Source organism: Pelophylax lessonae (genome assembly GCF_965119305.1).
Source record: "Pelophylax lessonae genome assembly, chromosome: 2".
NCBI lineage: Eukaryota > Metazoa > Chordata > Amphibia > Anura > Ranidae > Pelophylax > Pelophylax lessonae.
In genome coordinates, this window is record NC_138769.1 from 750,563,660 (window position 1) to 750,635,467 (window position 71,808).

The following is a 71,808-nucleotide window of genomic DNA, read 5'->3' on the forward strand; positions in this document are numbered from 1 at the left end:
TAAGGCAGTCATGCGGGGTAAGTTGATTGATTTGGCCACCCAGGCCAAGCGTAAGAGGGTGGCGGATGTCCGCTCTTTGACCGCTGACTTACATAAGCTGTACCACTTACATGGCCAATCACATTCCCCTGATATTCTCCATCAGATTTCTCAAAAGAAAGTAGCCCTTGACTCTATTCTGTCAACAGCCACTGAAAAATCACTAAAATGGGCCAAGGCCAGGTTCCTCCTGCATAGTAACTCTGCCTCGGCCATGTTCACCAGGAAGCTTCACCAATCCCTCCAGCCAGGGCATGTGTACAATGTAAGAGACGAAGGGGACAGTTTGGTTTCACACCCCAAGGAGGTGTTAGATGTTTTTTCCCGTTTTTATCAGAAATTGCTTTCCCCACCGGAAACTAATACCTCTGACGTATCCTATTCCTGGTTGGATGGTCTGGGGATTCCTGTCTTGTCTGAGGAGCAGCTCAGTAGTCTGAACGCTCCATGCACGGATGAAGAAGTGGCGGCGGTGATTAAGTCCCTTAAGCCGTCAAAGGCCCCAGGCCCGGACGGCTTCACGTCCACTTATTATAAGAAATTTTCGAGCTTTTTATCCCCCAAATTGGCACGGGTTTTTAATTTTATTTTACAGGGTAATCCGCTTCCCTGTAATACATGCTTTATGCCAACATGACCCTAATCCCTAAACCCAATAAGGATCACTCCCTTCCCCAAAATTATCGGCCTATTTCTGTCCTTAATAACGACCATAAAATCTTTGGCCGCCTGTTGGCAGCCCTTTTAGCACCCATCATCTCCTCACTAGTGGCCCCGGAACAGACGGGTTTTATCCCTTCCAGACAAATCACAGATAACATTCGCCTGGCCTCTGATATTATTCAGGACGCCGATCATTTTCGCCGCAAGGTCTTGATATTAGGGCTCGACATTCATAAGGCGATCGATAGTGTGCTCTGGCCTTATCTGGATGTAATTTTAGCCAAATTTGGGTTCCAGGGGGCTTTTGTCCATGGCTTTAAGGCCCTCTATCGGGATCCCCAGACTAAAATAAAGCTACCGGGCTGCTCCTCTGACTTTTTTCCTCTGGGTAGGGGCACCAGACAGGGGTGCCCCCTTTCACCATTAATCTTTGCCTTGGCAATTGAGCCTCTGGCTAGGGCTATCTGCGGTAGCTCAGAGATCAGGGGATATCTGAAGGGTTCGGAGGAGTACAAGATCAGCCTCTATGCTAATGATGTGTTGGTGTTCCTCCCGGACCCTTTGGTGTCTCTTCCCAATCTGGTGCAGATCTTACGGGACTTTGAGAGGGTCTCGGGCTTAAGTGTTAACCTATCCAAATGCTCTGCCCTTTTTGTTAACATACCACAGGAGTCTATGAATCATATCACGACCTCCTTTGGCTTTAAAGTATCGTCACAATCCTTGCCGTATTTAGGGTTACGTCTTGCTCCATCTTTGTTAGCCATGTATAACGTTAACTACCCCAAAGCTTTTACTAGGGTAAGACAATGGTTATCCCTATGGCACTCCTTCTCGATCCCTTTTATGGGAAGGGTGGTAGCAGTTAAAATGTCTATATTACCTAAACTTTTGTTCTTCTTCCGGGCTCTGCCGGTTGCCCTCCCGAGGAGGGTTGTGGAGGACATTCAGAGGGAGGTGAACAGATTCATTTGGAGGAGTAAGCGGCCCAGGTGTGGGAAGCCCACTGTTTATAGGCCCCTTTCTCAGGGGGGTCTGGGTGTTCCTAACCTGTGGCATTATTACTTGGCTGCCAGACTGGCTCAGACGGCACAGTGGCATGCTGAAGCCCCGCTGCCACCTTGGCAGCGTTTTGAGAGTGAGTTTGTTCGCCCTTTCAACCTTCAGGGTCTGCTTTGGTCCTCCATGACATATCCTAGGGACGTCAAACAGCTTAATAGCATTGTGTGGCACGCCTTGAAGCTCTGGTCCACTTACCGGGAAAGGTTTCAATTGCGCTCCACTAGGCCTCCATTGTTGTCTTTTATGGGTAATAAGAGTTTTGAGCTGGCGTTCACGTCTCCTGACACCTACAGTTGGTGGGAACTACACTCCTTGACCACCCTCCACGCTTTGTTTCGAGGAACCTCCTTCTACTCATTTGAAGGTCTTAAGTCTCGCTATCGTATCCCAGACTCTGAATTTTACAAATACCTTCAGATCAGACATTTCTACGGCTACCTGGGTCCTCTGACGGGCTGTCTGGAAACCTCCCTTTTTGAGTCTATTTGCCGTAACTCTTCCAGGGACAGGGGGGTGATCTCAAGACTCTATAGTTACCTCAATGGCTTACACTTGCCAGACAAGCCTCGAGCCATGCTCGCGTGGGAGGCTGATCCCGGGGTGGAGTTGTCAGTTGAGACGTGGTTGTCTATGCTTCAGAATATGCACAAATGTTCTAAATCTATGTCAGTGAAGGATACAGTGGTGAAGCTCCACACCAGGTGGTACTTTACCCCAGACAGGGTCCATAGATTTTATCCGGGTGTCTCTTCGACCGCTGCTTTCGTGGCTGTGATGCGCCGGGTACTATACTTCATACCTTTTGGGAGTGTGGCCGATTGTCTGCAGTGTGGGACAGAGTTTCGGATGTGATTTCTCAAATGCTAGACTCAAGAGTCTCTGTTACCCCTCGAATGTGCTTATTGTTTGCTAAAATCCCAGGTGCTCCTGCACCCATGCAGAGATTGGCGCACACGCTCTGTTGCTTGGTGCTGTGGAGTATAGCCCTTAACTGGCGATCGGAGACGGTCCCTTGGACCCAGGTACTGTCGAGAATGGAGGCGATCAGAAGTATGGAAAGGGTTTATCATACTTTGTATGATACTATGCATGTGTTTCATAAAAAATGGGAGAATTGGCCTACGGGCTGATTGGGTCTTTGGTTGTCTTGCCCTATCTCAGCACTCGGTGGTTTATCTTGTTGTTTTAACCTTATGGTTATACCTCATACCTCAGGATTGTGTAGATTTTGCTGTTAGTGTTTGTCTGAAAATATGCCTTTATCCAATGTAGTTGTAATCTGCCCTGGATTCTTCTATACTATGACATAGTAGAAGCACTGCCACTTTACATGCCTTTTCTTTCTTTTTGCAGTTAAGATTTTGCACTGACTTACCTATGTTCTTTGTGATCCCTTGGTTGCATCTGCTTGTGATACTTTGTAACTGTACTTTTCTAATTTTTTATGTTTTGATTTTTGTTCTTGGTTTTACTCGTTCTTAAAACCCAATAAAAAAATGTTTGTATTAAGAAAATTCGCTATTGTCACACCGATCCTCCTCCTGGCCAATCAGGAAGCGCGTCGCCGCTGCTGCTCCAGATAAGTAAGGGGGCATGCACGCTGATCTCTGCATTGGGGGACATGTACGCTGGTCACTGCATTGAAAGGGGGCATGTATACTGGTCACTGCATTGAAAGGGGCATGTATGCTGGTCAGTGCATTGAAAGGGGGCATGTACACTGGTCACTGCATTGGAAGGGGGCATGTATGCTGGTCACTATATTGAAAGGGGGCATGTACGCTGGTCACTACATTGAAAGGGGGCATGTATGCTGGTCACTGCATTGAAAGGGGGCATGTACGCTGGTCACTTCATTGAAAGGGGGCATGTATACTGGTCACTGTTTTGAAGGGGGCATATACGCTGGTCACTGTTTTGAAGGGGGCATGTATGCTGGTCACTGCATTGAAAGGGGGCATGTATGCTGGTCACTGCATTGAAAGGGGGCATGAACGCTGGTCACTGCATTGAAAGGGGGCATGTACGCTGGTCACTGCATTGAAAGGGGCATGTACGCTGGTCACTGCATGGAAAGGGGGCATGTATGCTGGTCACTGCATGGAAAGGGGTATGTACGCTGGTCACTGCATTGAAAGGGGGCATGTACTCTGGTCACTGCATTGAAAGGGGCATGTACGCTGGTCACTGCATGGAAAGGGGTATGTACGCTGGTCACTGCATTGAAAGGGGGCATGTACTCTGGTCACTGCATTGAAAGGGGGCATGTATGCTGGTCACTGCATTGAAAGGGGGCATGTATGCTGGTCACTGCATTGAAAGGGGGCATGTATGCTGGTCACTGCATTGAAAGGGGGCATGTATACTGGTCACTGCATTGAAAGGGGGCATGTATGCTGGTCACTGCATTGAAAGGGGGCATGAACGCTGGTCACTGCATTGAAAGGGGGCATGTACGCTGGTCACTGCATTGAAAGGGGCATGTACGCTGGTCACTGCATGGAAAGGGGGCATGTACGCTGGTCACTGCATTGAAAGGGGGCATGTACTCTGGTCACTGCATTGAAAGGGGGCATGTACGCTGGTCACTGCATTGAAAGGGGACATGTACGCTGGTCACTACATTGAAAGGGGGCATGTACGCTGGTCACTGCATTGAAAGGGGGCATGTATGCTGGTCACTGCATTGAAAGGGGGCATGTATGCTGGTCACTGCATTCAAAGGGGGCATGTATGCTGGTCACTGCATTGAAAGGGGGCATGTATGCTGGTCACTGCATTGAAAGGGGGCATGTATGCTGGTCACTGCATTGAAAGGGGGCATGTATGCTGGTCACTGCATTGAAAGGGGGCATGTATACTGGTCACTGCATTGAAAGGGGGCATGTATGCTGGTCACTGCATTGAAAGGGGGCATGAACGCTGGTCACTGCATTGAAAGGGGGCATGTACGCTGGTCACTGCATTGAAAGGGGACATGTACGCTGGTCACTGCATTGAAAGGGGGCATGTACGTTGGTCACTGCATTGAAAGGGGGCATATATGCTGGTCACTGCATTGAAAGGGGGAATGTACTCTGGTCACTGCATTGAAAGGGGGCATGTATGCTGGTCACTGCATTGAAAGGGGGCATGTACGCTGGTCACTGCATTGAAAGGGGGCATGTACGTTGGTCACTGCATTGAAAGGGGGCATATATGCTGGTCACTGCATTGAAAGGGGGAATGTACTCTGGTCACTGCATTGAAAGGGGGCATGTATGCTGGTCACTGCATTGAAAGGGGGCATGTACGCTGGTCACTGCATTGAAAGGGGGCATGTACGTTGGTCACTGCATTGAAAGGGGGCATGTATGCTGGTCACTGCATTGAAAAGGGGAATGTACTCTGGTCACTGCATTGAAAGGGGGCATGTATGCTGGTCACTGCATTGAAAAGGGGAATGTACTCTGGTCACTGCATTGAAAGGGGGCATGTACGCTGGTCTCTGCATTGAAGGGGGCATGTACGCTGGTCTCTGCATTGAAGGGGGCATGTACGCTGGTCACTGCATTTAAAGGGGGAATGTACGCTGGTCACTGTTTTGAAGGGGGCACACTGGTCACTGTGCATTGAAAGGGGGCACGCTGGTCACTGTGCATTGAAAGGGGGGTCACTGTGCATTGAAAGGGGGCACGCTGGTCTCTCTGCATTGAAAGGGGGCACGCTGGTCTCTGTGCATTGAAAGGGGACACGCTGGTCTCTCTGCATTGAAAGGGGGCACACTATACCTTAATTACTGAAGGCCCCTTTCACACTTTTGCGACCTCAAAGTCACGCAATTTTTTACAGCGTTTTTTTGCCGCAAAGCAATGCCTATTACATTTTTCTGTTTGGGCCCCCCCAAACATTTTGAGCACCAGCCGCCACTGCCTCTGGGTTGTAGCTTCTGTGACTCTGGCCCTTATGTTGACTACCTGAGGCCACATTGCAGTCTGTACAGGGGAGGAGCAGCAACCCCCCTTCCTCCAGGTCCCCACTCTCCAGCTGAAGAGCCGTTCACAGGTGCTCTCTTGGTATATATATAGTCACCCAGCATGCCTTGAGGCACCTTCCTCTGCCAATGGCCAGGGCTGTATCTACACCCATGTTACCATTTGTCAGGTTTCCTTCCGCTGTCCAATATGCCCCTTCCTATTGGACCAGGGTGAAACAGGCAGACAACATGAGCAGCATCTGATCACACTAAGCAGACCCTATCATTGGATCACTGCTCCCTGTTAGGCAGAGAGTATCTAAATTTGCCTGACAGTCCCCCTGTTTTGGGGAAACCCAAAAACGATGCACTCTCTAGCACCTAGGAGGGTTCTACAAGAAGAATGGGAAGGTCTATAAGCCACCATGATCATCAAGGCCATGAATAGTGTTAGCATTGCAATGTGACAATCCACTATTATAGGGGCTTCCAAACTTTCTGAACAAAGAGCCAATTTATTGTCCTTCAGACTTTAGGGCACTGGCAGGCAGCACTGATTGGCAACATTGATGAGGAGACACTGGTAGGCACTGATTGGCAGCAGTAGTGGGCACTGATTGGCAGCAGTGGTGGGCACTGATTGGAAGCAGTAGTAGGCACTGATTGGCAGCAGTAGTGGGCACAGATTGGCAGCACTTTTGCAAAAGCCGATTATCGACTCTTCTCCTTTCCTCCACACACTGACAGCGTGAGAAGCAGCGGTGAAGAGTGCCAGTAACCGGCTTCTGTTGACATCCTGATCAGTCGTGATTGGACACAGCTCATCACGTGAACAAAGAGCCGCTGATTGGCTCTTTACCTCAATTCAGAGGACCCTGCGAACACAGAACGCGTAGCCCGTGCCCAGCAGCGGGAGTGCAGCGGGCGCAATCACGGGAGGCTGTCATATGATGGCCTCCCAGAACTGGACGACCGGACTGTAACCGTCATTCACGTATAGCGCGGTTGGAAAGTGGTAAATACATTACCGCTGTCTAAGCTTTCTTACTTTATTGTATAGGATTAGGGGAGAAATCTCCAGGGATTAGGAGAAGGAGGGTGAGGGAAATAAGGTGGGAGTGGGATGTATGAGTGTTCATACCTTACTGTCCTGGTGTTCAGGTCACCATGTCGGGTCAGCATTTACAGGAGGTGGTGACTGCAGTAAGAGGGGGAGGGTAGGAGTGAGGGTGATATTCATAAGCTGTGGGGTGGAGAAGAGGTCTAAAGTAATGAGAGTTGAGGGATAGAAGATACTAATATGAGAAGGGAAGGTAGATGGATTGAAACTGGTACCAGGCGAAAGAGCTGCCCCCTGATAGGCCATGGGGTCAATGGAACCTGGAAGTGACGGCGGCCATGCACTAGGGGGCTGACCTAACACTGGATCTCTGGTGGTGCCTGTGCTCATAAGCAGATATAAGCGTAGCACCCTCCTAGGTAGGTGCTAGATAGGACAGTATAGTTTTGGCTCTGAACAAAGGGGTAGACAAGCTCATACCAATTACCTATAAATATATAAGCACCACGTCCCCATCTGAATGTCAAAGAAGAAATGCTAATTGGGGCGTATATTGGGACTTTGTAAATAGGGGTGCTTGATGTGGATATAGTATAAGAAAGAAGAATGAATGTATAAAAGAATCAAAATTTTTATTAACAAAAATATATATAAAATTGTATACTGATATGAACAGGATACAAACAACAATATCGTGTAATATTGTAATTAAAAACATAAGCAGTACATAGATATTTGGACATATATAGTATAATTCACAAGTGATTTACAGTTCCTACATAGGGATAGTTGGTAAATACCAAAAAACTCATCCAAAAGGAGGTATCTATGCAGGATAGCCGTGAGACCCAGAATATCAACCCAACATGTTTCTCGGCCTTATAGCCGCTTCCTCAGGGGTACTTTTTCTATAGGGTATCACTTGGTAAATATGTCACACTAAGAATAAAGAAAAAAATGACAAAGAAGTAAATGTCTATATAAGAAACATATTGCATAACACATAACAGATCATATGCGGTTTTACACAGATCCATACAAAGTTGTACCGTGTATTACATTTTGATAGTATTGAGTCTAACTATATTAGAGTATCTATGTTATCGCACCTGTCTGGTAGACCACAAAGCAACAGTGGTAGAGGACCTGGACCACAAGGCGAGGGGAATTCCCCCGGGGGCGGGCACGGGAGCTCGAACCACAAAACCCAAAAGGCAATACTGCACTGAATACGTGTCACTATCTGAAAGTTTGAAAGACAAATAAACCATACGTAGGTCTAGGTTAGATATATTGCATGAGAAGGTATGGTCACCCTCTAGTGGTGATCCACCTACAATACATCTAGAAAGACTGGACCTATTTGTACATGTATAAAAAGGCTAAGCAAGATTGGGAGAAAAAGGACCCCTCAATGTTGCACCTAAAATAAATATAAAGTATACAAATATCTTCTTACCCAATGGGTTCCAGATAGGACAAATGGACAGGGAGCGGGTGTATTAGATGTAATCGATCTAGGATCGTATAGCCATTCAAAATCCGCAATAGGATCCTTTGCTAGGATCGTATACCCTTCAAAATCCACAATAGGATCCTTTGCACAAAACCTAGGAGGTATAGATAGCCAATTAAGGACAAGATCTCATTCCAAAGAGTAATTCCCTGGTTACCGATAGAGCAAAGTAAATGAAAGGTGTTACCTATGGTGGTGCAAAAAATGGCGTCCCGTCCCTGCAAACTGCATGGGAGGAACGCCAAGGAACGTTATTTGTAGTGGTTCATGAGCTCCACCCAGGATGACGTAGAGGAAACTACGTCCCCACGTACATCCGGGCTGACGCCGGGAATGCGCATCGCTACTGCGCACGCGCATCCGCCGGACATTCACCTGCCAGAGGACGATCACGTCATGCGTCGCATGGAAGCGACGTCATATGACGCGACCGGAAGTGACGGCGTGTATCCGGCGTATAGCCCTCCACTCCCGAAGGGGAAGTGGAAGGCGCACCCAGCGTCACGTGTCCGCCGTGGGGGAGGCACCCAAAGTGGTTCTCCTAAAGACAGGAAAGGGTCCGTACACTGCTGCATAGAAGGGACCCCAAGTGACATGGCGCGGGACATAGACCTAAAAAAAGGCCTTTAACAGGGCCAAGGATCTGGACAGAGAGGACATTTTGCAAAGGAGAAATAAAACTAATGTTAATCAAACTGTAAGGTTTATTACCCAGTACTCAGAGAATCATCTACAATTGAGAGCCCTTATCCAGAGACATTGGCACCTCCTAAGTGAGGAAGCCACATTGTCCAAATATGTAAAACAATTTCCGGAAGTGGTGTTCAAAAGAGCAACTTCCATTCGGGATTTGCTTACGAAGAGCCACTATACGCAGAACCCTCCCAAATCCAGTACTGTGCATGGTACATACCAATGTGGTAACTGTGCACGTTGTCCTTGGATTGAGGAGGGTCCTATCACTTATTTGCCAAACGGTAACAACCATAGACTTAGGAGTCATGCGGATTGCTCTACAACTGGAGTGATCTATTTAATGCAATGCCAATGTTCAGCATTTTACGTTTGCAAAACCTTTAGACAACTCGGACAGAGAATAGGTGAACATGTGTACTATTCTGGCGGTGGAAAAATTCTCACGCCGGTAACCCGTCATATTGGGTTACACCACAGATTTAATAACACATGTGTCTCCTTTAGGGTTCTGGAGATTATCCCCCCAGACCCTAGAGGCGGGAATTGGGACCAACGGATTTTGCAAAGGGAGGCCTTGTGGATAGAAAGGCTCAGTGCTACCATTCCCCCCGGACTAAATGAGGCCCATTCCTATAAATCTTTTTTATGATTCCATAGTGTTGGTTGAATTTTTTTTTTTTTTTTTGTGTTTTCGTCCCTTGTAGTCTTTTCTTTTCTCCTTCCACGTTCTCTGTTTTCAATTAGTGCTTTTTCCTCTACCCCTGTCCTTCATCTGTAAGACCCATGCTCTCTATATATACTTGGAATATGTTTATATTGCATTACACCCTGGTAATTGGATTCCTTGGTTACTACAAACCAAGTCAATATCCGGGTTCTTTTTCATGAGATTGCCCCTCATGTTTGATCCAATTGTTTATACACCTCTTGGGTCTACTTGATATAGTCTCTCTTATACATATCTCTATTGATTATAACCTGTTGATTCTTGTTTAGTAAAATGCAGGTGTTATATATATTGAGTTATGTTTATTTACTCATATTTTGTTCTCTTGTTCTCTTTTTAGGTCTATGTCCCGCGCCATGTCACTTGGGGTCCCTTCTATGCAGCAGTGTACGGACCCTTTCCTGTCTTTAGGAGAACCACTTTGGGTGCCTCCCCCACGGCGGACACGTGACGCTGGGTGCGCCTTCCACTTCCCCTTCGGGAGTGGAGGGCTATACGCCGGATACACGCCGTCACTTCCGGTCGCGTCATATGACGTCGCTTCCATGCGACGCATGACGTGATCGTCCTCTGGCAGGTGAATGTCCGGCGGATGCGCGTGCGCAGTAGCGATGCGCATTCCCGGCGTCAGCCCGGATGTACGTGGGGACGTAGTTTCCTCTACGTCATCCTGGGTGGAGCTCATGAACCACTACAAATAACGTTCCTTGGCGTTCCTCCCATGCAGTTTGCAGGGACGGGACGCCATTTTTTGCACCACCATAGGTAACACCTTTCATTTACTTTGCTCTATCGGTAACCAGGGAATTACTCTTTGGAATGAGATCTTGTCCTTAATTGGCTATCTATACCTCCTAGGTTTTGTGCAAAGGATCCTATTGTGGATTTTGAAGGGTATACGATTCTAGCAAAGGATCCTATTGCGGATTTTGAATGGCTATACGATCCTAGATCGATTACATCTAATACACCCGCTCCCTGTCCATTTGTCCTATCTGGAACCCATTGGGTAAGAAGATATTTGTATACTTTATATTTATTTTAGGTGCAACATTGAGGGGTCCTTTTTCTCCCAATCTTGCTTAGCCTTTTTATACATGTACAAATAGGTCCAGTCTTTCTAGATGTATTGTAGGTGGATCACCACTAGAGGGTGACCATACCTTCTCATGCAATATATCTAACCTAGACCTACGTATGGTTTATTTGTCTTTCAAACTTTCAGATAGTGACACGTATTCAGTGCAGTATTGCCTTTTGGGTTTTGTGGTTCGAGCTCCCGTGCCCGCCCCCGGGGGAATTCCCCTCGCCTTGTGGTCCAGGTCCTCTACCACTGTTGCTTTGTGGTCTACCAGACAGGTGCGATAACATAGATACTCTAATATAGTTAGACTCAATACTATCAAAATGTAATACATGGTACAACTTTGTATGGATCTGTGTAAAACCGCATATGATCTGTTATGTGTTATGCAATATGTTTCTTATATAGACATTTACTTCTTTGTCATTTTTTTCTTTATTCTTAGTGTGACATATTTACCAAGTGATACCCTATAGAAAAAGTACCCCTGAGGAAGCGGCTATAAGGCCGAGAAACATGTTGGGTTGATATTCTGGGTCTCACGGCTATCCTGCATAGATACCTCCTTTTGGATGAGTTTTTTGGTATTTACCAACTATCCCTATGTAGGAACTGTAAATCACTTGTGAATTATACTATATATGTCCAAATATCTATGTACTGCTTATGTTTTTAATTACAATATTACACGATATTGTTGTTTGTATCCTGTTCATATCAGTATACAATTTTATATATACTTTTGTTAATAAAAATTTTGATTCTTTTATACATTCATTCTTCTTTCTTATACTATATCCACATCAAGCACCCCTATTTACAAAGTCCCAATATACGCCCCAATTAGCATTTCTTCTTTGACATAGTTTTGGCTCTGTCTGCCTAGCAGAGGAGCAGCAGGTAAATTCCATATTGCTCTGTGCTTAACAGGGAGCGGGATCTGTGAGTTAGGTCTGCTTATGGTGCTCAGTGTGTGATTCATCTGGTCTGGGGAGGCACATTGGACAGTGGAGGAAACCTGGGCAATGGGTACACAGGCTTTGATACAGCCCCAGTGATGGGCACAGAATGGTTGTCTCGGTGCATTGTGGGGTGTGGTATAAAAGCCAGGAGAACATGTGCTGGGGGTCTTTGGCTGGTGAGCAGAGTCCCGGAAAGAGGGTGGCGGCTGCCTCCTCCTCTGTAGCAGTTGGTGTATGGTCACAGGCAGTCGGCCTGGTGAGCCAGAAGGAAGGAGCTGAACCCAGAGGTCCAGGAGAGCTGACTAGAGGGATCGAGACACTGAAGAACCTGGAAAAACAGTATAGTGAGTACAGGGGATCATGTCAAGGGGCCTGCCCAGGAAGGGGGCCACCCTGGAGTAGAGTAGTCAGAGGACGGGTGTCAGCTGGTGGAGTAAAAGGGGGTGCTAGGCGAGTACCCTGAAGATAGTGTGCAACCAAGTCTTTGTTCAGAGACTCAGGGGTTGGTTTACTAAAATTGGAGCATGCAAAATCTGGTGCAGTTCTGCATAGAAGCCAATCAGCTTTCAGGTTATTTTTGGAAAAGATTAATTGAAGAAGCTGAAGTTAGAAGCTGATTGGCTACCATGCACAGCTGAACCAGATTCTGAGTGCTCCAGTTTTGGTAAATAACCCCATCAGTATCTACAATTCATCTAGTGGCAAGGTGAAATCCGCAGTCTGGCTGCATCTTCAGATAGAAGTCCTCAGAATTGTGAATAGTTCAAGTTCCGGAGTTTCCCACTCTTCCCTTTTCCCATCCCTATTTATATTAAAACAACAAATACAACCAAAACCCCCTAGACTGTTCATTGACTGAGCCAGAAAAGTAAAGTGTTAATTTTGTGCATGCAGTTGCTAACGGTAACCCAGAGGGACCCATAAAGGTGAAGAATTCAGCAGTTCTCAAGTGGGCAGTGCTACATAAGGAACCCCAATCAGCCTGTGTTCAAAATATATTTGGTACAAAAAAAAATGTATTCAGATTTTATTTTTACTAATGTTTACCATTTTTAATAGACAATACAATAATCAAAGTACAGAGGTACAAATCCAGAGAACAAACATCTTCCATAGTGAGAAGTGGGATCACAGGGATCGTACATTGCCATAAACATCTATACAGTAAATGTCTTGGGGCAATGGTACACCAACACAACACCCACTTCCTGCCCACTCCCCTTCCCAATCTGCAGATCAAAACTCTATCTCCTTTATTTAAACAAATAAATCATGAAGGAGTGCGCCATTCCTGTCATCGCCATTTGTATCATCCAGCCTTCTAGCCAAAAACAATGAGAAAAGTGCGGCTCGAATGCTCTCCAAACCTGCATCAGTTAGGTCAGCATGTGAGTAGACTGGTGCAAGACAAACAGGATCGGCTTGTCAGGCTCTGGTAGACTCCAACAGAATGGCGACCGTTTACACAGACACTGACTCCCTGTTGCATGAATGTTCACAAAATGTTTAAAAGATGGCTTCAGTTCCAGTTCTCCACCAGTAGAGAACTTCTCAGATGCCTTTTGCCCTTTTCAGAGCTTAGTCGTAGAGGCCTCTAAGACCACTGAGCCCAGTGAAGGGTGAAGCATGTCTGAGGTAGGGATAGACCGATTATCGGCAAGGCCGATATATATCGGTGGGCAATATGCACTTTCCCCGAAACCCTGGAACTGGCCGATATTACCAATATTTTTGTGATGTCATTCTGCCTTCTTATGCCGCCTCCCTCGCATCGGACAGCCTCGCCTGGAGTCGGGACTAGTCTCGTGGGAGTGTATCATAGCCATACACCCACCCACAGCAGCCTGGTGCCAGCCAGCCAACCACATCCTTAGGCTCTGTACCAGCCAGCCACAGGCCCTGTACCAGCCAGCCAACCACAGGCACTGTACCAGCGAGCCAGCCAGCCACCCACAGGCCCTGTACCAGCCAGCCACAGGCACTGTACCAGCCAGCCACAGGCCCTGTACCAGCCAGCCACAGGCCCTGTACCAGCCAGCCAACCACAGGCACTGTACCAGCCAGCCACAGGCCCTGTACCAGCCAGCCACAGGCACTGTACCAGCCAGCCAGCCACAGGCCCTGTACCAGCCAGCCAGCCACAGGCCCTGTACCAGCCAGCAACAGGCCCTGTACCAGCCAGCCAGCCACATGCACTGTACCAGCCAGCAAGCTACCCACAGGCACTGTACCAGCCAGCCAGCCACAGGCCCTGTACCAGCCAGCCAGCCACAGGCACTGTACCAGCCAGCAAGCTACCCACAGGCACTGTACCAGCCAGCCAGCCACAGGCCCTGTACCAGCCAGCCAGCCAGCCAGCCACAGGCACTGTACCAGCCAACAAGCTACCCACAGGCCCTGTACCAGCCAGCCAGCCACAGGCACTGTACCAGCAAAACCAAGCCAGCCACAGGCACTGTACCAGCCAGCGAGCTACCCACAGGCACTGTACCAGCCAGCGAGCCACCCACAGGCACTGTACCAGTCAGCCAGCCACCCACAGGCCCTGTACCAGCCAGCCACCCACAGGCCCTGTACCAGCCAGCCAGTCACTTGCACTGTACCAGCGAGCCAGCCAGCCACCCACAGGCCCTGTACCAACCAGCCACAGACACTGTACCAGCCATTCAGCCACCCACAGGCCCTGTACCAGCCAGCCATCCACAGCCCCTGTGCCAGCCACCCACCCACCCACCACAGGGTGCCAGCCAGGCAGCCACCCAGCACAGGGTGACAGACAGCCAGCCACCCACCACAAGGTGCCAGACAGCCAGAAAGAGACAGGGTGCCAGACAGCCAGCCACAGGCACTGTACCAGCCAGCCACCCACAGCCCCTGTGCCAGCCACCCATCTACCACAGGGTGCCAGCAAGCCAACCATTAAGCATTAAACAAAAATTAACATGTTCAGTACCAGATTTGTGTAAAAAATTGTCTTTATTTTTCAAAACTTTAAATGTACAAAATATGGGCCGATACCGATACGTTGTGACCAAAATATCGGTATCGGTATCGGCCCTATCCCTAGTCTGAGGCATTCTCTACTGGTGGAGAACTGGAGCTGAAGCCATCTTTTACTCATTTTGTTCTCATTCTTGCAACAATGAGTCAGTGTCTGTGTGCAGACGGCCACCTTTTTGTTGAAATCCAACCTTCTAGTCCATATTGAGGAGCGATACTCCTAGTTACCCCTCACTGCTCGTATGTTTTTTTTTCTTGCAAAAAATAATTTTATCTAATCAGTGACCCTGTCACGCAACATGGAGAGAGTGTTCAATATCCCCTTCTATACAATCGTCCTGCAGGCTGCGAATAAAAATCTCCTTATGGCTAGAGCAGTATAGGAACCCCAACTGGAGGTTTCCAAAAATATTCTAAAACACAAGTAAGTGGAGAGTTACCTATGAGGGTTGTAAAGGTACTATTAATCTTAGAGACAACCTTATCCCAGTATCCCACCAGTTTGAGATACTGGTGAGATACTCAGGGATTGAGCCCCATTTAAGGTGTATCCTGAACCCATATAGTGACAATTTGAGACTCGTAGTCTGCTGACGTCACTACGCCCCGTGCGCTCCACAGGCGAGGCGTGCGTTCCACCGCAGCCTCGGACAGAGGAACTGTCCCTGGCTGGGCTCCTCCACTCCACCACCTCTCCTTTCTCCTGGACAGCATAGGAAGATGGAGCCACAGGGTCAGGAATGGACCCAGAGTGATGACATTACATGTCCATTTATTTGCCTATCTTGTAAGCTTTTTATTCTCCGTGTGCAAATAAAGGGTTTACAAGCTGCACTTAGAGGTTTTTTCTTCCTTTCTTGCCTTATCAGTTGGAGTCGCTTCTACCATTTCAGGAGCGCTGCCCCAGTTTCAGTGTAGTACCCCCCGCATGACCACGGAAACCCATTTATCCCCTTCCCACCCTTTCCTTCACCATTGAGGATTGATCTCCCCAACAGAAGCACCCTATGTTCCATGTACATATGAGGGTGTAAAGAGACTATTAATCTTAGAGACAACCTTATCCCAGTATCTCACCAGTTTGAGATACTGGTGAGATACTCAGGAGTAAATCAAACTGATGAGTATCTCCATAATGGGTGCAGGAGATTGCCAGGGATTGAGCCCCATTTACAGTATTTCAACAAGGTGTATCCTGAACCCATATTGTGACGATTTGAGGCTCGTAGTCTGCCCAGTGCCCACACGGTTTATGAAGAAACATAGCTTAGTTTATTGACATTTAGAGACATAAAACAGATTTCGTTGGTAATTCTCCAGAGTTGCAGCCACCATCCGTGTCTTTGCTTCTGGGAGTGTTGGATGTCTGCATCCTCTGCCGTGTGCTGTGGCCTCTTTCTCCTACCTTACATCAGTACAGGGCTAAAAGGTGACATAGGGTTGGAGGATGAAATCTCAATCCACTGGTGTAAGAAAGAGGCATCAGATACTCCCAGGAGTGTTTAATGCCAAATACAATGAAGGAAATTGCAATGCTGCAATGGAGGGGACATGGGAGACATGGACCTTCTATTGTAGGGAACTTCCTTCAAAGATAGACAGATGTCTCTTTAATAACATTAGTGATATTCAATAAAAATTCCCAGGAAACATCTTAATGGCCTTTTGTTGAATCTCCTTTGTCCTAACTCCATAGATGATGGGGTTCAGCATTGGGGGGACAATCACATAGAGATTGGCTACCAGGATATGGACATAGGATGGGATACTGTTGTGAGGGATCCTGTGTGCTACGAAGGAGAAGAAGGCCGGGACATACAGTAATGTAATGACACAAAGGTGGGACACACAGGTGCTTGAAGTCTTGCGCCGGGCCTTTGAAGTGGAAAGTCTCATGACGGCCTGAACAATGGAAACATAGGACAACCCAATAAGGAATAAATCTATTACAGAAGTCAGAATAATAATGACCATACCATAGATGACGTTGATCAGTATGCTTGCGGTTGCCAGTCTAGCCATGGCCATGTGTTCGCAGTAGGTGTGTTCTATGACATTACTGCCCTGGTATGGTAACCTCCAGAGGAGAAGGATTACTGGGATCATTATAACCACACTTCTGGTCACTGAAACAGAAACAACAGTCCTAACAAAGGACAGAGTGAGCTTTGTCACGTAGGACAGAGGGTAACAGATGGCGATGTAGCGATCGTACGCCATAGCAAGCAAAATGGCCGATTCCGTCATGCAGATAGAGTGAATGAAGAATATTTGCACCAAGCAACTATTATAAGAAATTTCGTAAGAACCAAACCAAAAAATACCAAGGGTCTTCGGGACTGTGGTGGAGCTTAGAACAAGGTCTCCCACCGCCAACATGACGAGGAAGAAGTACATGGGCTGGTGAAGACTTTCATGAACTGAAATTACCACTATCAAAATGGAGTTGGCTGCTACCCCTAAAATATACATGGGACAAAATACGATGGAGAGCAGATGGTGAGAATTCTCCAGACCAGGAATTCCCATTAAGAGGAAGAAGTTAGGGTGGAAACTGGTGGAATTGGACATGTCCTGGAGAACTTCCTCTGATGAAGACTGTGACAATGGATGGTCAATCAGTGGGTGCTGAGCCTTCATTACCGACAAACCTTCAACATTATGGAGGCCAACTGAGAAAGACAAAAGAACCACAAGGTGAATATAAAAATGGCAACAACATAGGTGTGCGCAGCCTATTGTATTATATATACATACACACTGCTCAACAAATTAAAGGAACATTTTAATCAGAGTATAGCATCAAGTTAAGTAAACTCCTAGGATATTGACCTGGTCAGTTAGGTAGAAGAGGGGGTTTGGCAATCAATTTCAGCTGAAAGTGTGGAACTCCGCGCTAAGGGATATATGTATTGGATAAGTGGATTGGCTGCAGCCTCCCAGAAATATAGTCAAGGACTATATGAAAGGTGAGGAATAAATATGGGAATGGCGCTGCCTACTGGAAGAGTATGTAGAAAATGACAGGAGAAGTGTGTACAATATGTAACAAAATAAATAAATATGCACCAGGAATATTAAATATCCTCAAGGATAAATATATATCACAATAAATAAATAAAATATAAAGTGACTGAAGGTGAAAAGTGCGAACTTTATCAAGGATGCATATGAATAAATGAATCAATAAATATAGTGATCAAGTGCATAGGAACATATAAATACAAATAAGTCCAATGAAAGTGCAATGTGTACGGTATATAGCAAAAAATTACTTGAGTAAAGTGATCAGTGCAAAATAAAAATTGATGAACAAGTGCCAAAATTAAAAACTAAAACTGTGCTAAATATATCTGGTGTATCAAATATATTTTAAATAATACACATAAAATTAAATATAAATAAGATATTAGTGATCCAATATGTGACAGTAGTGACGTATATAGTCCATAAAAGTGACAGATATCCTAGTTATAAAACTGGAAACAACCCCATGGTGGGTGGTAGGTGAGGTGCTTGGTGACCCCTAAAGTAGGTAGCCCACTCACCGGAAATACCCACCCCACACAGGGGTAAAGAGCGGGTATATGTATATTGGAAGTATTCCCTCTGATGGCTCCTGATCCTCTCCAGGGGGTCCTAGGATAGGGGTGTGCCAGGAGTGCCCAGTAGGGCTCCAGAATGGTTCCTATAGAATAGCCCAGATCTCCAGGGGGTCTGCACTCTTACAGGGTATGTACTCCAATATCAGCCAGATTAGTGGGACAGGGTGTGTGCAGATGGATCATATAAGGCAAGAAAAGAGGCCAATAGTGTGTGTAGCGGAGTAGCAGTATTATCCACAATATCTCCCCTGGTAGTCAGGCACAGCATACAATAATCCTGGTAGCGTATAATATTCCAACCCTCCAATAACCAGATGACACCTAGCTTGAAGGTCAACTAACTCTTTTATTCACAGGACTTGTATTTTAAAACAAGATACTTATACGGGGTCTCCACAGAGGGGCAGCAGGGGTTTCCAATACACATTCATGAGCCAGCAGCTAACACAATACAAAATCCTACAGGTACTGCACGGGTTACATTTACACATACAATACACACATAATACAGTTGGACAATCATTCCTGACAGAATACTCTGTAAGTGGCGATGTTTGCCACAGTGTGATACTGTATGAGCCTTTAATTCCCATAAAAACATATATTAGGGTACTCACAATATCCAAATGTAAAACGAGCGTTGTACAGGTGTATGGAACACAATGCGTTCCACCCGAATGCCGGAACCGGAAGTGATGCGACGGCGCTGTACGCGTTTCGTCATCCAACGTCTTCAGCAGCGTTGAACGTCGGGAAGATAAGAACGTCGGGAAGATGAGAATGTCGGGAAGATGAGGAGAACAAGATGAGAACGTTGGGAAGATGAGAACGTTAGAAAGATGAGAGCATTGGGAAGATGAGAACGTTGGTAAGATGAGAACATTGGGAAGACGAGAATGTTGGGAGATCAGACCATTGGGAAGATGAGAGCGTTGGGAAGATGAGAACATTGGGAAGATGAGATCATTGGGAAGATGAGAATGTTGGGAAGATAAGAACGTCGGGAAGATGAGAATGTCGGGAAGATGAGGAGAACAAGATGAGAACGTTGGGAAGATGAGAACGTTGGGACGATGAGAACGTTGGTAAGATGAGAACATTGGGAAGACGAGAATGTTGGGAGATCAGACCATTCGAAAGATGAGAGCGTTGGAAAGATGAGAACGTTGGGAAGATGAAAACGTTGGGAAGATAAGAACGTTGGGAAGATGAGAACTTTGATATCATTGTTTTTAGATTTCAGTTTAGTGCGCAGGAAGCTACAAGAACATTGGAATTGTTGTTGGATCCGCAGGTATATAGATGCCACATGTAAGGAATAAAAAACTGCAATACATTACATTTATATTCTTAGGTTTATATATACGTCAAGCTAAGCTCAGATTAGACATGAGAATACCATAATTTACCTGAGATGTATGGAGGAGATGGGAAGGGTCCAGGATGGAAAAATGGAAGGTTTGGGATAGACAGAGGGAAGGTTTCTGGGATGGACAGAGAAAGGGTTCTGGTTGGATAGATTGGCTGGAAAGGTTCAGATTGAACAGATGGAAGGGTTTGGAATGGACAGATGGAAGGGTCCAGGATAGACAGATAGAAGGGCTTAGGATGGACAGATGGAAGGGTTTGGAATGGACAGATGGAAGGGTCCAGGATAGACAGATAGAAGGGCTTAGGATGGACAGATGGAAGGGTTCAGGATGGATGGAAGGAAAGAATCAAGATGGAGAGATGAACGGGATGAGGATGGACAGACAGGACAGAAGGAATCAGGATGGACAGAAAGAAAGGTTGTGGATATATGGAAGGAAGGGATCAGGATGGACAGCTGGAAGAGATCAGCAAGGACAGACAGAAAGGGTTCAGAATGGTCAGACAGAAGGGTTCAGGGTGGAGAGATGGAATGATCCGGGATGGACAGACAGAAGGGATTAAGATGGACAGGGGGAAGGGTTCGGCAATAAACAGACAGAAGGATTCAGGATGGACAGATGAAAGGGTTCAGGATGGACAGACAGAAGGGATCAGGATTGACAGTTGAAAGCGTTCCGTATATACAGATGGAAAGGTTCCGGATGGGCAGATGGAAGAGTACAAAATGGAAAGAGACAGAATGGTTCAGGATGGAGAGACAGGAAGGATCAGGATGGACAGTTGAAGGGGTTCAGTATAGATTGATGGAAAGGGTTCTGTATAGACAGATTGAAAGGTTCAGGATGGACAGATAGGAAAATTCAGGATGGACAGACGAAGAAGTTCAGTATAGTCTGATGGAAAGGTTCAGGATGGACAGGAAGGATCAGGATGGACAGACGAAGGGGTTCAGTATAGACAGATGGAAAGGTTCAGGATGGACAGAAGGAAGGGTCAGGATAGACAGATGGAAAGGTTCAGGATGGACAGAAGGAAGGGTCAGGATGGACAGATGGAAAGGTTCAGGATGGACAGAAGGAAGGGTCAGGATGGACAGATGGAAAGGTTCAGGATGGACAGAAGGAAGGGTCAGGATGGACAAACTGTAGGGTTTGGGATGGACAGACAGGAGGGATTAGGATAGACAGGGGGAAGGGTTTGGTGGTGTCCAGATTCTGCAGCATGTTCTGACTTCCATCCACAACCATCCAGTCCGGGATCTCTTCTGATCAGAGTGCAGCTCCATTTATATCTCCTCTCCCCATCCTCAGGGACATTCATTTGCTGAGCTTTGTCTCGGGAGATCTGAGATGACTTCAGAAGTAAATTCCGGTTTAATTAATAACCACACACAGAGCGTAATACCCGGGGATCACATCTCAGGGAATTCACTGCCAACTCTAATCATCCCAATATAGAAGAATCTATAAACCACCATAATAATAATGAGGACAATGAATGGTATGGACATCACACTTTGACATTCCACTGATATAAATGAATGAATATATATAACGAGACTTAGGTTTTATAAGATGGGAGTTTTCTATGTAAAAGATACGGCTGTTACGTTTTTCAGTAGATACAAAAACGGAATTACGAAGAGTTCTCTAATATCATTCTCTCTGCAGGAACTCATCCCGAGGTTTCCTCTGAATAATATTGGGATGTGGGCAGATCTCACATGGTGGTGGTATTATCTGTATGTACAATAAGGCATTTTTCACTTCCATAACAAGAGAAGCAATATGCAGACCTTACAGGGGGGAGCATGCTTGAGGCGGGCTCTTTAACCCCCTCCCACCTGGCCTATTATAATAATACTGCTGGGCGGGAGCACAGCTACCCCGGGTGGAGGTCAAACGATGTCCTCCCAATCACGCACTCTTGTATTCCCTAGGGGCCATGCAACAGCGTGCTCTGTGACCAGCTGTGTCCAGCGGATCATTGTACTGGGTTGCTGTGTGCAGTTCTGGTACCATGTGTGACCAATCACAGTGATCATGTGTCAGCTGAAACAATGGCTTTCATTCATAGCCATTGTGTACTGTTGTGATTATCTCTGTGATTAGTCACAGTGATCACATGATACAGGGCCAATCAAAAATGTAATTTGGGTACAGTGTTGCATGGCTGAGTTATTGTCATTCAAAAAGTGAGGGCGCTGAGAGCTTGAACATTGGCCTGGGCAGGAAGGGGTGGAAGTGCCCAGTATTGAAGTGGCTGAAATAACAAAGCCTCTCATTAGGATTTGGAGCAGGGTGCAAGGGCGAAAAGGATGGACTAATCCAAATGCAGGATGAACTAAAAGCAGACACCAGGTGCCATCCTTACACTGCCCCTTTGCATCAGGAATCTTTCCCTATACAAGGCCTAGCTCTCCTTAGCCAGTGCATGCACTGTTCCTATCTAGGTACTCCCAGTATGGGCCAGCAGGGGGCGTATAAAGCCTTCCTGGTTCCAAAATGGCTGCCTAAATCTCAAGAGAACCCAGTGTTTAATCGGACACTGGTTCCCCAAAGATGGCTGCTGGGAGTCCAGTACAGAGGACTAGTCAGTCCTCTGTTTGGTTTCCTTAGAACAGAGGTGAGAAGCAATCATGTTATCGCTGTGACTTCTGGGTCCAATCAGGAAGTGGGTGGGTGATCTGCAGAACGTTGCCACCCTCACAATGCTGGGTGGTATTATCCCATGACAGTGGCAGCTGCCGCACAACAGCGCCCTCCTACAGGCTTGCAGAATAAGCTCAGGAATGTAGAGATCAATATTTTATTTTTGGTTTTGGTTGCAGGTCTGTGATTTGTCACCGGCCTATAATAAATCCCAGATGAGTGATCTCTGTGGTTGAAGAAACTGTAACTTCTCCACCTGTGTGTTACATAACTGATGGAGATTGGACCGGCTTCCCAAAGCTGGAGAACGATTCTTCTTGAGGCGTAATAAGCCATATAAAATGCTCAGAGGCCATTTTGGGATGTTTGTAGTGTTTGAGGACAACAGGAATAAACTAGATTTGTTTCAGGCCCATTTCACACCTATATGGTCCAGTAACATGCGGCAAAACACGTCTATGCATACATTACTGCAATGCATGGTGACCCACTTTCAGGGGTACAATGTGCTTGGTACTTTGCTTTTTGAATGGGACCCCAACTCACCCTGAAAATCCAACCAAATGCATTTGGTTAATGGAAAGATGAATACTTTTACCAAGGTTCAGCGTTATAAGTGGTGTACCCCAAGGTTCAGTGTTAGTGGTGTACCCCAAGGTTCAGTGTTATAAGTGGTGTGCCTAATGGTTCATTGTTTGTGGTGTACCCCAAGGTTCAGTGTTAGTGGTGTACCCCAAGGTTCAGTGTTAGTGGTGTACCCCAAGGTTCAGTGTTAGTGGTGTACCCCAAGGTTCAGTGTTAGTGGTGTGCCCCAAGGTTCAATGTTAGTGGTGTACCCCAAGGTTCATTGTTAGTGGTGTGCCCCAAGGTTCAGTGTTAGTGGTGTACCCCAAGGTTCAGTGTTAGTGGTGTGCCCCAAGGTTCAGTGTTAGTGGTGTACCCAGAGGTTCATTGTTAGTGGTGTACCCCAAGGTTCAGTGTTAGTGGTGTACCCCAAGGTTCATTGTTAGTGGTGTACCCCAAGGTTCAGTGTTAGTGGTGTGCCCCAAGGTTCAGTGTTAGTGGTGTACCCCAAGGTACATTGTTAGTGGTGTACCCCAAGGTTCAGTGTTAGTGGTGTGCCCCAAGGTTCAGTGTTAGTGGTGTACCCCAAGGTTCAGTGTTAGTGGTGTGCCCCAAGGTTCAGTGTTAGTGGTGTACCCCAAGGTTCAGTGTTAGTGGTGTGCCCCAAGGTTCAGTGTTAGTGGTGTGCCCCAAGGTTCAGTGTTAGTGGTGTGCCCCAAGGTTCAGTGTTATAAGTGGTGTGCCCCAAGGTTCAGTGTTAGTGGTGTGCCCCAAGGTTCATTGTTAGTGGTGTGCCCCAAGGTTCATTGTTTGTGGTGTACCCCAAGGTTCAGTGTTTTTAAAGATTTACTCCACGGTTCTTTTTTAGTGGTTTACCCCAAGGTTCAGTGTTAGTGATGTACCCCAAAGTTCAGTGTTTTTAAAGGTGTACCCCAAGGTTCAGTGTTAGTGGTATACCCTAAGGTTCAATGTTAGTGGTGTACCCCACGGTTCAGTGTTTTTAAAGGTGTAGCCTATGGTTCAGCATTAGTGGTGCGCTCTGAGTTTCAGTGTTAGTTGTACCACATTGTTCAGCATTAGTGATACACCTTAAAGCCTCGTACACACGGCCCCAATGTCAGGCGACATCAGCCGGTTCAATAAAAGCCAGCTGATATTTGGCCCGTGTGTATAACACAGCATGCTGGAAAACCAGCAGCCAAACGGCTCCCTATCAGCGCTCTCAGCCAATGGCCGAGAGGGCTGATCAGAGTGTTTTGGTGGGGGGCTGCCCCCCTGTCTGAACACAACAGCTGAGCAGGGGAGATCACTGTACTAAGGTCGGATTGTTAGTACTGCGGCTCACACCAGAGCTGTCAGTTTGTTTTTTGTTCAACCCAAAAAACTAGCAGTGTGTACCAGGGATAAGGTTCAATGGTATTAGTGGTGTACTGCAAGGTTCAGTATTAGAGCTCTACTCCAAGATTAAGTGTTGGGTCCCTCACTTTTAAACCCATTTATAAACTATATACATGGGTCATACATTCTAGAATGGGAATAGCTGGGGGAGTCAGTGGTGGAGAAAGATCTGTGTGTTCTGGTAGATAATAGACTTGTTAATCAGGGGCGTAACTACAGGGGTTGCAGGGGTTGCGATTGCAACCGGGCCCAATGCTCCAGGGGGCCCAGAATTGGATAGGAGGGGCGGTGGGGGCAGCATGTAGAGAAATCACTGTCCTCCTTTCTCCTCCTGTAGCTGCAGAAAGAAAATGGAGGAGATTGGTTCCTCTGTATGCTACCCCCCGCCACTCCTCCTATCCAGTTCACTTGTGTTCGGCTGTCTCTGGGCCCCTGTGTGCTCCCCTGGTCCCCCCCCCCCCCCACTGTGATCCCTCCCCTTTCCTGCCGGCTGCTGCAGGGGATGTGTAACAATAGAGAACCAGGAAGGGGTCGGTAAATATGTAATTTTACAGCTCCTTGCTTCTCTAAATGGGCAGAGTCATAGTCAGTGACATTGTAAAAAAAAAAAAATAAAATGATAAAAATAAAAATAATAATAAATACCAAAAAATAAAAACTACTGACACCAGTGGGTGAACTTTCAGGATCGCAAAGGTCACACTTGCAACCGGGCCCTGGCATTCCACCACCGTGGGGAGGCCCCAAGATGGCAGGAAGGGGGCCCACTGTAAAACTTGTGAAAGGGACCCGCTGTGGGACCGCAATAAAGGCCCCCGCAAGCGGAGTAAAGGGCCCCAGGATCAGTGGGAAGAGCCCGGGGCTTGAAGGGAAGGGCCCCGGCCAGGGGTCCGGGGGGGCCCTTCATGGTTTCTTGCACCGGGGCCCTGAAGGTTCTAGTTACGCCTCTGTTGTTAATCATACATTATAACAGGAGAACAGCTTGGGGAGTCAATGGTGGAGAAGGATCTGGGTGTCCTGGTGGATCAAAGACTTGTTAATCATACATTATAGGAGGAGAACAGCTTGGGGAGTCGATAATGGAGAAAGATCTGGGTGTTCTTTTTTTTTTTTTTTTTTTTGAAATTGTGGAATGATTTTTAACTCCATAACTTACAAACGTACTTCTAGAAAGGGTCAGTCCCACTCGAAAGACCCATGGAGAGCTACAGATTTGAAGAAAGCTATTAATGTTTAGGTTTTGTATTTAAGTCCACATGGAGGCCCACCCAACAAGCCCTTGATATTTGTTCATCAGTTAGTGGGACAAGTTAAAGTCTTTCCTGGAGGGGCTCATTCACTTTTTAAGTCTTAACTTTGACCTTTACCAGTTCTCCTGAGTCTCCATGGGTCTTCTGGTGCCTTACCAGGACTGAGCTCTGGCTAAAACACCGTCCACATTTCGTACACCGAAAAGGTTTTTCCCCCGTGTGAACCCTCATATGGGTGACCAGGTTGGAGTTTTTGATAAAGCATTTTCCGCATTCGGAACACATGAAGGGTTTTTCCCCGGTGTGAACTCTCTGGTGGATGACGAGGTTGGCGTTCTTCAGGAAACTCTTCCCGCAGTCAGGGCAGCTGAATGGCTTGTAGCCGGCGTGGATCTTCTGATGTGCTGCCAACCGGGAGCTGTTGATAAAGCGTTTGCCACATTCGGAGCATGGATATGGTTTCTCCTTCATGTGGTTCTTCTGGTGGTGGTACAAGTTGGCTCTCTGGATGAAGCTCTTGCCACAGTCGGGGCAAACAAAGGGCTTCTCTCCTTTGTGGATTTTCTGATGTTCCACCATGCTTCCCTTCTGGCTGAAACATTTGCCACATTCGGAGCACTGGTATGGTTTCTCTCCGGTGTGAATCCTCTGGTGGTTGATGAAGACAGACCTGAAGTTAAAGTGCTTTCCGCAGTAGGCACAGGTGAATGGTCTCACTGCTGAGTGCTTAGTCCTTCGTTTTATGATCTCCCTACCTCCCCGAGCACGGTTTGGCAGCTTTAGTTGACATGTAGCCTTATCTCCTTTGGAGACCACAATGTTGACATGTTGGCTGCTTGTGGTTGTTTCATAAGACCCATCACTTCTGATCTCATCACCCATTTTATGACCTGTGCTGATCTCTAGGAACTTCCTCCTCCTTAATCTTCATGTAAAGGTCTTCTTGATCATCAAGGTGTTCGACCACCACAATGTTTAAGTCCTCCATCTCATCAGACTCATTCTTGCCCTCTTCCTTCTCTTTATCGTTTTGAGGGATCTTATGATGTTCCAGATTGAAATTGTGGGAATACCGAGGACGGAGACATCTCTGTGATGAGTTTCTGTTACCAGGTCCATCCAGTGATGTGAGGGGCCGCTTCTCCATCATGAGATCCTTGTGTCCTTCTATATACTCCCACTCTTCCATGGAGAAATAGACAGTGACATCCTGACACCTTATAGGAACCTCTCCTGTCAGCAGCTCAATGATCTTCTGGGTGACTTCTAGGATCTTCTTCACAATGTTTCTCTCGGGTGTCAGGGTGGGAGGTGGAGCATCTATGATAGGGCACTGGATCTTACCTCCCGGTCAGGTCTGTGTTTTATTAATAGAGATAAGAGTGATGCCATGTGACCTCCCAGAATCCTCCTCACCTCTCCGGTCAGCTCTGTGTTATCTCCGGTCAGCAGGTAGATGATCTCCAGGGTAAGCTGTAATATCTTCTCAGTTCCGGGAATTCCCCCGTCTGTGGTCATCTTCAAGGAGTCTCCAAAGGTGTGTTGGGTATTTCTTTATTCTGTTTTCTGCTGCCATCTCTCCCCAGCATGCTGGCTGCACCAGCTGTGGGTGTTCTATTGTTACTGGCTGCTGGAAGATTTTTTCTTGCTGCTGGGGTGACTTTTTGTTTAGGGGTCCATTGTTGCTGGGGGGGGGGTCTATTGTTGCTGGGGAGGGAGTCAATTGCTGCTGGCTGTGGGGGATCTATTTTACTACTTTTCTTGCTATTATCAACAAATTCCATACAAATTACTTAGCACCACAAAATGATACTTGCCTCTGCATTGTCTTAAAGGGGTGCTACTGGGAGGTGGGTAGTAGTGATTGACCGATATCGTTTTTTTTAATGCCGATATCGGCCGATATTTTTGAAACATTTTTTTCCCCAAAGGTACTCCTTGTGGAGGGATCTGGGGGTCGAAAAGACCCCAAACCCCTCCTCGGCACTGAAAAGCATTCAAGTTTGGCTGTTTTGAATGCTGTCAGTTTTTTAATTCGGCGCCGAGTACATGGAAGTGAGGTCATGACATCACTTCTGAGTCTTTTACACGGAGACCTGATGTGAACCAAATGCGGCTTTGATCGGGTCTTCTCTTTGGCGGCGGTGGAGGTAGGATGTCCGGGTCTCCCGGTGGGACAGCAGACCTGGGCAAGCTGCAGAAGGCGGCGGGAGGGGACGTCCCCTCCCGCTTCTTGTTGTTGGAGATACAACAACTTTAAAGCTTAGCCTATTACAGATTAACTGCAGTTCACAAATAGGACACTGGGTGTCGCTAATGCTCAGTGATATGCTATGCATTTTCTATGATGTGTTGTAATTTCCTGTACACTGTACTGAACTTGTTGGTTATCTCTTCCTGTTCTGTTGTTCTTATTACAATGAGGTGACATCTTTGATTTCTGTTATATGTTCCAATAAAGAAGCCAGTTCCTGTTTACTCCACAATGTCTGATCTGAATGGACTCCGCTGCACCCAGTGATCGCACTCTGCAACACTTGTAATGACAGCCGAGTGGCTTCTCAGCTGCATCGGTTGTCATTACAAGTCAGCCAACCCTCGGCTATGGACGCCGGTACCGGGGTGATGCCTCAAGCTGCAGGAATCACTCCAGTACAGCACTTTCCGAAATATCAGCAATACCGGTAACCTCTGGGGGTGATTCCGATATATCGGGGAAAGTGCATCCCTAATGGGTAGGTGGTGGAACCAAGGCACGGTGCTCGGAGGTGTGTAGGGGCGGAGACAAGAAGTGACTCAGAAGGTTCCTGCACCTATTCTCTGAGAAAAAAAGCCCTGGATGTTACTATCCTGGTATGGCAACCGCCAAGCAAGGAGAACTAAGGGGGTTATTATAATGAGGCTTCTGATCACTGAAACAGAAACAACAGTCCTAACAAAGGACAGAGTGAGCTTTGTCACATAGGACAGAGGGTAACAGATGGTGATGTAGCGATCGTACGCCATAGCAAGCAAAATGGCCGATTCCGTCACGCAGATAAAGTGAATGAAGAATATTTGCACCAAGCAACTATTATAAGAAATTTCATGAGAACCAAACCAAAAAATACAGAGGGTCTTCGGAAATGTGGTGGAGCTTAGAACAAGGTCTCCAACCGCCAACATGACGAGGAAGAAGTACATGGGCTGGTGAAGACTTTCATGAACTGAGATTACTGCTATCAAGATGGAGTTGGCTGCTACCCCTAAACATCCCCCAGTCATCCCTACTAGCACAAATTCACCCACCCCCCCCAAAAAAAAAAATCACCCCTCCTTGCACTAGTCTGCATTATTGCCCCTACGCAAACATTTCCCCTCCTCCCAGTACAAATCCAACCCCCCCTCCAAATCTGTGCCTCCTCCATCCCTCACATCCCCCCAGCACAAATGAACCCCCTCCAAAAAAAACACCCCTCCTACACAAATCCTCCTCCCCCCCAAATTTCCCATTTGAGTACTCATTCCCCCCCCTACCCAAAATCCCCCTCCTAGAACAAATATCCCCCCCCAGCACAAACATTCCCCAATCATCCCTACTAGCATAAATGCCCCCCACCCACCCCACCCGTTGCCAAAAAAAAGATTCTCCTGCTAGCACAAATCTCACCTCTTCTTGCACAGACCCCCCCAAATCAACCCTCTTAGCACAAATTCTCTTCTTCCATCCCCCTCCAAACACAAATCTCCCTGAATCATCGCTCCTAGCACACACACACCCAAATTCCCCCTCCTCCCAGTAAAAATCCGCCCCCCTGCTGAAATCCCTCCCCCTCCTAGCACAAATCTCTGCTTCTTCCACCCCCAAATCCCCCCAGCACAAATGCACCCCCCACCAAAAAAAATTATCACTTCAATACAAATCCTCCACCCCTCAAATGTCCCCTCCAAGTACTCATTCTCTCCCCCCCCTACCAAAAATCCCCTTCCTAGAACAAATATTCCCCTCAGCACAAACATCCCTCAATCACCTCTACTAGCACAAATCCCCCCCCCCCAAAACAAAAAAAAATCACCCCTCCTAGCACTAATCTGCATTATTGGCCCTAACCAAAAATGTTCCCTCCACCCAGTACAAGTCAACCCCCCCCCCCCCAATCTCTGCCTCCTCCATCCCCCATATCCCCCCAGCACAAATGAACCCCCTCCAAAAAAAACACCCCTCCTACACAAATCCTCCTCCCCCCAAATTTCTCATCCGAGTACTCATTCCCCCCCCCTACCCAAAATCCCCCTCCTAGAACAAATATCCCCCCCAGCACAAACATTCCCCAATCATCCCTACTAGCATAAACTTCAGCATCTACATGGAGGTAAATGGAGAGATTGGTTCCTCTATATACTGCCCCCCCGACACTCCTCTGACCCATCTGCTGCGTCCTTGTTCTCTCCAGCCTCATGTAAACTTTTAACCACTTTAGCCCCCCCCCCCCCCCGGAGGATTTGGCTGCTCAATGACCAGGGCCTATTTTGCGATTCGGCACTGCGTGACTTTAATGGACAATTGCGCGGTCGTGCGACGCTGTACCCAAACAAAATTGACGTCCTTTTTTTCCACAAACAGAGCTTTCTTTTGGTGGTATTTGATCACCTCTGCGATTTTTATTTTTTTTTGCGCTATAAACAAAAAAAGAGCGACAATTCTGAAAAAAATAACAATATTTTTCACATTTTTTTATATGAAATTCCCCCCCAAAAAAATGTAAAAATCAAAATTTTTTAACATTTTTTGCCAATTTGTTTTCTGCTAAATAAAGTGGGTACGGAAAGTATTCAGACCCCCTTAAATTTTTCACTCTTTGTTATATTGCAGCCATTTGCTAAAATCATTTAAGTTCATTCTTCTTCCTCATGAATGTACACATAGCACCCCATACTGACAGAAAAACACAGAATTGTTGACATTGTTGCAGATTTATTAAAAAAGAAAAACTGAAATATCACATGGTCCTAAGTATTCAGACCCTTTGCTGTGACACTCATATATTTAACTCAGGTGCTTTCCATTTCTTCTGATCATCCTTGAGATGGTTCTACACCTTCATTTGAGTCCAGCTGTGTTTGATTATACTGATTGGACTTGATTAGGAAAGCCACACACCTGTCTATATAAGACCTTCCAGATCACAATGCATGTCAGAGCAAATGAGAATCATGAGGTCAAAGGAACTGCATGAAGAGCTCAGAGACAGAATTGTGGCAAGGCACAGATCTGGCCAAGGTTACAAAAAGATTTCTGCTGCACTTAAGGTTCCTAAGAGCACAGTGGCCTCCATAATCCTCAAATCGTATGATCTCTGTTCTTACATCAGGGAGAATGACAGGCGGCTTTGTTTTCATCAGCCGCCTGCCTTTCTCCCTCTCCACTGGGAGATTGTGTTGGAGATACAACAACTTTAAAGCTTAGCCTATTACAGATTAACTGCAGTTCATAAATAGGACACTAGATGTCGCTAATGCTCAGTGATATGCTTTGCATTTCTATGATGTGTTGTAATATTCTGTACACTGTACTGAACTTGTTGGTTATCTCTTCCTGCCTGTTGTTCTTATTACAATGAGGTGACATCTTTGCTTTCTGTGTTATGTTCCAATAAAGAAGCCAGTCCCTGTTTACTCCACAATGTCTGATCTGAATGGACTCCGCTGCACCCAGTGATCGCACTCTGAAACAGATCGCGAGTGACCGGCAGACATCGGAGCCGCTGGCCACACGCGCGGACTTGTTAGGGAACGAGTGGGAGGGGGAGCACGCCTCCGGCGGCGCGCGCTCGCCCCTTAGAGGCTCACAGGCTAGCGACGTAGTCCTACGTCACTTTGCTTGTACGGGGCTGACCGCCGCAGTAAATAGTCGTGCGGCGGTCAGCAAGCGGTTAACAATACATGGAAGAATTCCTCCCATCAATGTTACAAAGCGTGTGATTTTTCTATGAGGAAGTCATTCCACTTATTACGACCCTCCAGAGTCATCAGGTAATGGTCCTGTTCACTTCGTTTTTCTTTGGGAAGATAGAATCAGATTTCAGAATAACGAAGAAGACTCCCGTAGAAAAACTCAATCAGGAAACATCAACACAAGAAAAATAAACACCGACATGAATGACTTCAGACAATTACTGGAAGAGGAACCATAAAAGTGCGAGTAACACCTAATTATGTGTCCAAAACAGATCTCTGCGTGGAAGAGGAACAATGTCATATTCTCCGACAAACACATAGAACACCGGGACTAAAGGCTGGAAATCGGTGTTTGTACAGTGAGGGAAAAAAGTATTTGAACCCCTCTTGATTTTGTACGTTTGCCCACTGACAAAGAAATGATCAGTCTAGAATTTTATTGGTCGCTTTATTTTAACAGTGAGAGACAGAACAACAAAAATATCCATAAAAATCACATTTCAAAAAAGTTATATATACTGTATACAGGGCTTTTTTTCAGCGGGAACGCGGGGGAACGCATTTCCGGCACCTCCAGCACTGAATGTATGCCATGGCAAGGGGTGCTGGAGGGTCTACTGATGCTGGCTGCTGGGGGGTCTATTGTTGCTGGAGGGGATATATTTTTGCATGGCAATCTATTGTTGCTGGTGGAGTATCTTTTGATACTGGGGGTTAATTGTTGCTGGAAGGAATCAACTGTTTAGTGAGGAGTCTACAGTTTCTGGCTGGAAGGAATCAACTGTTTAGTGAGGAGTCTACAGTTTCTGGCTGCTAGAGAGTTTATTGATGCTGGCTGCTGGGAGATGGTTTGCTGCTGCTGGGGGTCTATTTCTGCTGGGGGGGATCTATTGCTACTGGCTGTGGGGGGGGGGGGGGGTTCTATTTTATTGCTTTTCATGTTGTCATAATCAAATTCCATACATTCCACTACAAAATTATACTTGGCTCTATATTTTCTAAAAGGGGCTGTACTAGAAGCTGGGTAAGGGGTGGAACCAAGGGTCGGTGCTCAGAGGTGGGTATGGGTGGAACCAAGGGTTAATGCTCAGAGGTGGGTAGGGGTGGAGACACAAAGTAACTTAGAAGGGGGAGTTCCTGCACCTATTCTCTGAGAAAAAAAAGCCCTGAATGTATATATAAGTATTTGACGCCTTCGCAAAACATGACTTAGTAGTTGGTGGAGGAACCCTTGTTGGAAGCACAGAGGTCAGACGTTTCTTGTAGTTGGCCACCAGGTTTGCACACATCTCAGGAGAAATTTTGTCCCTCTTCACTTTGCAGATCCTCTCCAATAGGGATAATCGAACGGTTCGGGTCGATCATCGGTTCGGCCGAATGTAGAACTTTTTGCCCAAAAAGTTCGGAATTCGGCAACCAGAACCGACCAAAATGCAATGAGACAGGAAATGGGCTTTAAAAGCCAGTGATTGGACAAGAACCATTAGCAAAAGCCAATTGAGGGGGCAGGAGAATGCTAGGCATGTGATTGGAGTGACTAGGGGGTCCCTAGACCAATCATTAGTGAATACGCCCCCCAGTATATAAGATAGCCCCCGCCAAATTCCTAGCATTGTAATACAGGGACATGGAAGAGAGTGGAAGCAGTTCGTGGACTTCTGCTACAAAGTGTCATTTAGCATTTATTAGTGTGAGGAAAGGGATATCTAGTGTAGATAGGGTGCTATTTTACACTTTAGTTAGCTTTAATTATTCAGTTTCTGTAGGGAAAGTATTAAGTGCCAGGGTGACCGTAGTGTAGTGTAGGGTGAACTGACAGTGACTGCTATGGCAGGGTGACCAAACCCTTCCATATCAGGGTGACCGCTATAGAGAAAAGATCGTTTCTCTGAAGTCACTTTCGCTGCAGTAATATGGCTTCGCCCCAGTCAGCATTCTTTTTGGCTGCAGGCGTCTATAGGGATTTTTTGAGCACATGTTTGGAGTCAGGCATGACATCTGAACATGTGTATAGGGGGTATATATACACACCCATGTATGTATATATACACCTGCACTTATATAGGTGTGAAAGGAGCAGAAAACACTACTTGCGCTAATGAAATAATTAACACCAATATAGTTACGCTCCTATCACACCTATATATGTCTAAGTGTAAAATACATATAAGTGTGTGTGTATATATACCACTATACACAAGTTCAGATGTTTTGCCTGCCTCCAAAGAACCCAAAAAAATGCCAAAAAACGCTAGCCCCCCCAAAAAAAAAAAAAACGCCCAGGTGTGTTGTTGCAGGCATTTTTTGGGGGTTTTTGGAGGCAGGCAAAACATCTGAACTTGAGTATACGGGTATATATACACACATACTTATATGTATATATACACCTAGACATATATAGGTGTGATAGTAGCAGAAATATATGCTTGTGCTAATGAAATAATTAACACTAATATAGTTACGTCCTATCACACCTATATATGTCTAAGTGTAAAATACATATAACATGTGTGTATATATACCACTATACACAAGTTCAGATGTTTTGCCTGCCTCCAAAAACCCCCAAAAAAATGCCTGCAACAACACACCTGGGCGTTTTTTTTTTTGGCACTAGCGTTTTTTTGGCATTTTTTGGGGTTCTTTGGAGGCAGGCAAAACACCTGAACTTGTGTATAGTGGTATATATACACACATACTTATATGTATTTTACACTTAGACATATATAGGTGTGATAGGAGCGGAGCCATATTAGTGTAAATGATTTCATTAGCGCAAGCATTTATTTCTGCTACTATCACACCTATATATGTCTAGGTGTATATATGCATATAAGTATGTGTGTATATATACCCATATACACAAGTTCAGATGTTTTGCCTACCTGAAAAGACCCCAAAAAATGCCCAAAAAAATGCTTGCTACTAAACTGGCAAGGTGTGAAAAGAGAGAAGCCACTAACCTGTTCTATAAGTGACAAAATACAAACAATCTTTTTTTTTTTTTATGGTTCTGGACATGCTACAGAGCTGAAACTTCACAGGTACACTTTTTAGACCCCCCAGATACTAAATCCAAAGAATTTTTTTTTTTTTTCAATAATTGGCTCTCTATCAGTACTCATCAGTGCTGCCAATCAGTGCCTATCAGTGTTGCCTATCAGTGCCAACCAGTGCCCATCAGTGCTGCCAATAAGTTCTGCCTATCATTGACAATCACTACCCATTAGTGCTGCCTATCAGTGCCAATCCATGCCCATCAGTGATGGCTATAAGTGCTGCCAATCAGTGTCCATCAGTGCTCATTAGTGCTGCAAATCATTGCCCATTAATGCTGCCAATCAGTGCTGCCTATCAGTGCCGTCAATTAGTGTTCATCAGTGCTGCCAAACATTACGTGTAGCAGTGCCAATCAGTGCTGCCTATTAGTGCCAGCTATTAGCGCCCATCAGTGCCAGCTGTCAGTGCCCATCAGTGCTTACAATCAGTGCCTCATCAGTGCTGCCTATCAGTGCTATCAATACTGCCCATCAGTGCTGCCAATAAGTGCTGCCTATCAGTGCACTGAGTACAGGGTCAAGGGATACAAGAGGTAATAACTGTGGGGGATGGGCCGATGGAGAAAATAAGAGTAAAGTTGTTAGGTGGGGCCAGATAGGTTTCTCTGAAGAGATGAGTTTTCAGGGATCGTCTGAAAGTGGACAAAGTAGGAGATAATCGGACAGATGGGGGTAGAGCATTCCAGAGGATGGGAGAGGCTCGGGAGAAGTCCTGGAGGCGAGCATGGGAAGTGGTTACAAGGAAGCTAGAGAGCAGGAGGTCCTGGGAGGAAGGAAGAGAACGAGTTGGTTGGTATTTTGAGACCAGATTAGTGATGTAGCTGGGCGCCAAGTTATGAATGGCTTTGTCAGTTATGGTTAGTAACTTGAATTTAATTTGTAGGTTGAATGGCAGCCTATGGAGGGATTGGCAAAGAGGGGTAGCAGATGCAGAGTGGTTTGTAAGGTGGATGAGCCTGGCAGCAGCGTTCATGATGGACTGAAGGGGGGGAGGAGCCTATTTAAAGGTAAGCCAATGAAAAGGGAGTTGCAGTAATCGAGACGAGAGATGATCAGGGCCTGGATTGGAAGCTTTGTGGTGTCGTTGGTTAGGAAGGGACGTATCTTGGAGATGTTGGAGATCTTGGAGATGTATCTTGGAGATGTTGCGGAGGTTGAGGCGGCAAGCTTTGGAGCAGTGGCGGCTGGTGCATTTGGGGCGCAGGGGCGCTGCCCCCCCAGCCGTCCATGCGTCCGGCCCCCTAATCTACATGCAGGACACTGGACGCATGGTGTTCAATGGGTTTTTTTTTTTTCTGAAGCACGTGATTAGAGCCAGAGGCTCTAATAGGCTTCAGAAAAGGGTGGGCTCGGGACACAGGGCACTGCGCCCTGAGCCCACCCATTTGTGTGACAATAGCAAATGAATATTTGCTATTGTCACACAGATCCTCCTCCTGGCCAATCAGGAAGCGGGTCCGAGACCCGTTTCCCGATTGGCCGAATTGCGAACCCATGCATGCCATTGGCCATGGAGGAGGAGTAGGAGGGAGGACTCGAGGACTGAGGAGAAGCCGCCACTGCATGACTCTGATCTTACGAACTGCATGACTCTGATCTTACGAAGGTACGAAGGGCTCTGTGTATGGCCTCTTGCAGGTGGCAATGCTAGGGTGTGCGGGCTGGTGTGGTCCGGGGGGGTATGGTGTGGTCCAGGCTGGTCCGTCTGCCGCCTCCCCGGGCCCATGGAGCACCAGCCGCCACTGCTTTGGAGAGTGAATGGATGTGTGGCCAAAAGGAGAGTTCAGAGTCCAGGATTACACCTGGGACCTTGGCATGGGGGGACTGATTGATAGTCTGTTGAGAGCCGTTGATTTGGGCAGATAAGTCAGGAGAAGACTACATAGAATGAATTAAACATTTTGCACACGCTATGCATGCTTTCCATTTCTAAGATGGTTGTGCTGAGCCGAGTGGCTGGAGAATGAGAGGGTGTGACTTATATTGAAGTGGGCGAGTTCAAATTTAACATGTACCCACCCACATTCACTGCCATTCCCAAAGGTTGATGGGAAATGTAGTTCCTTTTCCCGCAGAGAGGAGAGGAGATGATGTAAGCATTGCTCCTCCTTGGCAGAACGGGAGCGGCATCTTTGGAATTAGAGAGAGGACTTCCTGAAAATTAATTTCCACTCTTCTCTTCAATGGTAAGGAGTTTCCCCAAATGTAAAAACTGTTTAGTGTTTTGTGTAGGGGGGGGAGGGCAAATGGGGGATTTTTTCTGCAGATCCCGGGGGTTCTGCTTTCATTTAATTGCAAAAGAAAGTTTTACTATTTTAAATCTGCAAGATTCCTTTAATGATAATTTTGGCTTAACATTAAAAATGTAAAGATGTATTCCCAACACCCTGCCTGCTCCTCTGGTCCCTGCTTCACTTATCTTCTGTACCGATAATCTTCTACTGCCCCGTGTACCAATCCCTAACCCTGTACTGGACCGCCCTATGCAGGTATACTGCGACAGGGCGGCCCTTCTGCGCAAAATTACATACCTGTACGTCATTTTGTGCACTGGCCTGGGGCGCACACGCACATACAGCCATCAGAGACCCCACATAGTCATCAGAGACCCCGCATAGCCATCAGAGACCCCGCACAGTCATCAGAGACCCTGCACAGCCAACATAGACGCCACTTAGCCACCAGACACCCGATACAACCACCAGAGACCCCGCATAGCCACCATAGGCCCTGCATAGCCACCAGAGACTCCGCACAGTCATCCGAGACCCTGCACAGCCAACATAGACCCCACACAGCCACCAGAGACCCTGCACAGCCATCAGAGACCCCGTATAGCAACCAGAGACCCCACATAGAAACCAGAGACCCCACATAGCCACCAGAGACCCCGCATAGCCACCAGAGACCACGCACAGTCATTAGAGACCCTGCACAGCCAACATAGACCCCACACAGCCACCAGAGACCCTGCACAGCCATCAGAGACCCCACATAGCCACCAGAGACCCTGCATAGCCATCAAAGTCCCCGAATAGCAACCAGAGATCCTGCATAGCAACCAGAGACCCCACATAGTCACCAGAGACCCTGCATAGCCATCAAAGACCTTAAATAGCAACCAGAGATCCTGCATAGCTACCAGAGACCCCACATAGTCGCCAGAGACCCTGCACAGTCACTGGAGACCCTTCATAGTAACCAGAGACCCCTCATAGCAACCAGAGACCCCACATAGCAACCAGAGACCCTGTATAGCCACCAGAGACCCTGCACAGTCAACAGAGACCCTGCACAACCACCAGAGACCCCACATAGCCACCAGAGACCCCAAATAGCAACCAGAGAGCCCACATAGCATCCAGAGACCCTGCACAGTCAGTCATCAGAGACCCTGCAAAGTCACCAGAGACCTCGTACTGCCACCAGAGATCCCTCATAGCAACCACAGACCCCCTCATAGCAACCAGAGACCCTGTATAGCCACCAGAGAACCCACACAATCAACAGAGGCCCTGCACAGCCACCAGAGACCCCGCATAGCCACCAGAGACCCCAAATAGCAACCAGAGACCCCGCATAGCAACCAGAGACCCCACATAGCAACCAGAGACCCCGCATAGCAACCAGAGACCCAGCATAGCCACTAGAGACCCCACATAGCAACCAGAGACCCCGCATAGCAACCAGAGACCCCACATAGCCACCAGAGACCCCTCATAGCAACCAGAGACCCCACATAGCAACCAGTGACCCCTTATAGCCACCAGAGTCCCTGCACAGTCAACAGAGACCCTGCACAGCCACCAGAGACCCTGCATAGCACTCAGAGACCCCACATAGAAACCAGAGACCCCGCACAGTCATCAGAGACCCTGCACAGCCACCAGGGACCCGGCATAGCATCCAGAGACCCCACATAGCAACCAGTGACCCCACATAGCCACCAGAGAGCCCCTACAGTAATCAGAGACCCCGCACAGCCAACATAGACCCTGAAAAGCCACCAGAGACCCCGTACAGCCACTAGAGACCTCACATAGTCACCAGAGACCCCACATAGCCACCAGAGTCGCTTATCAGTATCCTGGTAGTTAAAGAGTTAAGCCATGAGCTTAGCGTTGTTTTTTCAGCCAGCGACTGGCTTTCATGGCTGTTGATTACCCTGATCCCTTTTACGGTACTAAGAACATGTTTTCCTTTCCTGCGGCCTCTGCTCTCTGTGGTTCCTGTGTTCTCCCATTCCTTCTGGAAGCCTGGGACCGCAGTAAGTGGTTCAGGATGCTGAGTGGGAGGAGCTCAGGGAGCATCCAATCCCTGGTAACATTCTGTGATGAGTGAACATGGAAGTGGTAAGCACTTGGCAAGTTCCAGGTTCATAACTCTCATTCCCCAGCTACTGTAGACAGGAAAGGAGTTAATCAAGCATGGTCTGTTGTTGATTAGCTTCAGTGTAGGGCAAGGAAGACAATGGAGATCTCAAACACCCATAGATGTCTCCAAAAAGAAGACCTGTCTCTTGCCAATGCTATAATGAAGTTGGCTTGTGATAGCAATAAAATGAATTGGGATGAGACTGAACTTGTTGCGTTCGGTTTGATGGTTTCGCCACAAAACCAACACAAGCTTTTTTCTGTTTCATTTCTTTATTTATCAATCTGCACATCAACTGTCCAAGATAATCACATAGAAAGGAAGTGGTGGAGACCTGGAATCAGGTGCAGTGGTGTAACTCAATTGGTTGTGCCCTTTTTATTGGTAAGCAGCTCTATAGCGCACAAAGGACCTGGCTACCCATCTGACATCCGTCCATGTAGGTTTAGGCAAAAGTTTTTGAACTTTTCAATCTGCTGCTTCTCTTTTCACTGTCCAGTCACAGGCTGGAGATAAGACCTTGAATTTTAACTTAAAACCCAACTCTGAAAAAAATTCAAAATCCTTTCTTGCAGTAAGGCTGTGTCTGTACTGAAATATGTGAAATGTTCTTATGGTCTAGGGCAGGGGGCTCCAAACTTTCTAAACTAAGGGTCAGTTTACTGTCCTTCAGATTATAGGGGGCTGCACTGTGGCCAATAGGAGTAAAACATATCCTGGTGTCCAGTGGGAGTAAACAGTGCCCCATTTAGTGTCAGTGAAGGAATAGCTCCCCATTGATGATATCAATGCAAAGAATTCTGCCCCATCGTTGCTATTAGTGTGAGGAATTGCGTCCATTTATTGGTGTCAGTGGGAGGAATAGTGCCCCATTGTTGGTGTCAGTGGGAGGAATAGTAACCCATCGTTATTGTCAATGGAAGGAGCTGTGCCCAATTCTTGATTTCTTGGTGTCAATAAAAGGATTGTTGCCCCACCACTGGTATCAGTGGGAGGAATTGTGACCTTTTGTTGATGTCAGTGGGAGGAATAGTGCCCCATCATTGATTTCATTTGAGAAAATAGTGCCCCAATATTGGTGTCAATGAAAGGAATTGTGCTCCATCGTTGGTGTCAGTGGGAGGAATAGTGCCCCATTGTTGGTGTCAGTGGGAGGAATAGTGCCCCATCATTGGTGTCAGTGGGAGGAATTGTGACCTTTTGTTGATGTCAGTGGGAGGAATAGTGCCCCATCATTGGTGTCAGTGGGAGGAATAGTGCCCCAATATTGGTGTCAATGAAAGGAATTGTGCTCCATCGTTGGTGTCAAAGGGAGGAATAGTGCCCCATTGTTGGTGTCAGTGGGAGGAATAGTGCCCCATCGTTGGTGTCAGTGGGAGGAATAGTGCTCCATTGTTGGTGTCAGTGGGAGGAATAGTGCCCCATCATTATTGTCAATGGAAGGAGCTGTACCCAATTCTTGATTTCTTGGTGTCAATAAAAGGAACGTTGCCCCATCACTGGTGTCAGTTAGAAGGAATAGTGCCCCATCATTGATGTCATTTGAGAAAATAGTGCCCCAATATCGGTGTCAATGAAAGGAATTGTGCTCCATCTTTGGTGTCAATGGAAGAAATTGCATCCTTTTGGTGGTGTCATTGGGAGGAATTATGCCTCATTGTTGGTGTGAGTGGATAGAACAGCACCCCACGGGCCGCATAAAGGCAAGCAAAGGGCCACATCTGGTCCCCTGGGCCACAGTTTGGAGACCACTGGTCTAGGTAACAGGAAAAGCAACTTAATTATCTCAACCTCTGCTCCCCCCAGCAAACAGTTCTCCCCTACTCTCTGGCAGTGCACTGTCCCTCAGGGCCCTCGTGTATAGTGCAGGGCTTTGGACCCATGCATTGGTCTTAATGGTTTTAGGGACATTTGACTGTTGGAGTGCAGGGGAAGATGACTCCATTGACCAGTCTAGCAGTGTGAAGCCAGACAGGCCTTTGCTGTGTGGTGGTGCTGTGTAAATCTCAGTAGTGGATGGCTAAAAAAATACAAATCCCTTGGAATCTCCCACATATCTATTTTTCTGTGTATTTAGCTGTATGTTCGGAGTTCAGCTTTAACTTGTCAGATATTCAGGTGTTCAACAACCCACAAACCAGAGGCGTAACTAGAACCTTCAGGGCCCTGATGCAAGAAACCATGAAGGGCCCCCCAGACCCCTGGCCGGGGCCCTTCCCTTCAAGCCCAGGGCTCTTCCCACTAATCCTGGGGCTCTTTACACTTGTTGAATGGCCTTTTATTACGGTCCCGCAGCAGGATTCTTTCACAAGTTCTGCAGTGGGCCCCCTTCCTGCAATCTTGTGGGCCCCCTTCCTGCAATCTTGGGGCCTCCCCACAGTGGTGCAATGCCAGGGTCCGGTTGCAAGTGTGACCTTTGCGATCCTGGAAGTTCACCCACTGGTTTGCTACCGGGCCCCCTGGAGCATGGGGCCCGGTAGCGATTGCAACCCCTGCAACCCCTGTAGTTACGCCCCTGCCACAAACAATATATTAAGAGAAATTGACTTGGCTTTGGTTAAATATATATTATAGAGGACAACCTGGATCAACACAGCACCATGTTAATCCTTTGAAGTCCTTCAACCTCTGATCAGATCAGATAGTTCCTGGAGGTGAGGATCTTCCACATAGACATTCCAGGAGAATTAATTTCTGATGTCCTTGACGAGAGCCAGAGATTCCTTGTCTTATATGTATAAATATGGATTCCCTATCGAAGGCCCTCCATTTGTGACTCCTAAAAAATCAGGTTAAAACCAGGTTGCCCAAATTATTTCTTTAGCTAAACACGGGAAGAAGAGATATAGGAGCTCAGAAGAGGAAAGAGGTCAGCAGCTAACAGAAGTCATTGTATTTCATACCACTCTGCTTCAACATATAGTTTAATGGTCCTTATATTATACCTCCATGTGGCAAACACAGCCACTGGATATTGTCCTTCGTATATGCATTATGTTTATTGCATGTGTATACCTTTAAGAACCAAGTGTTTGTAGTGTGGTTTGTGTGGAGAGAGTGAGAACTCTTTCACTTGGGACTATCATATGTCTGAGCAGTGTCCCTCAGGAGATGGGTTGGGGTTTGTTATTGTTAAATACCTGCCTTCTATTTTCCTATTGTTTCTGTCTGGCAGAGTAAGGTTATTATGGGATGTTCAGCTTTGTGTGTGGAATGTCTCGAAGAGGGAGGGGTTTTGGCTGAGTGTAGATCCCTGTGTTTTTCAATAAACAAGGCATTCTAGTTTTGACCTCCAAGCCATGTGTCGTCTGGTTATTGGAGAGTTGAGAATATTATACGCTACCAGGATTATTGTATGCTGTGTCTGACTACCAGTGGAGATATTGTGGATCATACTGCTACTCCGCTACAGTCCATACATCACCACCATTATCTTATCCCGTGTTTCTGGATCTTTACATGTTCTATGTATAATATTATGTTCTATTTGATATATTATATTGTGGCTCTTATGTGAGGGTCCCCAAGGAACACGGCCAACATGTTGGTCTTTATAAAGAAGTATTGTGACCAATAAGTTTTGTCTAGAAATATTTTGGTCTCCTTTATCTGTCCCCCCCAAGGAAGCCATAAGACAGTATTAAGGAGTTATTGTCCTCTTTATAACCACCTGCCCTCTGACAGAACTTTGTGACGTAGTCAGGTCATCATGGCGGCACACAAGGTCTCCCTTTAATAGTCGGTGTAGTTATATGTGTTGGGCCTGTGTATGGTTGCCTAATATGATTTCACATGAATAGAGATACTGCATGTGTCTGTTATATAGACACCAATCCATATGCTAGTTAGAATGACCATTTGAAACTTCAAAGACCATATGTATGCCTATTAGGTGACCATGTTGTTACAAAGTGTGACTATGGGAATCTTGGCATACAAATTAAACAGAGACAAGCTACACTTATTCCCACGCTGAACTCCATTTGGGCTGCTGTGTTTTTGAGACGTAATGAAAACCATTCTTAAATGAACAAAAGTGGTCGTCTCCAGAAGATTGCAGCTTAAAATATATTCACTGAACTTACTAAGGTTATTGACTTCATTTTTATTTCCTTATTGATACTAAACGAATTGGCCAATGGTAGTGAGTCACTGGCACTGTTATGGTCTTCACAGAATCCCCTCCAGGACTTCCAATGGTACTCCCAGTATCCCTGCCACTCCTTCCAATGGTACTCACAAAATCCCTGCCAGTACTTCCAATGGTACTCCCAGAATCCATGCCACTGCTTCCAATGGTACTCCCAGGATCCCTGCCAGTACTGCCAAAGGTGCTCCCAGAATCCCTGCCAATACTTCCAATGGTACTCCTAGAATTCCTGCCATTACTTCCAATGGTACTCTCAGAATTTCTGCCAGTACTTCCAATGGTACTCCCAGAATTCCTGCCAATACTTTCAATGGCACTCACAGAATTCCTGCCAATACTTCCAATGGTACTCTCGGAATCCCTGCCAATGCTTCCAATGGTACTCCCTGAATCCCTGCCACTGCTTCCAATGGGACTCCCAGAATCCCTGTGAGGACTTCCAATGGTACTCACAGTCCTGTTGCCAGGACTTCCAATGGTGCTCACAGAACTGTTGCCAGGACTTCCAACGGTACTCTCAAAATCACTGCCAGAACTTCAAACAGTACTCACAGAATCTCTACTATGAATACCAATGGAACTCTCAGAATCGCTGCCAGGACTTCCAATGGTACACTGAGAATTCCTGCCAGGACTTCCAATGGTACCCTCAGAATTCCTGGTGTGGCCATCAATGGTATTATCGGAATGCCTGCCAGGACGTCCAATGGTACTCTCAGAATCACCGCCAGAACTTACAACAGCTACCCTGTTATGTTATGCTACTCCCGGGGAAGTTGTCTGTGTGTTGCCAACCTGTATTGACCTGAGTACCCCACACAGTAGCTGTTCTCTTCCTTCTATGCCCTTGGAGGGATTACCTTGAAGTCCACAGCTTGGTAACAGTCTGCCAAAACCACTAGGGTCTCAGGCCCATCCCCAACTTCAGGAGCTCTGGTGAAGACCAACTATCACTTAGACCTCACACTTCAGATGGGCCCACATCACTTGCCACGAGGCACCATAACAAACATTATGACTCTGAGCCCAGAATAACTTGCCCTTAGCCAATCATAGATCTCCAAACAAAGGACCAATAATTCTAAAAATGAGGAACTTGAAAATGCAGTGAGGTTGGGAGGGTGATGGATGGACCAGTTGTGAAAAAGGATTGCGAGCTGTTCATCATGAAAAACAAACATTTGAAAAAATATCCCAATAGTTCTGTGATATGTAAGCAATTATTCTGAATTCAGCATTCAAGAATGGCCCATCCATCAAAGGTTTCCTTATCTGTATCTCCTCAGATGAATCCTGTCAAAGTCCCACAAAAATGAACTATTCTTATAAATTACATATGTTCTCATACTATAAATGTGCACTCCTATTCTTCAAAACTAAAAGATGGTGACTAGGGATGAGCTCCCAGTTTGGTCCAAACCCATGAGGTTCGACGACTGGCTCAAATAAATGGTTTCATAGGTCTTCAAGATCCCATTAAGCCCCTCCCCCTACCCACAGACCTCCACAACCACAAAGCCAGGGTTGTGGGGAAGAGGCCCTTGTTCTCAACAACATGGGGACATGGTGCTTTTCTAGGTCACCCCCCCCCCCCCATGATGAGGGCATGTGGCCTGGTATAGATCAGAAGGGAACTTTTTTTTTGCGTAGGGCCCCCTTGAAGTCCATACCATACTCTCAATGAGGATGAAGATCTGGTATGTAATTTTGACAATCGCTTGTTTATTAGCTCAGAAAACGGCCATTGCTGATTTCTAAGATTTGGCTCCCATAGACTTGAATGAAGTTCAGATTTGGCTTCCAAACCTCAGTAAAATTCAGTGAACCCGTCCTGAACGGGACCCAGCTATGTTTGGCTCATCTAGTCATTACTTTTTCCTTCTGTTTCTTGCACACCATCAATTAATCCAAGCTTTAAAACACAAACATTTTCACCTGAATACAATGGATGTCACTCTACAAAGCATTGCCGAGGCCCTCTGGCGAATCTCTCTGGTCTTTATGCCATAGATGATCGGGTTCATCATCGGTGGGACAAGGACATAGAGGTTGGCGAAGATGATGTGGAACTGTTGAGAGATGTGTCTGTGGCCGACTCTGTGAGCTATGAAGCTAAAAAATGCTGGTATGTAGAAGAGAATGATGACACAGATGTGACACACGCATGTATTGAAGGCTTTGAAACGAGCCTCGGAGGATGAGGGTCTCAAAACCGCCAAAATAATAGCAGCATAGGAGATTATAATAAGGGCCAAGTCCACACCGGAGGAACAGGCGGCTATGACCAGTCCATACACCACATTCACCATTATGTTAGAAGTCGCCAATCTAGCCACAGACATGTGCTCACAGTAGGTGTGTTCTATGACGATGCTTCGTTGGAATGGTAATCTATTGAGAAGAAAAACAAATGGAGTAATTATGCAGACGCTTCTAAAAAGGGCCGCTATGGCTGTCTTCCGTATGAAGGAGTTGGTGAGGGTTGTAGTGTAAGTTAAAGGGTGACATATGGCGCAATAACGGTCGTACGCCATGGAGAGCAAAATGGCGGATTCAGTACCAAAATTGAAATGAATGAAGAATACTTCAGTGAGGCACCCAATGAAAGAGATCTCATGATTACCAAACCAGAAGATGCTGAGGGTCTTCGGTACGGTGGTGGAGCTCAAGAGGACATCGCTGATTGCCAACATCATGAGGAAGATATACATGGGTTGGTGGAGACTGTCATTGGCTGAGATGACCAATATCAAGGTGGAGTTTCCCAGAAGTGACAGAACATACATGATGGAGAAAGGGATGGAGATCAGGAGATGTGAGTCCTCCAGGCCAGGAATTCCCATCAGTAGGAAATAATCCGGGTGGAAACTGGTGGAATTTGACATTTTTCACATATTTTTTCCTTCTAAGCTGCCAAACTACTTGAGTTACCTTTGGTTATGAAAAATATTGAAATAACTATGCAAAACTGAGTTAATAAAGAGAAACAATGACCCATCACTAGCTCTTCACTTCATGTTAGTGTGAGTCTTCTATTTGGTTGAGATTTCCTGACTTTAATGAGGTTCCACTTGAATGATTTAAAATCTCATTTAGAATGCTGTGTCCAGTTCTGGAGACCTCATTTACCCAAAGATATTGATAAGATAGAACGTGTCCAGAGACGGGCAACAGAAATGGTGAAAGGTCTGGGGGATAAAACATATCAGGAGAGACTTCAGGAACTTAATATGTACAAGCTGGAGGAAAGAAGGGAAAGGAGAGACATGAATGAAACATTTACTGTATATACTGTACATCAAGGGGGTGAATAAGGTTCAGGAGGGGAGAATTTTCAATATGAAACCAAAATCAAGAACATGGCATCAAACTAGCCAGGGAAATGTTCAAAACTGATCTAAGAAAGTATGATTTTACCAAGAGTTAGTAATGGTTAGAATAAACTTCCAGCACAGATAGTGGGACAGTCAACAGTAAGTGGATTCAAAAGTGCTTAGATCTACTGTTTAAAAAAAGATAACAAAAAAAATCAAAAGAATAAATAAAAAAAGGAGGTCAGACTCGATGGTCTTTTTCTTCCAGCACATTTCACCAGACCAACCTCAAACAAAATCCAGGTACGTTCGATTTATCCCTAAATATGTAAAAATATCTTAGTGTTGAAATCCTGGCTGTGACAGGAGTCACTTTGGGCATGGGGGTTGTGGACTCCAAATTCCTTTAAAGAGGTTGGGAGACACCATGTCCAGCCTTGTGTGGCTTTCTTATGTTTAAGTCACCCTGCATCTTTTATGGATGCAGGGTGATCGGGAGGGTAATGTACACTGAGAATATGGTTTGGACTACTTCAAATGGGACAGTAATATGCATTACCAGTATCTCTCAGGAAATATGGAGATCTACCTTATTCCTATACACTGTAAGGCACAGGAAGTGCAACTCCTAATTTGGGAGTCCAGGAACTATGAGAGACACCATGTCTGCTAATCAATGTGTATTAGCTGCAGAGAGAGGGGGGATTGTTTCCAGCCCCTCCTAAAGAATGTCTACTGATTAACTACGTGCTTTTGTCTAAAATAGGACAGTATGTTAATTGGGTCTGAGACTATTGATAAGTATGTTAATGAGCTCACCTGGCTGTCTACTAAGAGATGTAATCACACAGTCATTGTTCATGTGGTATTCTCAAAGTGTATATGAATGCTGTGTTTCTTTCAATAAACGAGCAGAAGAGAGTTATTCTCACTTGACCTCAATACGGAGCCTTGTCTCGTACTTGGGGGGGGGGGGATTATTTGTATGGGCTTCATGTATGGCCGATTGGAGTGTTCGATAGCTGTTCTGGTGTTCGGGAGCGGATTATCCTAGACGACTGTAACCCCTTTCATACTTTGGGGTGTCGTTACACTAGCCAATGATTCACTTCAACTATTTATGGCCGACAGTTCACCAATATGTGGCCTCTTGGCGGGTGGGCCTTGATGCCAAGCGGCCTCATATTTGTGTACCAGAATATAAACACATCTGTGCTGCACAATCCCTGCACAGTTATTGGCTACCAACAGAAAGCTTCTCATTACTTCTCAATACTATTTCAAGAAGTCTTCTATTGTTTTCATTGATATGTTCCAACAACTGAATCACAGCTGATATTTGACGAACGATGAAGGACAATGTGAAGAGCAGCACATTGTTGTACAGATGTAACACATAAGCAATTGATTAAGACATCAAATATTACCAAACTTCAAAGTTTCTGCCACAATTTGTATATGAGAAGATATAAATCTTCTTTATGATGAAGTCCCATGGGTGGGGCGAAACATATCAGAGGGATGTAGTCAGGAGGAGCCTAGGCTGAAGACATATCTTCACCTTCCTGTATAGTGGCTGGGCTCTGATGTGCGGTGCTTCCACCTTCTGTCTTCCGATTTGCTTCTCCTAGCTTGAAAGACCTTGTTTGAGCGCCCGCACCCAATCTGTGCCATGGACTGCAGGGGAAATTCTTGTAGTGCTTTGAGCAGCGTTCCAAGTTCTTTGTAAATGGGTCACCTTCGGTGTCAGGACTATGCTCCCAGGGGCTACCAGACCCCAGGCACACTTTTCCACATATACGGTGGGTTTATCCTCACACTAGGGCAGTTTGGGGCAATTTTTATGCATTTTGCCAAGGCACTCCTGAAGAACCCAGAAAATGCCTCTGAAGAACCCAGAAGGTGCCCCTGAAAAACCCAGAAGGCACCCCGGAAGAACCCAGAAGGCACCAATGAAGAACCCAAAAGGTGCCCTGAAGAACCCATAAGGCACCCTGGTTGGTTGAAAAAGGCTGATCTACACTCTCTTAGGGAAAGGCATCCAGAAAAATAAGCAAGCCCTCCTAAATTTTAAGCCAAAACAGTAAACCGCTACCAGAATTTTGCCTCCTTAATTTTCTTTTCATGGTAAGGTAAGTCTTAGCCAAAGCATGGTGAAATTTGTGCAATTCTTAGCAGCAAATTACAGTATGTAAACCTGAATGGGTTTGGAACCCCTGGATTTATCACCTAGGGACATTGACCAATCCCCCCTGACCAATAAATTGACCCATTGAATTTATTTCACAGCCTGTTCAGCTAGAAAAAGACTTAAGCCCCCCACCAGTGGTATAGTTGGGATAAGTGGGGGGGGGGGGGGGCAGAAGGGGAAGGAGTACAGTTGAATGGGGAGTAAGGGGCACACTGTGACCATCAGGAGCGGCTACTATCAAACTGCTGCTAAAGTCTGCCCTGATGAAGCCCAATACATCATCTGGGTAAGATTTTAGTAGCACGGCACCTTGTAGAGAGGCAGTGGGGTGCTAAGTGCTGGGGTGCTTTCTGTGCACTAAAAGAAATTGCACTACTCTTAGACAGAATGATCTCCACCTGACTGGTGAAGGGTAGTCCCAGCCTACTCCTCTGACAGGATTTCATTCCCAGGCTGGAAAGAGTGCTACACCACATGGGAGTTAGATGGAGGTAGGTGTGTCAATTATGGGGGTTATTATTGCAGCTCCGGGGACAAATGCTGGGTAATATTATTGCAGAAGCTGGCACCAATGCTGGGGGTTATTATTGCAGAAGCTGGCACCAATGCTGGGGGTTATTATTGCAGCAGCTGAAACCAATGCTGGGGGTTATTATTTTAGCAGCTGGCACCAATGCTGGGGTATTATTGCAGCAGCTGACACCAATGCTGGGGTTATTATTTTAGCAGCTGGAACCAATGCTGGGGGTTATTATTTTAGCAGCTGGAACCAATGCTGGGGGTTATTATTTTAGCAGCTGGCACCAATGCTGGGGTATTATTGCAGCAGCTGACACCAATGCTGGGGTTATTATTTTAGCAGCTGGAACCAATGCTGGGGGTTATTATTTTAGCAGCTGGAACCAATGCTGGGGTTATTATTTTAGCAGCTGGCACCAATGCTGGGGTATTATTGCAGCAGCTGACACCAATGCTGGGGGTTATTATTTTAGCAGCTGGCACCAATGCTGGGGTATTATTGCAGAAGCTGGCACCAATGCTGCCGTTAATATTGAGGAAGCTGACCCCAATAAGGGGGTGGGGGGGGGGGTTGCTGCTTCTGACAAAAATGCTGAGGGTTATTGTTACTGCAAAAAACCCTAATGCATATGGATATGCATGTATATATGTATATGTATATATATATATATATATATATATATATATATATATATATATATATATATATATATATACACACAGTATCTCACAAAAGTTAGTACACCCCTTGTAATTTTTTCTTATATCTTTTCATGTGACAACACTGAAGAAATGAGACTTTGCTACAATGTAAAGTAGTGAGTGTACAGCTTGTATAACAGTGTAAATTTACTGTCCCCTCAAAATAACTCAACACAGCCATTAATGTCTAAACCACTGGCAACAAAAGTCAGTACACCCCTAAGTGAAAATGACCAACTGGTGGATGTTAGAGACCTTGCGCTCCTCCACCTTCTGTTTGAGGATCCCCACAGATGCTCAATAGGGTTTAGGTCTGGAGACATGCTTGGCCAGTCCATCACCTTTACCCTCAACTTCTTTAGCAAGGCAGTGGTCATCTTGGAGGTGTTTGGGGTTGTTATGTTGGAATATTGCCCTGTAGCCCAGTCTCTGAAGGGAGGGGATCATGCTCTGCTTCAGTATGTCACAGTACATGTTGGCATTCATGGTTCCCTCAATGATCTGTAGCTCCCCAGTGCCGGCAGCACTCATGCAGCCCCAGACCATGACACTCCCACCACCATGCCTGACTGTAGGAAGACACACTTGTCTTTGTACTCCTCACCTGGTTGCCCCCACACACGCCTGACACCATCTGACACCAAATAAGTTTATCTTGGTCCCATCAGAGCACAGGAGATGGTTCCAGTAATCCATGGCCTTAGTCTGCTTGTCTTCAGTAGACTGTTTGCAGCTTTCTTGTCCATCATCTTTAGAAGAAGCTTCCTTCTGGGATGACAGTGGGGTGATCACCGCAGCTCTTCCCCGATCGTCGGGGAATCTAGTGTGGAGATCCGCCTGCTTGTGTAAACAGAGCGGGTGGATCTCCGAAGTGACAGGCAGGGTTCAGCATAGCTGAACATGCGATCTGTCCCTGTGTCACTCAGTCACCTCCCCCCCACACGTCAGTAAGCACCAGGCATACATTAACCTCTCCCTCTCCAATAAAGTTAACCCCTTCCCTGCCAGTGTCATTATTACAGTAACAGTGCATATTTATAACACTAATTTCTGTATAAATGTCACTGGTACCCCCAAAAGTGTCAAAAATGTCAGTCAAGGGTCCGATCTGTCCGCCGCAATGTCGCAGTCCCGCAAAAAAAATCGCAGGTCGCCACTATTACTCGTTAAAAAAAAAAAAAACCACCAAAAATGACAGAAATCTTTCCCTTAGTTAGTAAACGCGATAACTTTTGCGCAAACCAATCAAAATACGCTTATTGCAATTTTTTTTACCAAACATAGGTAGCAGAAAACAAATTGGCCAAAAGTTTAAAAAAATTTTGATTTTTACTTTTTTTTGGGGAATTTCATATAAAAAAATGGGAAAAATATTGTTATTTTTTCAAAATTTACGCTCTTTTTTTGTTTATAGCGCAAAAAGTAAAAATCGCACAGGTGATCAAATACCACCAAAAGAAAGCTCTGTTTGTGGGAAAAAAAGGACGTAAATTTCGTTTAGGTACAGCGTCGCATGACCGCGCAATTGTCAGTTAAAGTCGCACAGCGCGGAATCGCAAAAAGTGGCCCAGACGTAAGACGCAACCAAACCCGTCTAATTATCACAGCCCGCGCTACAACCACCCCTGCCTCCAAGTCCCCGCCCCCTCCCGATCACAGTCACATTATTGGCCCAGGCTCGGGGAATGCTGGGAGCGTTGTTCCGCCATGGACGGTGATTGAGGCTCTCCCCGGCTCTGAGGTGACTGAACCCCGGAAACTCCTCTGTCTTACCGTACGGTGTGTGGCGGGTCACCGACTTCCCCAGGGTGAGTCCCAGGCCGCCCCTCTGTGTGAGGGGAGGGGGGGGGGGGTTAGACCCTCAGCTGGGATGGGGGAGGGGAGGTGGTGGTGGATTTGGGGGTCTTTTCCTATTGGATGATCCACTGTTCTGTGTGTGTGAGGAGCTCCCCTCCCCCCTCCTCTCTGATTTCCCGCCCTCACATCTCCCCACACCAATCTCCAACCCGACATTTATCGTACAATCCCCTCCCCTCCATACACTACAATCCCCTCCCTCCCCCATACCCTACAATCTCCTCCCTCCCCCATACACTACAATCCCATCCCCTCCATACACTACAATCCCCTCCCTCCCCCATACACTACAATCCCCTCCCTCCCCCATACACTACAATCCCATCCCCTCCATACACTACAATCCCCTCCCTCCCCCATGCACTACAATCCCCTCCCTCCCCCATACACTACAATCCCATCCCCTCCATACACTACAATCCCCTCCCTCCCCCTTACACTACAATCCCCTCCCTCCCCCATACACTACAATCCCATCCCCTCCATACACTACAATCCCCTCCCTCCCCCATGCACTACAATCCCCTCCCTCCCCCATACACTACAATCCCATCCCCTCCATACATTACAATCCCCTCCCTCCCCCATACACTACAATCCCATCCCCTCCATACACTACAATCCCATCCCCTCCATACACTACAATCCCATCCCCTCCATACACTACAATCCCCTCCCTCCCCCATACACTACAATCCCCTCCCTCCCCCATACACTACAATCCCATCCCCTCCATACACTACAATCCCCTCCCCCCATACACTACAATCCCCTCCCTCCCCCATACACTACAATCCCATCCCCTCCATACACTACAATCCCCTCCCTCCCCCATACACTACAATCCCCTCCCTCCCCCATACACTACAATCCCATCCCCTCCATACACTACAATCCCCTCCCTCCCCCATACACTACAATCCCCTCCCTCCCCCATACACTACAATCCCATCCCCTCCATACACTACAATCCCCTCCCTCCCCCATACACTACAATCCCCTCCCTCCCCCATACACTACAATCCCATCCCCTCCATACACTACAATCCCCTCCCTCCCCCTTACACTACAATCCCCTCCCTCCCCCATACACTACAATCCCCTCCCTCCCCCATACACTACAATCCCCTCCCTCCCCCTTACACTACAATCCCCTCCCTCCCCCTTACACTACAATCCCATTACCCCCTTACACTACAATCCCCTCCCTCCCCCATACACTACAATCCCCTCCCTCCCCCTTACACTACAATCCCCTCCCTCCCCCATACACTACAATCCCCTCCCTCCCCCATACACTACAATCCCCTCCCTCCCCCTTACACTACAATCCCCTCCCTCCCCCATACATAATGTTCTAGCGCCTGTTAATTTAACGGGCTTAATGTCTAGTATACTATAAACTAATAATAATATAATAAATAATGATAATAAAAAATACAATAATAATAATAATAATATAAATAATAACAATTTTACTTAAAACTAAGTGGGGAGTAATCCAATTATGGATTGGACATGGATTGGAAATAAATAGAAAGGACACAAAGATTTACAAGAGGCTATTCTCTATTTATTGAAGATTTTTGTGTGATATTTTGTTTTTGGTTTGAAGATTGCTATTCTTTGATTTCCTTAAGTGATATATAACCTGTTAACCCTTTACCTGCCAGAGGCATTTTTGCAGGAACTGATTAGAAATGAATAGCACAATGGGCAGTAATGCGTTGCCATGCATGTTGGTAGACTGTAACGCACGTGCGTTGGAGGTGCGCTGGCTTGGTGGGTCGGGTCCCATTGGAAATGAATTGAAGTTACTATGACGATTATCTGTGAATAGACCCCGAGCTCCGAATACTATGGATGAGATATATAAAAACCGGAGAGTGTAGACTCTGGTGCAGATGTACGTGGTAGCCAATCAGCTTCTAACTTCAGCTTCTTCAATGAAGCTTTGAAAATAAAACCTGGAAGCTGATTGGTTTCTATGCAGAGCTGCACCAGATTTTGCACTCTCCTAATAAATCGACCCCGGGGTATTATCATACAGGGAGCAGTCAGAAAGCTGAGCTCATTATGATTGGGGCAGAGGCAAGTTCTGATTGGTTGATGGAGGGGTCCAGGTTGTCTCTTACCAGGAGCCGGTGTGAGGCAGAGAAGATGCTGGGTGTCTGTATGGATTCAGAATGAAACCCATCATTTATATACAGCAGATTCTGCTCATCCCATGATGGAGCGCCCCCCAGGGGAGAGAACGCCCTCCTCACACTTATCTTCTAATAATAATAATTGTGTCCCTTCCCGATAATCCTCACCAGTCATCCCAGTAACACTTTGTTGTCAGGTTTATAATATTTTCAGATTATTGAAGTTCATCCTGCTGAGTGATGAGGCGGACATACCTGGATTTGTAAAACATCCACTTACCAACCTCAATACCTTCTATATACATTGCGACTTTTTAATAAAAGCAATCCAAGTGGCTAATTAGGGTTAGGGGGTTAGGGGTAGGGTTAGGGTTTAGGGGTAGGATTAGGGTTAGGGTTTAGGGGTAGGGTTAGGTTTAGGGTTAGGGGTAGGGTTAGGGTTTAGGGGTAGGATTAGGGTTTAGGGGTAGGATTAGGGTTAGGGGTAGGATTAGGGGTAGGGTTAGGGTTTAGGGGTAGGGTTAGGGGTAGGGTTAGGGTTTAGGGGTAGGATTAGGGTTAGTGGTAGGGTTAGGGTTAGGATTAGGGTTAGGGGTAGGGTTAGGGTTTAGGGGTAGGATTAGGGTTAGTGGTAGGGTTAGGGTTTAGGGGTAGGATTAGGGTTAGTGGTAGGGTTAGGGTTTAGGATTAGGATAAGGGTTAGGGGTAGGGTTAGGGTTTAGGGGTAGGATTAGGGTTAGTGGTAGGGTTAGGGTTTAGGGGTAGGATTAGGGTTTACGGGTAGGATTAGGGTTAGGGTTTAGGGGTAGGATTAGGGTTAGGGGTAGGGTTAGGGTTTAGGGGTAGGATTAGGGTTAGGGTTAGGGTTTAGGGGTAGGATTAGGGTTAGGGTTAGGGTTTAGGGGTAGGATTAGGGTTAGTGGTAGGGTTAGGGTTTAGGGGTAGGATTAGGGTTAGGGGTAGGGTTAGGGTTTAGGGGTAGGATTAGGGTTAGGGGTAGGGTTAGGGTTTAGGGGTAGGATTAGGGTTAGGGGTAGGGTTAGGGTTTAGGGGTAGGATTAGGGTTAGGAGTAGGGTTAGGGTTTAGGGGTAGGGTTAGGGGTAGGGTTAGGGTTTACGGGTAGGATTAGGGTTAGGGGTAGGGTTAGGGTTTAGGGGTAGGGTTGGGGGGGTAACGTTAGGTTTTTATCCTTAAGTCCTAACCTTGACCATCAAGGGAAAACCCTAACGTTACCCCCCCCCAACCCTACCCCTAAACCCTAACCCTACCCCTAAAGTCAAAGGTCAGTAGGCATGGTCTCAATGGTCAATTGTAAGGAGGTGTGGCTTTCCTCCATCCTAGTTAGGGTTTTCAATTGATGGTCAAGGTCAGGAATAGGGTTAGGGATCTACCCCAAAGGTCAGGAGGCGTGGCTTCCCTCCATCAAAGTTAGGGTTAGTGTTACGAGTTAGAGTCAGGGTTAGGGTTTTCCCTTGATGGTCAAGGTCAGGAATAGGGTTAGGGACCTACCCCAGAGGTCAGGAGGCATAATCTCAAATGTCAGGAGGTGTGGCTTCCCTCCATCCCATCAAAGTTAGGGTTAGTGTTACGAGTTAGGGTTAGGGTCTTCCCTTGATGGTCAAGGTCAGGACTAAGGGATAGGGTTAGGGACCTCCCCCAAAGGTCAGGAGGTGTGGTCTCAAAGCTCAGGAGGCATGGCTTCCCTCCACCGAGTGTGCTTTCCAATGTAGAAATACTGTGAGTAAGCTGCGCGCGCTCGCCTACTCGCCTAATTACTTAGTTGACCCTAGCTGAGTCGGAGATCAAGCAAAAACGAGGTCCCCCCCCCTCCTCCCGCCACTCGCCGGTGTTTCTCAGGCTTACCGTTTTTATGGTTCAGCAGCTGGTCACAGAGGTGAACACAGGCCAGATGGTCTCTGATCACCTCTATGATCTAGGACAGAGGGTCGCCAAACTTTCTAAACAACGTCTGGTTTACTGTCCTTCAGGCTTTAGGGGGGCCGGACTTTGGCCATTCAGAGTACAAAATGTCCCAGTGTCAGTGGGAGTAAGGAAACCCCCATCATTGGTGTCAGTGGGAGGAATTGTGCCCCTTCATAGATGTCAATGGGTCCCATTGCTGGTGCCATTGGGAGGAATTCTGCTCCATCATTGGTGTCTTTGGGCCCCATTGTTGGTGTCATTGAGAGGAACTGTGCCCCATCGTAGGTGTCATTGGGAGGAATAGTGCCCTTTATTGTTGTCAGTGAATAAAATAGCACCCCAAGGGCCGTGTGGTTTTCTGTTGTTTCCTCCCCCCAACAAAAAAAAAATGGAGGGGCTCATCCATCATGTGTCCAGCACCATCTTAATTGCTAAGAATCATATCTGTGGAAGCTCAACAGCACTGCCGGGACATTGGATGGGAGAAATGCTCAGAAAGGGGAGACGGGTGGACCTTTATCTAGACATCAAGCAAGGGAAAGCGGCACTGTTTGATACACCTGTTTGAAGGCGTATTTAAAAAAAGGGGCAGGGGTGATTTTGTGGGAGTGGCTCCAAACGGGAATGAAGGTGTAACTAAAGTGGATTAGGCTTAGATAGATAGGCCCCCTGTTGTCAGTAGGGTCACTCCTATATGATAAGTTCCATCTAGTGGCCAGAATTCTGTATAGTGTTCTGCAATACCCAGAGAAAATGTACCACATTTTGGCCACTAGATGGAGCTGATGATCATTTGAAATACTATATTAGAGACAATAAGGGCAAACTTCATTGCACATTCGTGCGTATGTGTGACATTCGTCTAACGAGTGTTTTATAAAAAGACCCCTGTATTGTCACCAGGACAACCAGAGGTTTTATTATGTTTAATTCCATGGAGGAGCGCCCATGTAATTAGGCTTCCTGCAGATACTTTCACATTCTGAGCCTTCTAGGTATTACAATTGCACCGAGTTTATCGCCATTTGCATTTTATGTGCTGCACAGCGCGTCCAGTTCCAGCTCATTGGATATGGAAATCGTCAGATCACCTCACCAAACCAGAACATTTTTGCATGTTATCTCCTTTCAGCCCAAGTGTGAAGCTCCAGCTTCTCCTTTATTCAGAATGTGATATCACCCAACACGTTCACCGCAATGAGTCACAGCCAGTGTCTGCACCAGAGGAGCTTACACTCTCCACCAGGTGGTGCTGTTCTGCTACTGGCTCACTCTGACTCACTCACTCTGCTTTGGTCTCTGCTGGAGGAAACATCAAGCCTGGGGGCTCTCCTACAGGCTTCTTCAAAGCCACCATGCAGCAGGTGGGGCGAGACAAAGGTGAAGGCTCTGCAGAGGCACTGCAATGGATCCTGGGCTTGTCCCTATGCAAGGGGATTTCTTACCTGCCTTCCAGGATAGAGTGGTGAATAGGCTTTGCCGTAATATTAAGAAGGAACAGAAGCTTGCTGTCCTGAAAGCAGATTTCAGGAAAAAGAAATCTCTGCATAGTAAGACCAGGAGCAGTAAGAGGGAAGACTCCAAGCTGAAGTCTCTGGAGGAGGCATTCAATGAGCAGAAGGAGAGCAGCTTTGTTTTAAGAGAAGTATGAGAATGAGGAGAGATTCCAACAGATGAAGGAAAGTGTCAGTGTGAGTACCAGCCAGAGGGTGGATGCCACAGCAAAGGCGGCAGTATGGATGAGGGGTAAGGAAGTGGCTTCACATGGTGGCCCCAGTACTACCCCTGTCTCAGGATCTGTTGTGTCTAAATCGTTATCTGCCCCCCTCCCTCCCCAGCAGCCTGGGCCATCTCGGGAGGAGGTTGAGGAAAATGGCGGTTTGCTGCAAGCCATTGCGGAAATGGAATCTCCCTTGAGTGGCAGGAAGTTTTGGTTTTCCACCGACTGAAGATGAAGATGAGGAGGAGGATCTCCTCCCTCAGCCTGCAAGGGAGAAAGTTGTGGACAAATTTTTATTAAGTCTGATCAAAATGTCGGCAATGCTACAGTGTCTGCAAATGGTGGACATTCTGGAGCTGTTTCAGTTCAGAAAAATGCTGGACAAGGCATGTCTATGGAGAATCTGTCTCAGTGTGTGGAGGACTTTCCTGTGAAAGTGCCACCTCCTGTGTCCACACCTACTCCTGTTTCCAACACTCGGTGGAAATCACGGGCGCAAAGCGCCCACCAGCGCCACCGGCTGTATCCAGCCGGTGTCACTGGCGGGCGCAAATCTCCTGCGTCAACAGCTATAACCTTTGACCTCCAAACCCTTTCCTGTGTCCAAACCCTTTCCTGTGTCTGTAGCGGCAATTAGGCAATGCTAATCCTAACCCCCTAACCCCAACCCTAAACTTAAACCTAAACCCTAATCCCTAATTCCTAACCCTATCTATCTAAGCCTAACCCTAACCCCCTAACCCTCTAACCCTAACCCCTAACCCTAACCACTAACCCTAACCCTATCTATCTAACCCTTACCCCTAACTCTAACCCCTAACCCCCAACCACTAACCCTAACCCCTACCCCTAACTCTAACCCCAACCCTAACCCTAAGCCCACCAGCGCCACCAGCTGTGTCCAATACTAGGTGTCGCTGGCAGGCGCTCCATGCCCGCATCAACAGCTGTGACCTTTGACCTCTCAGACCACACCTCCTGACCTTTGACCTTTTGGGTGGGTCCATGACCCTTTTGCTGAGTCCAAACCCTTTCCTGTGTCTGTACCAGCAATAAGGTAACCCTAGCCCTAACCCTGTAACCCTAACCCTATCTATCTAACCCTAAACCCCTAACTCCCTAACCCTAACCCTCTAACCCTAACCCCCTAACCCTTAAACCCTAGCATCTACCCCTAAACCTAACCCTAACCCCTAACCCAAACCCCTAACCCTAAGCCCGCCAGCGTCACCAGCTGTGTCCAACACTAGGTGTTGCTGGTGGGCTTCCACGACCACGTCAACAGCTGTGACCTTTGACCTCTAAAACTACACCCCCTGACCTTTGACCTTTGGGGTGGGTCCATGACCCTTTTCCTGAGTCAAACCCTCTCCTGTCTCTGTACCGGCAATAAAGCAACCCTAACCCCTAACTCTAACCCTACTCTAACCCTAACCCTTCCCTAAACCTCTAACCCTAACCACATAACTCCCTAACCCTAGCCCTAACCCCCTAACCCTCTAACCCTAACCCCCTAATCCTAACCCTCTAACCCTAAATCTAAACCCCTAATCACCTAACACCCTAGCCCTAATCCTAACCCCTAACCCTCTAACCATAACCCTCTAACCTTAACCCTCTAACCCTAGCCCTAACCCTAGCCCTAACCCCCTAACCCTCTAACCCCCCTAACCATAACCACCTAACCCCCTAACCCTAACCCTCTAACCTTAACCCTCTAACCCTAACCCCCTAACCACCTAACACCCTAGCCCTAACCCTAGCCCTAACCCCCTAACCCTCTAACCCCCCTAACCATAACCACCTAACCCCCTAACCCTCTAACCCTAACCCTCTAATCTCAACCCTCTAACCCTAACCCCCTAATCCTAACACCCTAACCCTTACCCCTGACCCCCTAACCCTAAACCCCTAACCACCTAACACCCTAACCCTTAACCCTTAACACCTAACCCTAACTCTAACCCTAACCCTAACACTAACCCTTAACCCTAACCCTCTACGCTTACCCTAACCCTCTACCCTAACCCTACCCCTAACCCTCACTCTCACCCTAGCTCTAACCCTAACCCTAGTTCTAACCCTAAAACGAACCCTAGTTCTAACCCTGACCTTTGACCCTAAAATCTAACAAAATCACAATTTTTCAATGTTAATCTACACTTGGTGTTTCCCCACCCAAAACCCCTACTTCTTCCAGATACCAACTCGGCTTGTTGGTTTGGGGGTGAAAACATTTTTTAACGCTCGCTCTCTTCGCCTCGCTCGTGGCGCACGAAACGTCGGTCGCGTATGAGAAACTTGAAGGACGCCTTAAATAAAAAACCTTTTTGCAAACCTCAAAGGTGTGCACGAAGCGTGCAAGCGACACCTCCTGTGTCCATGCCTACTCCTGTGTCCAACACTATGTGGAGCTCGCGGGGGAGAAGTGCCCGCCAGCACCACCAGCTGTGTCCAACACTAGGTGTCACTGGCCGGCTCTCCGCGCCCGCGTCAACAGCTGTAACCTTTGACCTCTGAGACCACACCTCCTGACCTTTGACCTTTGGTGGGTCCATGACCCTTTTCCTGTGCTGCCACAGATAAGTTTGCATCTGTCAATAGATTCTTGCAATTGGCAAGGAATGCAGGAGGAGATGGCGAGAAGCTAAAACTGCTGGTGTTTTTTCAAAACAGAAGACTTTACAAGACTGCCTCTGGGACTATGGTGAACGGGAATGGTGAACAGGAATGCCGTGCTGGAGGGGAGGAGGGAGGATCAGGTGGTGGGTAATTTACCAAACCTGATTGCAGAGGTACCTATGCAGCCATTAAATGTGTCTAAAACCCTTAATTCTGTGCCATCTGTGCGGGGTAGGAGCTATGCTAGGGCTGTGCCAGGACAAAGTCATGCTGCTGCTGGAAGGGAGCCAGTTGTAGGACTTTCATCTAACGCACCTTACTTTAAGAGCAGGAATGTCGTACAGCTTAGGTGGGAAGGAGTAGGTATCCCACCTATCAGGAGGGTGGTTGTGGATAGGATCCTAGCCATGAGATTTAAGGCAAAGGATATTTATTCTCTCATCAGTCTGGCAGGCTCCTATGAATATGATTTATCATTTGTGCGTCCAAAATCACTGGACCTGTTTTAGGAGCGGTATGAGCATGTATATAGGGGCCAGCCGGACTGGAAAGGGCTTGTCCCCAATGTTATCTCACCACAGCCCTTGATAAAGAATGTCACTATCTTGACAAGGAATGAGTCTATTAACCCCGAGGATTTATGTGTCTGGTTAAGGAGGTTTGGTGAAACATGGTGTCCCCTAAAAAGATTGTGGATGATAGAGGAATCTGGACGGGTGGGTGGTCAGTGTCAATGAGTTTGAGAGTGTGTGAGAATGTGGTCCAGCATTTGCCCTCCTCTGCCTTTATTGGTAGAGAAAGCTTACCATCTTCTACCCTGGTCAACCTAAGCTGTGCCATAAATGTGAGGCCAAGGGACATTTCTCCTCTTCCTGTCCATAACAGAAGGGCTCTTTGTGTCAGTAACTGGGGCAACTGGCAAGGGACTGTAAGATCATTAAGTGTAACCTATGTGATAAGGTTGGTCACCCTTATAGCCAGTGCCCTGAGGCTTTGCACAATAAACCTGAGTTAGTGGAGGAATTCTTCCGTCTAGATAGGGAAGAGTCTAGGTTGGCTGAGGTTGCGCCAGGGGATCGTAGTGTCTCATTACCATCAGAATCTGTGACTGTGAGGCCGCCTGTGGTTTCAGGGTCCCCCCCCCCCCCCCGTCTGTGGTTCCCCAGTCTGTGTCAGAAAGTGTGGTTGTGAAGTCTGTGTCTGCACCATTTGTTGTTTTTCCTAGAGTAGTGAAGGCAATAGAGGGTGCTGGACCAGCACGTATGGTTGTACCAACCCCTCCTCCTCAGTGTAGCAGAAGTGCGGCTGGAGGTCAGAAGACACGGGGGGGGTGTATTGGGTGATGGATTGGATGATGGGGGGGGGGGTGGGAAGGGGAAAGAAATGAGAATGGCTGGTGCAGAATACAAGGTAAATGATGTGGAAGTTGAGGTGAATGATGTGGGGAGAGGGGTTAATGTGGGGGTTTTGGCTAGGGGTGTCCAGGGGGGAGGGGGTTCTGCCGTCAGGATTGTCGTATGAGGATATGGAATGGTTTGAGGCTAAAAAGAAAAAGGGTAAGGGGTGGAGAAGGAGTGCTCCTGAACCTGGGAGAGTGGAGGTGTCAAATGCTTTTGAGGTGTTTTCTGAGGTGAAGGGTGGAAGTTCTTCTGATGATGAGTCAGTGATTTCCAAGAAGAAGAAGAATCACAAGGAGCATTAAAGCGTGTAGGGTCTCCAAGTAGGGAGGGAGGTAAGCAGGCTAAGAAACTTGTACCTCAATCATCCTGCTGGCAGTTCCCACTCCACTGAAGGTGGTGGTGACCATTAAAGTCAGTAAGTGCTCTTAAAATGGCCTTATTTTTGCTCAGCAGGTTTGATGCTGATATTTTCTTTTTGCAGGAGACCCGGTTGTCTAGTTTGGTCGATATTCATCTGACAAAGAGGGAGTGGAGGTGCGGCCCCTTCTTCTGGTCTCTTGCGGCCGAGCCTTACACTGGAGTTGCGGTACTTTTTTCCGGCATGGTAACCTGTAGGCGGATTATTGAGATAGAAATGGGGAGATGCATGGTCTTAGACATCTCCATGGGAGGGGGCAGGACCTGCGCCTGATTAACATCTATGGGCCCCAGACAAAGTGGGACAGGAAATGCCTCTTCATGAAGGTCAAGCCTTTTCTTTTTACAGCCCAGCAAGTTGTCTTCGGTGGTGATTTCAACACCGTCACTAGGACTAAGGACAGGAAAGGTACCGGACTCAGGCTGGACTGTGATGGCTTTTATTAAAATCAAATAGCTAGAGAGGCAGGTCTGGTTGATGTGCACATTCACTACTGCCCAGACGACACTACCTCACCGACACTACGACTACTACCTCACTGAAAAGTGAATCCCGTGTCGTCTGGGCAGAAGCGAATGTACACATCAACCAGACCTAAGAATAGATAGTTTTTTTTAAAGGGAAACTCCGGCTTCTCAGCACCAGTGTGTCAGGCGGTGGAGTTTTCCAATCACTGTATTCTGTCTGTGACTCTGAATAGCCCTGACACACCACCTAGGGGGAGGGGTCGCTGGAAGCTGAATTCGGCATTTCTGGACGATGAGAAGATGAGTCAATACTTTGAGGATTTTTTTCAGGCACAGGTATCGATCATGGACTTTTGCAGCATTAAGTCAGAGTGATGGGAGCTTACAAAATGAAGGATCATTGGGTTTTTCAAGGCCATTGGAAGAAATAAACAGCTTGATAAGTATGTCACCTACCAGCATCAGCAGAGGAAGCTTGAAAGGCTTGTCTCGAATAATGGAGGATCTCTGAAGTTAAACTCTTGCTTAGGGAGTGTCAATATGACAGACATGCCGCTTTGGTTCTGGAAAGGGATTATGGGAAATATCACTCAACCAGAATTGCAAGCAAGGTAGAGCAGTTAAGTCAGTTGTAGGCCTGGTTGACAGTACGGGTTCCTTAACTAAGTCCAAGTCAGGGATCCTGGAAACTGCTAGGTCATATTATCCTGACCTCCTAGGTAGTAGAGACCTAGATCGGGCAGGCATGTCAGGTTTTCTGGATTCTATTCCAGGACTGGGAAATGGCAGTTCTCTGGTGAGTTTGGCAGAGAACATCACTGCAGATGAGATGGTTAAGGCGATTGATAAACTTGTCATTAAGAAGTCGCCCGGGCCAGATGGATTGACCGCCGAGTTTTATAATCACTTTAAGGTTACTCTGGTGGAGGCTTTTAATGGCTGTCTGAGAGAGGGTTCGCTCTCTCCCTCCATGCGACAATCTATGGTGATTCTTCTATCAAAGGGTAAATGTTCTTTGAGAATTGGCAGCCATTAGCCTTCTCAATGTTGATAGGAAGATACCGGCAAAAATGATTTTCTGGCGTTTATCGTCTGTAGCGTGCTAATTACTTTCTCACCCCCAGCACTGTTCGGTTCAGGGTAGAAGCACTTTTTCAGCAGTGTTAGCTGTCGGGGAGGCCTTAGAATGGTGCAGGGGTGCAGGCTGGAGAAAGTACCTGCTGGCATTGGATCAGGCTAAAGCTTTTGATAGGGTCAATCATGAGTACCTATGGTTGCTTCTTGGCAAGTATGGCCTGAAGGGGGGATTGATCAATTGGCTGAAGACTTTGTACAGAGGGGCTGAAAGCTTTATTCTTGTGAATGGTTGGATCGGACAGCTCTTTGAGGTTGGCTCGTGTGTGCGTCAGGGGTGACCTTTGAGTCCTCTGCCATACCCGTTTACAATCAATCCCTTCATCAGGAGGTTAGAGAGTGGACTGTTGTGCGGGGTGCCTTTGGGCATTCCTGGTGAGCCCCCTTTGAGGGTCGTGGCCTATGTTGATGACGTGTCTGTTTTCATCTCTGGGACAGAGGAGGCGGAGGAGGTGGTCTCAGTGATGGGTATGCTGAGGCATCTGGCTCAAAAATCAATCAGGATAAGAGTGAAGTTTTCTGGATGGGAGAATAGGGTGATGACTTTGAGTTTCTGGACACCTTCCAAGAGCTCCGGCTGGAAATTAAAGTTTTAGGCATCTAATTTGGTCTCTGCGATTACGGCCTTGCAAATTGGGAAAGCAGGCTACAAGATGCTGATGCCAAGGTTGCCAGCTGGAAGGAATGGAAACTCTCTTACAGGGAAAGGATTGACCTAACTAAAACTTACCTGATCCCTGTATTTCTGTATGTCAGCTTGTCTGCGTTTTGCCAGTGTCTCTCTATGCAAAGGTCTACAGCTGTTTTTTCCAGATGTTATGGGGGAACAAACTGAACCTCATTAAGAGGTCTGTAACCTACCTTCCTAGGCTGATGGGTGGCCCAGGTATGGTCAACCCGGTGGTATTCTTTTCTCTAATGTTTTTGAATTTTGGTAACATGCTGGCAGAGGAACCGCCTGGGTGGGTTGGTATTTTTCAGTCCTGATTTAGGCCTTTTCTGCAAAGCTGGGAGAATGGTGGGCCAGTGAAAAGTCTGAGGGTCCAACATGGTAATCTCCCAGCTTACGTTACACCGTGCCTGAAAATGCTTCAGCAGTGGCGAGTGATGGCGGGGGAAATTAAGTATTTTCCTTGGAAGGCCCTGGAGAGGAGGGTTGTTGAATCTGCCTTTAGCGAGCCACTGGCCTTGAGGGATTGCCGAGGCCCTGTCATGAGGGAGGGTCTGCATTTGATAAATCTAGAGAGAATCCCTTTAAAGATTCGGGATTTGGCCTGGCTCTCATTCCATGACAGACTCTATGTGAAGGGCAACTTGAAGTATCGCTCTGCGGAGAACCGTGGTTGTGCAAAAGTGGAATGTGGCGGTGTGGAGGAGACAATGAACCATTTCTTGCTTCAGTGCCCCTTCAATATAGAAGTCTATAAGGGGGTGGGTGGGGCTCTGGGTATCCCTTTCCTTTCTCGCTTTAAGTTATGCGGAGTGGTCTACGGGTCTTTTGAGACACATCGGGATTTTGATTTTGAGACACTTTTTCTAGTTCGCTTAGTAGTCCGTTTCTTCACATGGAATGCACGGTGTCAGGGTTCCACTCGGAAAAAAGTCCTTCCTGTCGAGGTGGTGGTGCACAACATTCTGGATGAGGTTGGGAAGATATGGGGTCTTGAGAAGGACAGGTGGCGGCCGGGAGCCTGGGCAAAGGCGTGGAGAAATGTCAGGTCCCCGTAGCTGCTGTCTGTCAGTCTCTGGGTGTGCGGCTTTTCTTTCTGTCCTTTCACGTCCCCTAGATTTTTATAGGATCAGATTTTTGTAAAAATGCTGCATGCATGGCATCAATGTGTTATCGTTTCCCAGCCTGAGGGGGTGTTTAGGTGGAGGTTAGGGGGGTGGGGTGGAGGTGGAGGTTAGGGCTTTGTTGTGCATTATAGCAGTAATAATGACTTGTATCTTGGTTTGTATATATAGTTCTGTTTATGTTTTGTTTTTCTGGGAAAAAAAAGCCAGCTTGTTTGATATGCTGAAGTAAACTATTTTTGTTTGTTTATATATCATTTTATTTATTTTGTATATATTATGTTTTTATTGTGTTTGTAAGATTTTTAATAAACAAAAAATGTACACTCTGTCCCCTCCCCCACAGTCACTGAGCCAGTCACATCAGTCTCTGTACCAGAGGAGCTTACACTCTAATGTCCCCCCCCCCCCCGTTTCTGCTTGATCCCAACCTGCTATATCTGCTACAGGACCCCAACTTGCTCACCTTCGGGTGGGACGACCCTGGGGACCACAACCTGGTACTAACACATAGGGATGATCGAACGGTTCGGGACGACCATCGGTTCGACCCGAACATTGGCTGTTCGAGGTTCGGCCGAATTCTGAACTTTTTGCTGAAAAAGTTCGGAATTCGGCAACCAGAACTGACCAAAATGCAATGGGACAGGAAATGGGCTTTAAAAGCCCGTGATTGGACCAGAACCATCAGTAAAAGCCAATTGAGGGGGCAGGAGAATGCTAGGAATGTGATTGGAGTGACTAGGGGGTCCCTAGACCAATCATTAGTGAATACGCCCCCCAGTATATAAGATAGCCCCCGCCAAATTCCTGGCATTGTAATACTGGGACATGGAAGAGAGTGGAAGCAGTTCTGTTACTTCTGCTTCAAAGTGTCATTTAGCATTTATTAGTGTGAGGAAAGGGATATCTAGTGTAGTTAGAGTGCTATTTTACACTTTAGTTAGATGCAAAAATTTAGTTTCTGTAGGGAAAGTTTTAAGTGCCAGGGTGACCGTAGTGTAGTGTATGGTGAACTGACAGTGACTGCTATGGCAGGGAGATCAAACCCTTCCATGTCAGGGTGACCGCTATAGAGAAAAGATTGTTTCTTTTAGGTCACTTACAGAACAGCGATATGGCTTCTCCCCTGTCAGCCTGCTTTTTGGCTGCAGGCGTTTATAGGGCTTTTTTGAGGACATGTTTGGAGTCAGGCATGACATCTGAACATGTGTATAGGGGTATATATACACACATACTTATATGTATATATACACCTACATATATATAGGTGTGATAGGAGCAGAAACCTATGCTTGCGCTAATTAAATAATTAACACCAATATGGCTCCGCTCCTATAACACCTATATATGTGTAAGTGTATAAAAACATATAAGTATGTGTGTATATATACCACTATACACAAGTTCAGATGTTTTGCCTGCCTCCAAAGACCCCCAAAAAATGCCCAAGGTGTGTTATTGCAGGCTTTTTTTTTTTGGGCATTTTTTGGGGTCTTTGGAGGCAGGCAAAACATCTGAACTTGTGTATAGGGGTATATATACACACATACTTATATGTTTTTATACACTTACACATATATAGGTGTGATAGGAGCGGAGACATATTGGTGTTAATTATTTAATTAGCGCAAGCATAGGTTTCTGCTACTATCACACCTATATATGTGTAGGTGTGTATATATACCCCTATAAAGAAGTTCAGATGTCATGCTTGCCTCCAAAGACCCCCAAAAAAAAGCCTGCAATAACACACCTGGACGTTTTTTTTTTGGCGCAGGCGTTTTTTTGGGCATTTTTTTGGGGTCTTTGGAGGCAGGCAAAACATCTGAACTTGTGTATAGGGGTATATATACACACTCACACTTATATGTTTTTATACACTTACACATATATAGGTGTGATAGGAGCGGAGCCATATTGGTGTTAATTATTTAATTAGCTCAAGCATAGGTTTCTGCTACTTTCACACCTATATAAGTCTAGGTGTATATATACATATATGTGTGTGTGTATATATACCCCTATACACAAGTTCAGATGTTTTGCCTTCCTCCAAAAACCCCAAAAAATGCCCAAAAAAACGCTTGCTACTAAACCGGCAAGGTGTGAAAAAAGCGGAGCCATATCCCTATTCTATATTAATTCTAATAAAAATGATCTTTTTTTTCTGGTTCTGGACATGCTACAGAGCTGAAACTTCACAGGTACACTTTTTAGAACCCCCAGACACTAAATCCAAAGAAATCTCATTTTTTTTTTTCAATACTTTTTTCAATAATTGGCTCTCTATCAAAAATTACAATTTTTAAGAACTTTTGTTTGTGTGATTAATAGTCTTTGGGGCATGACCCAGAACCCTAGGCACTTTTTAGGGGCATTTATTGGGTTTTAGGGCTTCAAAATGGTGTTTTTTGATTACCGAAGTTCGGGTCCCATTGATTTCAATGGGGTTCTGAAATCTGGGCCGAACTTTCGGGAAGTTCGGGTGTTCTGGTCAAACCGAACTTTTGAAAAGTTCGATCATCCCTACTAACACACAGAAAAACCCATCCCTACCATCAGGAGCTCTAGTAAACACTGGTTATTACTTGGACTCTGCACCTCGGGCTAGCCAGTGTCACCCCCAGAGTTACCTGCTTGTAGACTTATCCTACTGGTCGGTGGGAGCCTCTCTACTACTTTAGCTACTGGTCTCCAAGCCTGACTTCAGATCATGACAAACATCCAGCTAATCACAGAGCCCCTCTAAAGCCCTTGTTACATAGTTACATAGTCTGGTTGAAAAAAATACACCAGTCCATCTAGTTCAACCAATAAATGATTGGTCCTTCTAAACAAGCTGACCTTAAAAAAAAAAAAAAGCCGGGGAGTGGTTAGAGTGACTTCCGTCTGGTGAATTCCTGCTTAGTTCACTGGGACCATGAAGGGTTCACCCTGACCCATGGACCCCAACCTCATCCTTACACCTAAAGTGGCCGGCCAATAGTTACAGTGACTATTGTCAGGGAATTAATACCCTGCGAGGGCCACTGACACCGCTAACCGGCGAACGCCTATGCACATGCGCTGAGGCTACCATGGGTAGTTTGCGGCTATCTTGCGTTTGCGCGAACGCGCATGCGCACACAATTCACAAACGGCCTATTTAAAGCCAGTGATCACTCTGAGTCATTGCTGTGTGATCATCAGCTCTCCTGTACCCTGTGCCTGTTTATTATCTGCTGTTCCTGTTTACCTGACCTGGCTTGTCTTTGGATTCTGATTACCTGCTGCCCGCCCTGACCTTGGCTTGTCCTGACTATTCTCCTGCTTTATCCTGATCTGTTTACCTGCTACCGGCTAATGGTCCTGGACCTGCTCCTGGCTCAACCAGGGAATCCGGGGGGACCGTGACCTGGTGTTAGCAAGCAGGCAAGTCCATCCCCACCATCTGGGGCCCTGGTGAAAACCGGCTAACACTTAGACTCCGCGCCTCTGGTGAACCTGTGCCACGCCAGTTACCCGGTAAGCCACTCCTCTTACGCCAGGCTCTGCCACGTTACCCCGTGACAACTATAGTCTGGTAAATTACTGCTTTAGTACACCGGGACCATGAAAGGTTCACCCTGACCCATGGACCTCAACCTCACCCTTACTCCTAAAGTGGAAAAAAAGGCCGGCCAATAGTTAGAGTGACTATAGTCTGGTAATTTCCTGCTTTAGTACACTGGGACCATGAGGGGTTTGCCCTGACCCATGGACCTCAACCTCATCCTTACTCCTAAAGTGGAAAAAAATGGCTGCGGAAGAAACAAACTGCCTTTATTGCAATAAATACGTCTCACTTTCCTGTTCACAGGAGGCTTGAGAATGTAAAATGAGAATTTATGACGGGGAAATAACCTTGCGGAGATCTTCCTGTCTGTGTACAAGTGGCTGCGGCTCTCAGAGGATGGAAAATCACTCGCGTTGAGATGAGATTTCCTGGAAACAGATCATGGATTTCCAGCATTTCAGCTCAAAATGCAGGATTTCTTTTTTTTATATTCAGTTATTAATATTTTTATTTATTTCCAATAAAAAGACACCTCGCTCTAGGGATCAAAGGATTCAGAGAGCGGAGAATTAATGAACGGATAATTAACCCATCAGAGATTTTTCCTGTCTGTGGTTGCCACACTCCGGTAGACCTCCCCCGGGAACCCAACATCCCGTATATATCATCCATCACTGAGCAAATCCCAGACCAACCGGGGAGAACGCTCTGACACCACTGAGAGGAGCGCACTGACAGGTACTGATGATTGCAAATTGTTTTATTTCAACTAGCTAGCTAACCTAACTGTAGGTAAAATATAAAATACAGTATCTGACAAAAGTAAGTACACCCTCACATTTTTGTAAATATTTTATTCTATCTTTTCATGTGACAACACTGAAGAAATGAGACTTTGCTACAATGTAAAGTAGTGAGTGTACAGCTTGTATAACAGTGTAAATTTACTGTCCCCTCAAAATAACTCAACACAGCCATTAATGTCTAAACCGCTGACAACAAAAGTCAGTACACCCCTAAGTGACAATCTCCAAATTGGGCCCAAAGTGTCAATGTTTTGTGTGGCCGCCATTATTTTCCAGCACTGCCTTAACCCTCTTGGGCATGGAGTTCACCAGAGCTTCACAGGTTGCCACTGGAGTCCTCTTCCCCTCCTCCATGATGACATCACAGAGCTGGTGGATGTCAGAGACCTTCCCCTCCTCCACCTTCTGTTTGAGGATCCCCACAGATGCTCAATAGGGTTTAGGTCTGGAGACATGCTTGGCCAGTCCATCACCTTTACTCTCAGGTCCTTTAGCAAGGCAGCGGTCGTCTTGGAGGTGTTTTGGGTCGTTATCAGGTTGGAATACTGCCCTGCGGCCCAGTCTCTGAAGGGAGGGGATCATGCTCTGCTTCAGTATGTCACAGTACATGTTGGCATTCATGGTTCCCTCAATGAACTGTAGCTCCCCAGTGCTGGCAGCACTCATGCAGCCCCAGACCATGACACTCCCACCACCATGCCTGACTGTAGGAAGACACACTTGTCTTTGTACTCCTCACCTGGTTGCCCCCACACACGCCTGACACCATCTGAACCAAATAAGTTTATCTTGGTCTCATCAGACCACAGGAGATGGTTCCAGTAATCCATGTCCTTAGTCTGCTTGTCTTCAGCAAACTGTTTGTGGGCTTTTTTGTGCATCATCTTTAGAAGAGGCTTCCTTCTGGGATGACAGCCATGCAGACCAATTTATTATTATTATTATTATTATACAGGATTTATATAGCGCCAACAGTTTGCGCAGCGCTTAACAAAAATGAGGGCAGACATTACATTTACACTACAATTTGAAACAAAAGGAATCAGAGGGCCCTGCTCGTTAGAGCTTACAGTCTAAAATGGAGGGTCAATTGACACAAAAGGCAATAGCTGTGGGGGATGAGCTGATGAAGCAAGTGAAACAGCGTTATTAGTTAGTAGCCGGGTAGGCTTCTTTAAAGAGAAGGGTTTTCAGGGATCGTCTAAAGATGGATAGATTAGGGGACAGTCGGACAGATTGGGGTAGAGAGTTCCAAAGAATGGGAGAAGCTCTGGAAAAATCCTGGAGGCGAGCATGGGAAGAGGTGACAAGGGAGCTAGAGAGCAGGAGGTCTTGGGAGGACCGAAGAGAGCGGCTTGGTTGATATTTTGAGATCAGGTTAGTGATGTAGCTGGGGGCAGAGTTGTGGATGGCTTTGTAAACTATTGTTAGCACTTTGAATTTTATTCGTTGGGTGAGTGGAAGCCAATGAAGGGATTGGCAGAGAGGGTTGGAGGACACTGAACGGTTGGTAAGGTGGATAAGTCTTGCAGCAGCATTCATTATGGATTGAAGGGGGGATAATCTATGTAAGGGTAATCCAATGAGGAGGGAGTTGCAATAGTCGAGGCGAGAGATAACCAGGGCATGAATTAAAAGCTTGGTGGTGTCATTGGTTAAAAAGGGGCGTATTCTAGCGATGTTGCGGAGGTTAAGGCGGCATGATTTGGACAGGGATTGGATGTGGGCCTGAAAGGACAGTGCAGAGTCCAGGGTTACCCCTAGCACCCTGGCATGTGTGGAAGGACTAATAGTTATTCCATTGATCTTGACAGAGAATTCCAGGGAAGGGGCACGTAGAGGAGGAAATATTATGAGCTCGGTTTTAGATAGATTCAGTTTGAGGCAGTGGTGAGACATCCAGGCTGATATGTCTGTTAGTAGATCAGTGATGCGGGAGGAGACTGTTGGGGTGAGCTGAGGGGTAGAGAGGTAGATTTGGGTGTCATCAGCATAGAAATGGTAGTGGAAGCCATGGGAGGCTATTAGCTGACCCAGGGAGGAGGTGTAGTGTGCGGTGTATGGTCTGAGTACTGACAGGCTGACCCCTCCCCCACCCCTTCAACCTCTGCAGCAATGCTGGCAGCACT

At 46.6% G+C, this 71,808-nt stretch overlaps 3 protein-coding genes and 1 pseudogene across 4 annotated transcripts in view; 1 reads left to right on the forward strand and 3 right to left on the reverse strand.

The window, feature by feature from the left end:
• Positions 1–16,393: 16,393 nt before the first annotated feature.
• On the reverse strand, positions 16,394–17,335 carry LOC309547886 (olfactory receptor 52E4-like; the record flags this gene model as incomplete). The annotated part of the gene is made up of 1 exon (XM_082247888.1): positions 16,394–17,335. One exon carries the CDS (start codon positions 17,333–17,335, stop codon positions 16,394–16,396), a length of 942 nt encoding a protein of 313 aa, XP_082104014.1.
• An 8,314-nt stretch (positions 17,336–25,649) lies between these two features.
• LOC309546043 lies at positions 25,650–26,935 on the reverse strand (annotated as a pseudogene). Its single transcript has one exon. The product of its transcript is annotated as an uncharacterized misc_RNA (transcript).
• Positions 26,936–45,057: 18,122 nt separating this feature from the next.
• On the reverse strand, positions 45,058–46,011 carry LOC309547887 (olfactory receptor 52D1-like; the record flags this gene model as incomplete). Its single annotated transcript, XM_082247889.1, has 1 exon — positions 45,058–46,011. The coding sequence occupies one exon, from the start codon at positions 46,009–46,011 to the stop codon at positions 45,058–45,060; it is 954 nt and encodes a 317-aa protein (XP_082104015.1).
• A 17,141-nt stretch (positions 46,012–63,152) lies between these two features.
• LOC309547888 (olfactory receptor 51E1-like) overlaps positions 63,153–71,808 on the forward strand; it is a gene marked incomplete at both ends in the record, with an annotated part of 26,570 nt that continues 17,914 nt past the window's right edge. The window contains one exon of the mRNA XM_082247890.1: positions 63,153–63,411. Coding sequence (XP_082104016.1) covers positions 63,153–63,411 — 259 coding nt within the window. The remainder of the gene's footprint in view (positions 63,412–71,808) is intronic.